Genomic DNA, 60,948 nt, shown 5'->3' on the forward strand with positions numbered 1-60,948 from the left:
ATGAAATATAGTCCAACCACGGGTTGTCACATGTGATTGTCTCAAGCTCCTTCATTGAATCGGCCGACCACGACGTTCTCAAGCCGGCCTCTGCTCACTCAGCCTGCCGTGTGTGACGCTGTTTTGCGACATTTGTAGAGCTTTGTAAAAAACGACATGTTTCAGAAAGGCGGGGCATAGAGGAGAAACAATAATGTACAGTATGTGAAAATAATGTGTTTTTTTCTTTAAAGGCGTTTTTTCGGGGAAGTCATGGCCTAATGGTTAGAGGGTTGGACTCCCAATCGAAGGGTTGTGGGTTCTAGTCTCGGGCCGGACGGAATTGTGGGTGGGGGGAGTGAACATGAACAGTTCTCTCTCCACCCTCAATACCACAACTTAGGTGCCCTTGAGCAAGGCATTGAACCCCCAACTGCTCCCCGGGTGCCGCAGCATAAATGGCTGCCCACTGCTCCGTGTGTGTGTGTGTGTGTGTGTGTGTGTTCACTGCTCTGTGTGTGTGCATTTCGGATGGGTTAAATGCAGAGCACAAATTCTGAGTATGGGTCACAATACTTGGCTGAATGTCACCTCACTTTCACTTTAACCTTAAACTGCATGAACACATTTCATTACACCAAATACAAAAAATAATGTTGTTTTTAGCAACAACATATGACCCCTTTAAGCTCCTCAGGTCTTTCTGGGGTTAAAAGGGTATTTGACACCCTGTACACAATGGGAGGAATTGAAGTTAGTTTTTGCACCTTCCCTCAGGCCAGAATCAAACTACAAAATGTACATTGCTTTCTTTCTGTGCGTGTGTGTGTGTGTGTGTGTGCATTAGTGGCCTCCGGGCCTCTTGCAGTTCCCCGCCGATGCCTGTTGGCACATTAATAGAGGTCAGAATAATAAACAGCACGCTGATGGACCTTGAGAAAGACCAAGCTTATATACCGGAAAAATTTTTGTCAGGTAATCTAAAATGTGCTTAATGCGATATATTATCTTAATTAACTGATTAACTGATTGACTACATCAACGTGAATTGTAGGGCTGGGTAAAAATATATAGTTTATGATATGATTTTTTTATCTTTTTATTTTTTATTTTATTTTGATATTTTTATCTATTTTATCTAAAGATTATTTTACCATATTGCCAAAACAGCCTTGTGGATATTCAGAAATATTTTATATATTGGGTGAATTGGTGGCTAATGTTTATGAATTTATGAAAATATGTTTTCATACATACTGTTTAGTGATATTTATATTTAAGGGTGAGCTACTAATTTTACCTTTTCTCTTAAATACCTTTTTTGTTTGAGTTTTACAAATTCATACAAAATCTCCACCTTGTGAATTATCTACGTTTTCCTGTGTGATTGGGTTAATATTAGTGTTTTCTGCAACACGTTTTAAGTGCTAAACTACAGCCCTACAGTAAAATAAGTCATATTTGATTTAAGATTCCAGTGCACATGCACAATTATTATTATTATTATTATTTTTTTATTTATTTTTTTATTTTGAGTGAATCACAAACATATAGAGTAGCTCAGCTGTATTCCCATTCCAGACCAAATGTACCATTCTTTGTAATGAATTATTCAGAAAGAATCCCAAGCTTTCTGTTCACTTTTAAATAAACTGCATAGTTTGGGCATTTAAAATGTATTTCTTTCACATGTAAACAAAATGAAGTACTGTATACCCCATTACTTTAGAATCAAGTCAAAATGAATCACAAATCGTAATCTAATCAAATCAATATCCAGTTCTACTGAGTTTATTAGGTTATATCAGTGAAAGCAATTTGTAAGGGTTAGATCAGCTAGAATTAACACCAAAAAAAAAAAAAAAAAACGGGGAAGAGATGAAAAAGTTAGCCTCGTGAGAAAAAGATCAAAGAAAATGTGAAAAATAGATGAAATGTAAGACAGAGGAGGGAATGGACTGAGGTGGCAAAAATCCATCTAGCATCCCACCAGAAAAGCTTGAAAAATGGAGCAAGTGAAAGAAAGAGAATGAAAGGGAGTCTCAATTCCAAGCCCACACATTACTGGCTGAAGGAAAGGCTGGTGGAAAGAAAAGAGGGAGTGTGTGAGTGAAGGAGAGAGGCAGGGAATGTCATGCATGAGCGGCCTGCCAAGCTTTAGGGGAATGAGCAGTTTAAGTGGCATATGAGTCCAGCCTGACTGACTTATGTATTGTTGTACGCTTTTATCTTCTAGTACTGCAAGCAGGATTTGAGACAGTCCTGTCAAATTTCCACTGTTTACATTTGCAGTAAGTCTCTAATCATTGTTATTTCCTGTGGCCTCAGGTGCCTTTACATTGGACACTGTATTCTGATTACAGCCCAAACTCCCATAAGATAAACAATCTTATTGTATATATTATTAAAATATAAATATAAATGACACGTGCTAATAGGTTCTTAGTTTGTGCTGTCATCATGTCTTTCTGTGCAATATTCAGACATCTTTCTTTGTTCTGACTCCAAACTCAAATGTTTGGCAAGAGACTATGTCCATTTCATCACTGATGACCATTTTTGGCCAGGGCCTCAGTTAAAGATTTGTGGCATATATTTACTATGAAAACAGATTTAGAGAGCCATTCAGAAAACTGCTGATTAATATGGCTTGCTGTTATAGTTGACATTTTTGGCTGGAGTGTGTGGCTTTATGGGAGTCTCTATTAACGGACGGCTCAACACCCTTCAATCATGCTCCGCTAAGACCAGGGGCCTGGAGAAAACACCACTGGAGGCGTAGAGAACCTCAGTGAGTCTATCAGAGAGAGTGAGAGTTGTGGCTCCAGCTGGTGTGTTTTATCTGTAATCTGTCCTCTCAGCTCTTTGGGTGTTCCAGAGCCCTATTTTCACACGCTGACACACACACATACACACATAAGCACAGTAAACAGGCAGCTAGCACTACTGCTACATAAGCACTGTACGTATGAGTACTATCAAAGAGAAAATACAATTTAAAAGTAAAGGGGGCAATTGTAACACTGACTTCTCGCACTTCTCATTAGTGAAAATATATTAATCGTATTTATTAATTAACACACATATATATTTATTTCTTGTATCAATAGTATATTTCAAGTAGTCTGTGAGTTATGAAAGAAAAAAAAAAGGTAATACATTATAGTGTCGTTTTTGGCTAATTTAAAACAACAACATAATTTAGAAAATTCCTAAAATGCCTTGGTTTAAAAAGCTGGCCCATTTTACTTTCATCGGTTAATGAGAAATTCCCTCCTGCTTGTTTGTGTGTTCCGTTCTTAATATAAAATTAATATAAAAGATGGTCCTCTCATTTTCATACAGTGGTTTGAGTGTGTGTGTGTGTGCGTGTGATTCTGTTCCCCTCATATGTTCTGCACATGTTGGCTCAGTGTTCCTTCTGTCTCTCTATAATGGCTGGTATCCCTCACAACAGTAACTGGGCCTCCCCTACTGACCCCCCCCCACCCCCCCCACACACACACGCACACACACACACACACACACACACATGTTTGTTTTTGTGAAAAGTGGGGAAATCCCATAGGCGTAATGGTTTTTACACTGTACAAACTGAATATTCTATCACCCTTCCCTACCCCTAACCCTCACAAGAAACTTTGTGCATTTTTACAAAAAAAATAATTCTGTATGATTTATAAGCATTTTGAAAAATGGGGGCATGGGTTATATCCTCATAAGTCACGCTCTCCTTGTAATACCTGTGTCACACCCATGTCATTATACAGAGTTGAGTCCTGATATGTCACAAAAACAAGAGCACACACACACACACACACGCCCTAAACCTGATTAGAAGGGTTAAACTGCATTCGAGCATAATGAAGCTGTCTAACTACCATATTCTCAACTCTACAGCTATAGATGAATCACAGACCTCCGCAGGAACATTAACCCAATTCAACAAATTCAATGAATCTAAACAAACACTCACTATTAAGTATTTCCAAACAACTGACTCCACTTTAATGAGTCCCAATCGAGTGTCTGTCTTTTGTTTCTCAGAAGCTTGGGTGATGTCAGGTAATGTACAGTATGTGTGTGTACGTCCACCTGCTTAAGTCTAGTTATATAGTCACATTATAAACCACAAATCTGAGATGGCTTTCCTAAGAGAGCTGCATTTTTACCTGCCACATTTATACCACTGACATTACTGTTGCCAGGACAGTTCTATGGAAATTGAGCAAGATAAATATTCAGTAATATTTTATCAACACTTTGTATAACAACTTTAATTATCTTTGTATAATGTATTACACAAATGAATGATTTATTTAGCTTTATAAGCATCAGTAATCATCAGTGAGTGACTACATTGTATTGCTTATTAAACAGACTGTAGGCTGTAAAAAATGATATGATCAGTAAGTCATGGCAGCTTTTACATTACTTTAAGTAATTACATTACTTGAACTTTATTATGTGAAATTCTGCTTGATTAGAGTCGGTACTTATACATTGTACATTGTACTTATATTTTAGAAATACCTGCATGTAATTAAATCTGTAAATGATTTCTGTAATTCAGTTAGAATTACACTGTTGACCTATCCCTTTTACCTACCCATAGCACCAAACCTGTACCTAACCAAACCTGTCCCTAAGACATTTCTTTCAAAACATTACTGATCCCAAACTTTTGAACAGTAGCGCACTTTCAGTTTGAGAAACTGCGTCTTAACTAACACACTACAGTCAATGCTGTATATCTGTTCAAGTACTGTGATGTAGTTGAATTACTTGCTGTGTGCTACAGAACTGAGAGTGTAGCTACTGTCTATATCTTGAGTTTAATATGAGAATGCATGTGACCCCTCTCTTTCAAACCTCTGTGCATTTGTGTGTTTGTGAATGGGCCATGACTCACATGTCAGCTCTGCATATTTTCAGTGTCAAAATGTGAAAATATCTGAGACTCAGCCCACCCCTGTGGGTATATGTGTGTGAGTGATGGGCCTTGCACAGTATGGTTTAAATAGACACAGGAGACTGGCCAAAAAAAAAAGACAACTGAACAACTGTGAAAAGGCAGGGCCCTGTGGCAAGTGACTGGAAGCAGTTTCAAATTATATTGGTCATTTAAAAGTGTAAATCTTTTTTTTTTTTTTTTTTTTTTTTAAGCAACACACTTAAAGCATTATCACAGATTTTTTTATATGGCTTTATACAAGTTCAATATGCAATAATTAATTATTGTCTGAAATTTAGCTTACACTGCAAAAAAAAAAAAAAAAAAAAAAAGAAAAAAAAAAAAAAACTTTGGTTTCCAGAATTTTACCCTAAAAATACAGTAGCAGGCTATTGAATCTGTTTAGAACCTTTAACACTGATAGCCACCAAAATCAGGTGGTTTTTCACCGTAAATTATACATTAATTTGAACTTCCAAAAACTGTATTTAACTGTAAAATTACATAAAATACCCATTACAGTTTTCCAGCATATATAAAAGGTAAGGGAACTTACTGTTAACCAATTAATAATAATAATAAAAAAAATTATTACTTGTGTATCATCTTGTTTTCAAAAAAAAAAAAGATTTTGTTTTACACCTTAATAACCTTAATTCATTTTGATACATTTTTTGTCAAACAAATCAGTCCTAAATGTTCTCTTAGTGACTGCCAGCATAAACATTTCATAACCAATGTCAGTTATAAGTGCAGGTGGAGAATTTGCTCCAGAAATGCTTCCTGTAAAGCAGTGGTACTGTTTTGACGGTCTGAGGTAAATTTTCTAATTCTGTGTGCATATGTGCTGTCTGTCCATTTCCATCGGCAAGTACAATTACCTCTCTCACATTCTGTTTTGATGGAAAACTGGTGTTCTTTCCTTCGCTTTGCCATCAGTTACCACTGATTCAACCTCTTCCTTCTTTTCTGGCCCTCTGCCCCTCCTCCCCACTTCCTCTGGTTTGATGTTCGGCGCCCAACTTTCCAGCATTCAGACAGGATACCCCACATCCTGAATAAAGTAGTAGTACATCAAACCAGGATGTGCTTCTAGAATGAGGAGGCTTGTCTAGGTCTTTTTGAGCATTAAAAGTCCATCACACTGCATTGATCATGAATGGAAGTTTGTGTCTGCCACCAGCTTAAAAAACAACAACAATAATTTAATCTCAGAATTGTGAGAGAGAGAAAAAAAAAACCAGTTCTGAAATAAAAAGTCACAATTACCATTTTTATTTTTTATGCCATGATGGGGCAAACAGATTTATTGATTAACTGATTGATTGATCGTCTGTTAAAACCATCTTGGAATTTTATTTTTACGGCTTTAAAATGTCTTTAATGTTTGGATTTTATTGTTTTACATTTGTCACAGAGTCTCAATGTTAGATTATAAAAATCCATTATAAAAATGTGTGTTTGTTTCAAAGATGTGTTTCCTTTGTAAAGTTTGTGACAATGAGGTCCTGTTGCTGAATCTAATTCCCTGGTTCCTCTTAAAATGTAGCTGATCGAAGCCAAGCAGTGTGTGTGTTTGTGTGTGTGTGTGTGTGTGTGTAAGAGAGAGAGTGTGTGTGGTCTAGGTCCTGTCTACATTATCTCTGCACTGATAAACAGATGCACTGCAGGAATTCAGCCCTTCTCTCAATTTGTATGTGTCTGTACACTTCAGGCTTTCTCACTTTTATACTTTGATCTGCATTTTCCTGGTGTGATGCATGATGAAAATCTGCCTCGCTGCTTTCATCTTGTGCCTTCATCTTTCAGATCCTCGATTTGTGTCAGACAGGTTGGGTGGGGTTTATTTGGTGCATTTGGCAGAAGTGGTTATTGAAGGAGGAAGGGCCACTTTTCTCCTCTTTTATATTGTCAGAATGATAAAGAATACTTGAGAAAAAAGGGTACATTTTATAGTCAAATGGCTATTTTGGCATTGTTTTTAGCAAACTCACATTAAGTTCTGGCTCTTTTAGGTCAAATACTTTGATCCCATCCACTCAGTAATAGCGTCAGATGGATGTGACGATATTGTGTGACTTTAACATGCTTCAGATTGTAAATATATTCCTGTTCCTTTCTTAGATTAAACAGCTGCTTTATGTACTTTAACCTCTTTAACTCTATTTAGAATGACTGGATGAAAATGCAATTTTGCTTAAAGTAGTTTTTACTCTCTCTTTCTGGTTTCCTGACAGTCTTCATCACTCATACCCCGCTCAGTGGATTCTACCCTCTGAAAGTAATTCTCAGCTATAAAACTCTCTATGATGTGCTGGACTGAAAGCTGCCTCACTGTAATGCCAGCTGTGACTGAAACCCAGATTAAAATCACTGTTTGATGAATATTTCCATCATAATGTGGCGAAGGAAGCAATAATGTCTTTTTTTTTTTTAAATCTTGCCATAGAAGACTTGGAAAGGATTGGTTGGTTGGGTACAGACCTGGCTGAATTCACACATCACTCTCTTAAAGTGTCGAGTATATGCACACAGCGCTAATGCCAACCGCTGGCTGTAAAAATGTCGCTCAATACTGTAGAAATAGTGAAACAGACAGGCAGTGACTATAAATTTTCTTGCCTCTGTGCCTGAGCCATTCAGACAGAAAGACTCAGCATCATTTCCTCAATCCAGTATCCACTAGTCCAGAGGATGGGGAAAAAGTCATACCTTACTTTCCTTTTCACAAGAGCATAAAAGATATACAGTGAGATTCAAAAGTCTGAAAATCTGGGATTCGCTATCCAATTTAAACCAGGAAAAGGATTTTGAAAGATGTAAAAGAAAGAAACGTTATGGCAAAATAAATATTCTAAATCTGACACTATAGTCAAATAAGCAATATAGTAAACAATGACTATATGTAATCATTTTTTTTTTAAATGGTTTCATATATCAATATTCTCCTCACAATGAACTCCTCTCTCTCTCTCTCTTTTTCTCCAAAAGATTTTCTAAAGAGAAGTGTTCAGTTTGAAACGTCTGGCATCCAGCCATGGGCAGTTCTGACTAATATAATTGAGTTTGTGTGTGTGTGTGTGTGTGTGTGTGTGTGTGTGTGTGTGTGTGTGTGTGTTGGTGCAATTGACCTTCTTGCCAGGCTAAAGAAGTGGGTTGGTGAGCATTCATTCAGATGCCTGTCAAATACACTCACCATGCACTGAGAGACACACATTACTACAACACCTGTACAAACACAGAGGAAAAGCCAAACTGGCATTACCACAGTGAAAGAGAAAGTGAGAGAGATGCTCCGATACTCCAACATTCATCGTTTCAAATTGAAGGAAAAGTATTTTAAGCAACTGAATTGGAGTATCTGATCTAAATTCAGGATGAAGCAAATGCTGCAATTTTTGAAACACTTCAATTATTGGATTCTGCAACAGTTAATAATTACAGTAAATTTTATTAAAAATATATATTTTTAAAAGTTTACTATGCTCACTGGTTTAGCACATAATTAGTCTTGAAGGAGACTATAAACCAACTATAAAATTCAATTTTGATTGGGGTTCGATTTTAATCTTTGCTTATTTCTTAAAGAAGTGTATTGTATTTATATGGAATTTCATAATTGCTTTGAAAAATTAATGTAGTGACAAGCATTTATGGTGAACTTAAAATACTTTCATGTTAAAGGACCTGTTGTCCTCTGTCAGTCAGTGTATACAAACTGTGTAAATATATCATCACCCATCTGCATAAATAACAAAGAAAATGAAGATTGATGCCAGCAGTGTTTGAGGGAGTCTGTGTCATGTGTTATGATTCTGAGCGTGAGCTCATTTAACAAGCTTGTTCATTTTTTCATTCTTTAAACATGTCTGCTTTAATGCTGACATACTGTATTAAATTGGCTCTTATTTTTCACCCATGTACTCCTCACAAGGACTCACTCTCCGTATAAGGTGGCCCGCAGACCATTAGCTTTGAATAGCAGTGTACAGTGTGTTTAGATTTACACTGTTCCCAAGCTGCAGTAGACTCATAAAGCTCAGCAGCTGTAAATGTAGTCATTTGCACTCTTCGTGGTCAGTGTTTACAATGAAGTGCTTTTCTGATAACCTGCCCTCGGATAATTTTACTTGTTCTCATTAAAATTTAGCCCATGCTCTCCTTATTTGTCTAGCTCTGACAGGTTTCCAAAGCTGAGTTCAAGGACTTTTTTTTTTTATCATGGGAAGCTCATAAAAGAAACTCCAGTAAAGTTACTGTATTAAAATATTTAAAGCGAGTGCTTTTAATTAAGGGATTTTTATTTCCAAAACAGAGATTATTGGTGTGTATTGGCCACCAGTGAGCTTGATTGTTTTTAAATGAACATTATGTCGCACAGCACAACATGTAGACTTAAAAATAATGTCATTTGGAATCCAAAATATGTCATTCGTTACATGTCAATTGTTCTTATGAATTTTCTATTTTTACATATTAATATTATTTTAATTACAAGTCTCAAAATGAATCTTCTTCTTGAATTACTTGACAAAATAGCTTTTTTTATTACTATATATCAAGAAATACTGATTTATCTGTAGAGGCCTAAATTAAAATTTTGGTGCATTCCTAAATGTCACTGCATTAAATAACCAAAACATCTGTAAAGCATCACAGAACACACATGATTAATGTGAGAAGTATGAAATTCGCCTGATTTAACATTCATCTCACTCAGATATTATGTGAATCGCTCACACACTAACACATTCCTATGCAAGCATATTTTAACCAAGTACAACATGTTCCTGGATCAACATTCCAATCAACCAATCAGGATTGAGATTTAACTTTTCAGAAAATATCTGAAAGGCTTACAAGCAGGGTTAGGTTCGATTCGTCGACCTGTTTTTATTTCTCTAAAAAAGTTTGCAAAATGTTTACCTTATGTGCGCTGAATATACGCGATGGCCGGATCAACATTCTGTCCAACGTTATATAACCAATCCAGGGGTTTTTCTGCATTGATCTTTTTTTTTGGTTGCTGTCAAAGCCTTATTTGATCGGTGAGTGATGTAGAATAGAATGACTGCTACGTACGAGAGAGAGCCCCGGCTGCGCGCGCACACACACAGTCTTCAAACAACTCGAGCGCTTCTTGCTCTCTCTCTCTCTCCCTTGTGCATATTAATCAAAATCATTAAACACGATAGAAAAAGGGCGAAACACCAAAGTTTCACGCGCGCTCGCGTACTCACAGTCTTCAAACTACATGAGTGCTGTCTTGCTCTCTCTCTCTCTCTCTCTCTCTCTCCCTCGTGCATATTAACCAAAATCATTAGACACGATAGAAAAAGGGCGGAACGCCAAAGTTTCACGTGGAGCATTCAGAGATTTTTTTTTTCTCCATGACAGGCTGCTGGCTCCCACTGTTAATTTTTTTTTTTTTTTTGAAAAGCACTCTCCGTATTAGCTTAAAGCCCTCAAGTTTACATTGGTTACTGTATTCTTTCAATTGCTCTAAACAACTATTTTGGGTGACCTTTTTTATTGAATGCTAGACATCAAGTTGTTGTTATTTTCATCTGAAAGAAGAACTTTTTTTCAGTAAGCTAGGCCCTTTGTGTTCAGTAAGCTTGTTTCAGTAAGCTATGTGTTTTCAAGGTTTCAAGGTTTTATTGAATGCTATCTCTATACAAGTGCAAAGTAATGCATTCTTAGTCAGTCTTTTATTTTGTAATTTTAAGAGCAATAAACATATATTGCAATGTTAAGGAATTCATGTTTTTTTCATTCAGATATGTAAATCAACATGTATAAATTGTTAGTAGTCAATTAATGGGGAGATAATCGAAATCGAATCGGTCTGAAAAAATTAATTGTTAGATTAATCGATGTATCGAAAAAAATAATCGCTAGATTAATCGTTTAAAAAATAATCGTTTATCCCAGCCCTATTCTACAGCCTTGTTAATCAGCTATCATTTCCCACTGATTTTAGGAATACATTATGGGTAGGGTTAGGTTCAGGGGTAGGGATTGGGTTAAGTCTATATTTTTGGACAGTAATGTTGATCCAGGATCATGTCTTACTTGGCAAAATCACGGCGACCCACATTCCTCACCTGCTCTTTGCTTTCATTTGCTCTCTATCAGATGATGTCACAGCTATAAACACCTAACCCGAGGTGATTAAAAAAAAGTTTGTGGTCACGTTAATTTGACCAGAGGTCCTCTGACTCAGCGAAACTATGTCCAAACAGTCCTTCAGGTACACACAGAGAGTCTACACAAACAAAGCCATGCTGGTTAAACTGTGTGCCTGTGCCAAGCTGTAGAAGTGATGTTAAAAAAAAAAAACCCTGGACCTCTTGTCCTCTGAGCTGCAGTACATTTAGCAGTCTCTTCCCATACACAGCTGCTGCTCTCTTCCCTCTAAAAGAAGAAAAACACAGCTGAATGAAAAGAGCTGACATGAATAGAGACTAATTCAGGTGAATTGGACCACTTTTGACATTGAGAGGACAATCAAAACGTCATTTTACCTAAATCACCGTATAGTGAACAGAAAATGTGACATGGTGATTATACCCTTAATTGCACGCCATTTACAATTAAATTAAAATGTATAATAATTTACATTTATATTAAATGCAGGTAGTTACAATGTACAATGTACAATGACAGCAGACCCAAAAGAGAGTGAAAGAGATGGAGAGAGGTTGAGAGAAAGGTCTATTTGTTTTGTGGACTCCGGCTCAGGTGGCTTAGAGTACACTCTAAAATATTCTGGGTTAAATACAACCCAACGCTGGGTAAAATATGGACAAACCCAGCAACAACCCCCCAAAACAACAACAACAACAACAACCCAATTGCTGGGTTTGTCCATATTTAACCCAGCATTTTTTAGAGTGTATCAGGTGTTGGGTCAACAGTAGCAGGCTCAGTGCACAGGCTCAGTTACTCCTCACAGGATCCCTCAGTGGTATTAGAAAATATTTAGAGAGTGGGAGAGGTTTGTGTGAATGAGAGAGAAAATATGTCAAAGCATGCATGGACTTATCATAAAACTCGTTCGATCCAATATTACATGTTGACACATTTATAATTTTACATTCCAATTTTGATTTGGCTGTAACTTACAGATTTTTCAGCAGTGTGTAACCTTTGAAATGTGGTACTATATTCAGTAGTTGTACCATAAATCACAGCAACTCTATTTATCTATCTATCTGTCTTTCTATCTGTCCGTCCGTTGTCAAAGCTGTGAGTGAATTTGCCCCCTGGCTTCAAGTTTTCTGTCAGGTATTGAGTTCAAGGCCAATTATCCTGTGGCACATGCCTGTGAAATATTCACCATCTTGTTCAGCTTTGCTTATTTTATTTTCTCAGATGATTTATGAAAATCAGGGATTGGTGTAAAGTTTTTGAACTGTGCACCACACACCCTCCGTCAGGCCTGGATTTTTTTCCCCTTAAATCTCTCTCACTGGAAATATTGGAAAGTGGGAACACTTTATTCTCTATTTCACATACAGCAAAAAAAAAAAAAAAAAAAAAAAAAGTCTTATCACAAAGCTCCTATTGTTAAGTTAGAATGTTCCTTCCAAGAGAAGCGTGCACACACACAAACAGGCAGGAAAAATGTTCAGTGTTTATTTTCTACTGGCTATATCCCACTTCATGTGTTTTGTCCCAGCTGCTCAGAGCTTGTTTGAGGGAAGTTGTTCGGAGAGCTACGGCAGGAGTTTGATAAATGTGAGAAGCAAGGGTTTGTGGCAAGCCGTCAGTCAAAAAGAGGAAAGCTAAAACAAGCCTCTTTTTATTAAACTGTTTCCATGCAGACCTGCAGGTTTGCAACCTCCATCAAATTACGAGGAAATGAACCTCACTTCCTGGTGAAATTCTAGCTTGTGTACTTCTAAGTGATCATAAACTGTTCATGACGATTAGCAGATGGCATGTTTTGTAGGTGATGAGTTCTTGACTGCCATGTCCTTGTTTTCAGAGCATGGAACTCTACAAGATATACTGTATAAATGTTTCATCTCATTTTATTTATTATATAATTTAGTATTTGAGATTCATCGCAATATCTCAACTCAACTCAGCTCAACTTTATTTATAAAGCACTTTCAACACCACAAGTGGAACCAAAGTGCTGTACAGAAAGTATAAAAGAGAAACATAAAAACAAAAACAGACATATGACATACACACTTACAAAATATCTTTATTTTATTACAACCTGTTGAGTTTGTGCTTTTGATTTATGTTTTACCCATGAATATTGTTTTTCGATTAAACATCTAGTTGGATAAAAGGCTTTAGTACATACTACTGTAGATAATATGGCGTAATAAGAACTCTATTGAAATATTATAGATTAAATACAAGAGATACCAACAGCATCTCCAAACTTTTGTAGACCTGTATTTTGTTTGTGATTTTTTTTTTCTGCAGTAAAAGGCCATTTGCACTGCCTATGCTTCTCTGAAGTCACTCTACTTTTACACAGAATAAACAAATCTAATAAAATGTTTATATTGTAAACATACAATATTCAACACGTTGGGCAGTGAGAAATATATCTGCTGCAATGGAGTTCATAGGGATCTTAAAGATTAAGATTTATTGATTCTCATTTTATTTTTTGAATAAAATACAGTAACTCTCTTAGTTCATAGGGATCTAAAAATAAAAAATAAAAACGAGATAAAAAATTGTGCTACAGTTGTTGTATTCCTCTTGTTAAGCCACTTCTGAACAATAGACAACATCAGAGGTGTCTTACCTGAGCTAAGCATAAGAAGAACTGGACTGTTGCTCAGTGGTCCAAAGTCCTTTTTGGGTGCAATGTCATCTCCTGGTGTTGGTCCACTGTGTTTTTTGAAAATCAAAATCACTGCACCCGTTTAACAAAAATTTGGAGCACTTTATGCTTCCCTCTGCTGAGCAGCTTTTTGAAGATGCTGATTTCATTTTCCAGCAGGATTTGGCACCTGCTACACTGCCAAAAGCACCAAAAGTAGGATAAAAAACCATGGTGTCGGTGTGCTTGACTGGCCAGCAAACTCACCAGATCTGATCTGATCTAATTTATTGAGATGCACCTGTATTAACGTTCACTGTTGCTTCCTGAAGTCAGGTACCATCTTCTTTGCCTAGGACATATTTAACTCCACTAATTTCCCTTGACCATATGGTCTTGTTCTATAGACAAAACTGTAAAATCTCCCATGAGCATTTGCATCACTCTATAGGAGCAGTTCTGACACTGTCCTACTGGAGGCATCAATCCAGAGAGCCCGCAGGGTTGCTCCTCTGAGGCAGCAGGGTCTGGGTGAGGGTCTCGCCTGTGGTCTGTTCTGACTCTCTTTGAAAGGGGATAGTGGGTGTTGAACCCTGAATGGATAAGCTGGGATGTGTGGTACACTAGCGGGTCTTACTATGTCTCAGTCAACATCCATTTAACAGATGGACTATCATCAGGGAGCGTAAGAGAGGAATATCTGGGGTTAATGGAGTGTCCCAGAGGCCGTGAGTGTTTGAGTGAGTGGTTGCTGAAGGGCTCTAAGCTAGTGGTTAGGTTGGTAAAGTGGCAGTCAGATGATTGTTGGTTCATATCTCAGTCAGGTTTTAACTGGTTCTGTAACTGCTGATGAATGACTAGAGTCAACTGTTGTTGATGTCTTTCAACAAATGTGCACAAAATTAGTTGCAGATGTGTGTACTGTAAGTGTGCTTTTGGATAGGACAAATCTGACCTTTAAATGTCGAAGCTTTAGGGTGTAATACAGTAATGACAAGTACATACATCAGAATAATCATTTTCAGCTTTGAGAGGCTGGATATCGTACAGTGGCAGTCATCTGGTTTTGCTTTAGGATCCAAGTGATTTCAAGTGGCAATCCAAAAATATACAACTTACAATTGGAAATTACTTATTTATCATCATTTTCATAATTGTTACATTATTTCTTTATTTTATATATGACAGTAGTGATTTTGTGTCTCATAATTTGAGTTTGTTTACAAATGGTTATAACTGTATAGTATTATTATTATACATTAACACATATTTTTGTAGTTACTTATAATTATTGGAATGTCTAAAGTGAACTATTGAAATAAAGTGTAACCAAAGATATCGCAAATTATTTTCCATCCCCTTCAATGCATGATTATTTGCATTTTGCAATTTGCATTGTTTTTTGTTACAACCCCTCTTACTGAGAGATACTGTGAAGTAGATGTTTTCACGTAGTTCACCATGCCCAATAACAAAACCCCTTGCTAAGAGAGCAGATTTATCTAGGAAGCACAATGGCAGCAAGTTGATTGGTTATTTTCGTCGGTCTCACTCTAGTCCTCTTTGCCTGCCTTAATCCACAGAACATTTCTTTAGACAACAGGACTCAATCGTTCTGTACAGTATTCGGTCTGGCCAGACAGTGGATGTGGAAAATAGCTCTTGAGGTGCAGTCTGCCTGGCTGTTTCACTGCTGTTTTTTCTTGGACACTGGCGTTAAAAGATGACTAGCCTGAGTCAGAGGCAGCAGAAGACCCAGAAGCTTTTGAGGATCAGACAAGGCTCTATATGTGGAACACATAAACAGATCCAGCTCCTCCTCACATGACTCTCCCAGCATGCACCTTTCTCTCCCACAGATGGCTCCGATCCAGACAGAAAGACAAAAAGAACGGAAAAATAAAGAAGAGCGAGACAGGACATTCCAGAAGGCTGCAACTGGAGTTCCTGTCATGCAGAGAAAGCAAGAGAAACACTGTGTGAGATTGTCAGTTAGTTAGTGGACATAGTTGGCTGCTATAGGCTAAAGGCTTTCCCACATTATACAGCCAAACTCCTTGATGGAGAATGGAAAGTATGGAACCAATAATACTCAGATTAACAAATCTAAAGAAATGAATGGATCTCCAGCTTCTATAAATATACTCTCACGGCTTCCAAGTACTGAATGCCTTTCCAACAATGTATTAAATTTTGTAATGATTAATAGGAAACATTAGAATTTATCAGTGCAGGTTCACACTTGGTCATTCTTTATACAATGATAAGTTTCAGTTATCAAATTCAACTTGTCGAGACTGGGTGTCAGAACATCCATTCAATGAAGAACAAAACAAATGACTGTCTTCATTGAAGAGTCATTGAATCATTAACACATAGACACAGCGTTTAATTTTGCTGTTACTTCTTGGAATAATATACAGTGTGTCTAAAATAAGTTCCTATTATCTTGCTTATTGAACTGTTGTACAAAATCGATATGTGCCTGAATGAATCAAAAGCTGTGAAGTTCAGAACATCAACACTCTTGCTTGTGTGATATTCCTTAGATATAAACTCATTTGGGGACCAAACAGTATTCTATGCATTTCATCACAATTATTTTCCAAGGTCTTAAACGTCTTTTGCTGCCAACATACCCAAATGTGCTAACCTGCCAGAGGCTATTTTAAAGCTAAATACACCAACTGACACATGAAGTTTTACCGGTCTCCAAATAAGTTTTGTGTTATTTCAAATGTCTCTCAGTTGGTCTGACTCAGTCTAAGTATGTTTTTGTCATGTGTGTTTTATTTCAACAGAGCCAACGACAGCTGAGACAGCTGTTTAAAGAAATGGCTGTATGATGAAATTAGTATCTAAATGGCACAGAGGTGAGTGCTTTTCACCGGCAGAACAGAGCGGGATGATGATTCTGTGGACCACACAACACTACATTCACAAAAGAATTCCAAATGCAGGTTCTAAATGGCCCTGAATTTAAATGGCACCAGATGTTTTGGTGCTAAACAGAACCATGACATTAGAACATTTTAAATTGAAACAACATCTACCTAAAGAATGAATTAATGCTTTTTAGAACAGATTTATTTATATAAAAGCCCTGTTGCACCTCACATTTTTTGTAGGAGTGGTCTGAGCACGTCGCGGGTTACACTGAGCTGTATTTTTGTAAAAGTTTCTGCACATAACAAAACAGTTATTATAACTTAAAAGCAAACTAAATATTTTAGAGTTTTCAGAAAGAGTGAAACTAAAAAAAATGATGCTGTGCTGAATATATTTGATTGGATGGTAATGTAAAGTGTGAGTAACTATTTTTATTATGTTGTCAATATTGCTTTGTCTGTTATTACAGATCAATGGATATGTACTGAGTATTTATGCATTTTTAACCTAAATAATGGCAGCGTCCATTTATGAAGGATCTGGGCTGTCAAACACAACTGTGAGCCAATCATAGAAGTGCATGTTTACTTCCAGGTTTACAATACGTCATGCCTATTAAAACAGAACATTCCTATGAGAGGGTCAAAATAGGGCAGAAAATAGCCTATTACTTCTAAATTATGTTTTTTTTTTTTTTTGAAAATCTTGATGATCTTAAAAGTGGACTGTAGAGAATAGTGTAAAAAAAAAAAGAAAAAAAAAGGCAGGTCATGACCTCTTTAATGTGATCTGCAAACAATGACAGTTTTCACAGCATGACACATGCTGACTAGCCTTTGCTTATTCTGCAGCCAATGAGCTTGCTGCTTAACTTTTAAACAATTTGGTTCTGTGTTTTGCTGCAAGTCTTGGATCAGAAATCCTCTGAAATTCAGCATCTTAAGGTAAGTCCATAGTCTCATTATTCTTTACCAAATAACACATTGCATGGTCTGTTTCTAATTTAAGCAGCATTACACAAGGTTAAAGTGTCATGCAAGAGTGTGTACATGCGTCAAGCATTAAGAAATAAATGATCATTTATTTTACAAATGGGGCCTATAAGCCATGCTTAATGTATCCCTAGCAGGTGGTTGCTGGGTTTTTTTTTCTTTCAGCTTGTAACATTACAGTATATTCTGTTTCTTGACTACACACATAGTGTGTATCATTAACTAGATAAGCTTGAGCCATACTGGCTCAGACACACATAGCTCGTTTAGGTCATCACGAAGAGTATGACACCCAGGAACACATTGCTAAGACACTACATGATCAAGCGATCATGTATAGCATAGTGCTGTAGCATTAAGCCATTCAGTAAAGAAGGCCCAATCGCACATATAATAAAAACATGTGGTTCTAATGGCTCTTCTGAGCAGCATCAGTACATATTTCTTGGCAGTAGATCTGCTTTGTTGATTGTCCTATCCTGTCCTGTTATATGCATGTCTACTGATGTAGCAGCTTGTTTTCTTACACTCAGCAGCATGCATATCCAGTATTGTATTGTATTGTCCATTTATTTGTTTTGTCTGCCTTTGTGTGCTTTTTTCTTCAGTTTTTGCCATCTGCATAGAATTCAAATCACAGAGAGAGGAACAAAATCCTCTGACCCTGATTAACTGTTCAAACTCCTGACCCCCTATCAGTCTGATCTCAGATCAGATATCCAGAGTTCTGAGAGCTGCAAATAAACAGGGAAAGAACATCGGGCTGCTTCCACGTAACGGAGCTCCTTTGAGCCATTTGGCTCTCTCTATACATTCGCTCCGCTCACTGAGTAGTTTAATGGTGTGTGTTTTTTTTTTTTTTTGAGAACGTTTGGGGCGAGCAGCTGCAAACCACACAGTGGGAACTTGGTCAGATTCCAGTGCTTTCATTTACTATTACTGTAGGTACTGTAAGAGAGGGGCTTGTACATAATGTACAAAATGTATCTGTGAGAGTGCCGATCTTAGATATTTTGTCTCTTATATAGGATCATTTTAAAATAAAAACTGATCCTACATTTTTGGAACTTCTGAGGAATTCTGCTTCAAAGTGAAAAATTAGAAAAATAATCGTTAGGTTAAGAATTTAAGTAACACTGCCAGATTTGAAGTAGTAATTGTGATATTTAACAACAAACACATTACAGGCTTCTAACAGATCAGCACATAGAATGTTGGTAATTAATACAATATATATATATACACAAGTATACACATGACTCCAGTCCATCAATGAATGTCTTGTAAAGTGAAAAGCTGCATGTTTGTAAGAAAAAAAAATCAATCAAAACATTTGAACCATTGTTTCCAGATAAAATACAGCTCCTCTGTTCATAATATTGCTTTCTCCCATAAAAGTTGTGTCATGTGAAGAATACCATATGCACAGATCAAAAACTGTTTACAAGCAAAGACAGTATACAACAGTTCTAAACAAACATGTTGTTGGATTTTAATGTGAAAGGACAATAGAGGATGGATTATGGATGGGTATTTTAGTCAGAAGTGATGTTTTCATGTTAAAAAGAGTCTCTTTGCTTTAGAAGACATTAATCAATGGACATGTAGATTACTTGTGTGTTATTGTGCTGTATTTATCAGTTTGGACCCATTCACTGCAGAACATCCATTGGTGAGTGATGGAATGCCAAATTCGATCTATTCCGATGAACATACAAACTCATTTACATCTTGGATGGCATGAGGGTGAATACATTTTCAGCAAATGTTAATGTTTGGTTGAACTTTGAGATCAGGCTATGCATGTCAAGCAAGGCCATTTTTCAGATGTATTAGAAGCACCCACGCCTCCTCTGACATGAGTTTAAAAGAACACGCAGATCAGCAGAAGAATGTCAAGGTTTGCAAAATCCTAAATTTGACTTATGTCTCTCTCCTCCACTTTCACTCTCTTCTTGCTCTTTTTAAAACAGAAATAGTCAATGCTCTGTCTGTCTGCATGGGCTAAATTAAAGAAACAGATATGATCTGTGACTGGCTGAAATAAACCTGTACCATCCATTTAAATCTTCCAATAAAAACTCAAAATCTGTGGGTTTCATATTTCCCAACAGCAGATTCTTAAAAAAAAAAAAAAAAAAAAAAAAAGTGAATGTAGAGGTTGGAAAAATGTGAAAAATCAAGTTTTTGCTAAACTACATAATCTAAGCGAATTTGTATTACCAGTTAAGGAACTGTTACAAACTAAAGCAAAACGATTGGATATCAGAATACAAGGAATGCTGGAGTAATATTCTATCTCTTCCTGAAAAGACAACATAGAGTCTTTTGCTAATTCTGTGTATTGGAACGCAACCAAGAACAAGCAGAGAGAAAGCTTTCTAAATTTAAGCCACCATGATGACAGGATAGCTTGATCTGTCTGAGCTGGGCCAGGATCTCCCAGACACATGTGGGCTGCCGACATGCTTTAGTGTCCCGACAGTGCTGTAAGATGTTCTTATCTTGCCTTTATTGGTGTTGAAAGACTCATTGTTCGTTTTGAATTGTGGGCCACCCTGATGCATTATAAGCATTCACATACAGTATACACTTTCATTCACCTTTCAAAAAGATAAGCGGCACAAAAATGGTTGCGTTGTGGGTCCCACACCATAGTGTTTAAATTGTCAACACCTGAAGCTATGGACCACTTCACCTGCATGGTCTATAAAGTCTCTGAATGAGCCAAAGGAACCTTACTTTTAACCTGTCAGTGCCCGCTCATTAACTTCAGTAGTGTGTGTTAACATTCGAACAGGAATCAAAAGGGTTCTCAAGAGTTAAAAAAAAAAAAAAAGATTATTTAAAAACATCCATTACATGCCCAAATAAATTTGATATTCATCATCATTTTATTTTTCAAATGTACTGTTAGATTTGCTGAGTATAGTTTCAGTGTATTTTCTATGGAATTATCAGAGATATACTTAAGTATATAATTGGCTTATACAGAGTAGTACATACCTATGTGGAGGTGAATTAGATTTTTTGTTTTGATCTTTATTTTTTGTATACACAGTGCTATTAATCCATACAGAAACTGATCTATATTTGGGTGATTTTATTGACAATTCTTAATATTATTCCAACTGCAAATATGATGTTAAAAACAACAATGATAATTCTGTCACTCTTCTACTCACTCTCAAGTTGTTCCAAACCTGTATGAGTGTCTTTCTTCTGTTTAACACAAAGTAAGTTATTTTGAAGAATGCTGGTAACCAAAGAGTTGAAGGTAGCCGTTGATTTCCATAGTATTGAAAAAAAAAAGTCTCAGATTTTCTTCATAAACTGAAGATTCTGAAGGTATCATATTTGCTCCTTTAAAGCTTTAGAAGAGATCTACTTGAATACTTGGGCGCATCATTTGTTTTTGGAAATAGTAATGTACCTGATGCCTTTATCAAACTGACTTACAGAATTTCATTGAGTGGCAAATGACTCAATCCTAGACTAATTTGATTAAAAATACATATTATATGGTAGAAATGTTTGAGCTATTATTAAGACATTAGACTAGGTGCACACTTTGAAAAGCTTTTGAGATCGCCCTTGACTTTAGTGTAGGAGAAAAATCTGAGCATAGTGTGTGATGTTGATGAGATCTCTTCTAAAGCTTTAAAGGAGACAAATGTGAGAGATTCAGAATCTCTAACTAAGGAGAAAGTTCTGAACAGAGTGTGTGATGTTGATGAGATCTCTTCTAAAACTTTAAAGGAGTCCATTGTTAGACTGATTGAAAGAAGCAGGAGGCTCGAGCAAAAATTCTCCATTTGATGTTCAAATAAACTAATTCAAATAATATATGATCCCTGTTTAGTTCGGTCCAGGGCTGGTTATTTGCTTTACATTTTGTGTTGTTCTATGCTTACTTCTGGGATTTCTGGCGTTTATTTCTTGTGGATTTATTATTGGACTTTTGTGGAATATTCTCACTTGTCATCAGCACCAGCACGTAACAATAAGAGAATCAAACTGTAGTATCCTTATTGTATCCTCTGTCAGAGCCGTAGCCTTATGGGCAGCACCCTGATATCAAACCACAGCTACACATCAAACAGCGTGAGTTCGAGTCGCAGCTAAAGGTACTTTCCTGCTCCAGTTCCCTTCTCATCTGTCCAGTTATTCACTGTTTCTCTCTACTGTCCTGACCATTAAAGGTGAAAGAACCCAAGAAAGAAAGAGGAGCCTCTGAGCAATAAAACTATTTTTTTTTTTAAATGGTGTCTTGAAAGGGATTACAGCAAGACAATAAAGAAATCTCCTATGTTTTCCACAGTCCATTCTCATTTTGGACTCCTTTCTCTCAGCATTTTTTCATGTCTCAATTGTCTACTTTTATTTCTCCTAAGGAATTTGAGAAACATCTGAGACACTGCCCAGTGTTCACCCATCTATCCTCAGCTCCATCTCTCTAGCGTTTATGTGTCTTGCTTCCTCCCTTGTGTGTTCCAGCTGCAGAGCCCTCAGAAATACTTTCCATACCTCACCACAGCAGAGTGAGAGAGAGAGAGAGACTTGTTTGCTTTAACATCTGGTCTGAACATGATGAGAGGTATTAATGAAATAGACGGATGTCTCTTCGGAGAGCCCTGATAGGGAAAAGGTTTTGCTCAATGGTTAGGATTAACCCCCATTAGTTGAGCTCTGCAATGTCTGTTTATTTACCTGACTTTTTGCCACTGATTGTGTTTTATGGGTAAAACATGTGTACCTACATACTATGAGACCAGAAAGAGAATATGTCTGGCACCAGAATGCAATATGTGCAAGTCACTTACAGTACAGTGACTGCTAAGACCTATATGGCCTAATGAAGTGATCACAGATGCAGTTATGTAAGTGCATGTGAATGTCAAGTGCACACTGCATCACATATAGCAGAGGTATAGTTCAATTAAAAAAGAGGTTTGCAAGTTTGGGTGACGCTTACATTTATATTATCTATATTTTTTTTATAATGTTGTATTAGAGAGAGAGAGAGAGATTTATTATAAATATGAATTATTATAAATATCTGCCTATTACCATTATTTCCATCATTTCAAAAACAAATGATCCATTTCGTCTCTCAGAGTAATTTCTCTCTTGGCAAGTAAACTATATTAAGCAGTCAGTTATTTTATGGTGCATTTGAAAAGCTGAGGAGGCTACTTCAGCTTCTGCAGTAATGAGGGCTGAAAACTCCATTGTGGAGCATGGTTTGCTGAAATCAATCATTTTATTCAGTGGCTGTGAATACATTGGCAGGCTTCCTCACTTTGAACAAATCAAATAAATGACACTTTCAATTCGATCTTAGAGCGATTTTGACTTCCATTTTTAAATGAACGGGGAAAAAAAAAACTTTTGGAAAATTAAATTAGCTTTACCTTTTTTGGGGCGAGATCTGCCTCGCCAACTCCAGTATAATAAGTGTAGGGCTAAACCTGAAAATGGTTGGTTTTGGCAGCATGTCAGAATGAGGGCAATAAAGAGTTGGTTAGTTTGCCATCGTACCAACTGCATCCATGGGATTGAGTTTCTGAGCTTTTTACCAGCAGTGAACCCAAGACCTATACGCCACCTAATCCAGATCAGCCAAACAGGACCTGTTCACACATACTCTGTTCTGCTGAGTTCATGCTCATTCCACTCACTACCTGCTCCTAGTGAATCTAAACCACACCTGACCTCATTTCTGGCCAGGCACACAGTTAAACACTGGTTGGCTTGTGTTTTTTTATTTTTTTTTACAGGTAAGGTGTGCATAGGGGCACTGTTTCACAGAGTGCTGTGTTTCCTCAGAGTGACACTCGTAATGTTTGATTTCTCATTTCAGAATGTAGCCGGCTGAGTGAGCAGTAAATCACACTCCCACATTTATGAGACTTCCTGTCTGCTAAAGGAAATGACTGACTTCAGTTGAGCTTGCATGTTTGTTCGTGAACAGACAAAACAAGCAACTCAAACCATCCCCAACCACACCTAAAATGTTGCCCCTGAATGTTACTAATTGTTGAGTTAAGCAAGAGTGATGTTGTTCAAATCAGCATGGTAATAATATTGTTAGGTTTATAGTGAATAGCCTTCGATTGAATTCCTAGCAAGAAAATAGCATCATAGTAATTAAATGATTGCTTACTTATCACCCAAGTTATCTCTGTTTATCATTAGACCATCAGAAGCCTGTCTGAAATCAGTTTTGTGAGGTACTTTTGTGTGCAAACGCTGCCTGCGAAGTCAATGTCTGATAGGACACTGAGGCAAAAAGTCAGCTCCCTAAACTTTCTGATGCATTTATGAATTCAGACATATAACTCAATGCTCATCCAAATTTCGGCAACTATAAGATACATTCGGACATACATTCACATGCAAAGGATCACTTGTTGCCAATATACTGGCTTATTTGTGCAACCTGCAGAAAGATTAATAAAGAAATTGCCACCACTAATCTACAGACAGTCTGTCTGGAACATGCAAACACAGACAGCAGAGATGAGTGATAACAGTGGAAAGCCCATTCAAATTTGAGGACTGGAACTAAGTTTCATAGCCTTTTAACTATTTTTTTCTTTCTTTCTGTAGTGTAAATGATAGTGGAATATAGTTTTTTTTTTTTTTTCTCTGGAGTTCTCTATATGGTGCATGTTTTGCATGGTTGGAATAGCTGATTGTACTTAGACGGAGATTTATTTTGTAAAACAGTGCCAAAAGTCTGGAAATTGCTTTAGGGAGTTGAAAAGACTAAATGCATTCACAGGCATACATCTTCGACTAGTGCCATACTGCCTGACAGCGGTGTGTGTGTGTGTGTGTGTGTGTATTAAGAGCGTGCTGGTATTTAAACGTGACCCACATCGCTCATGGTTACTCTCGTATAATTCAGTGTGTATTGAAACGCTAGACTGATTTTGATTGTGGTCTTCATGTTTTATTTGGTGAGTGAGTCCTTCCCCTCTCTGACCTTTTGTAGCTACCTGTTATGAAACATAAATAACTCAAAAGACACAAAGTAAAACAAATCCTGAATAAGGGATGTGTTTGCTTTCAGCACTGATGTGAAAAGAGATGGTTGTGCCCTCACCCCTTCATCTGTCTCTCTTTCTCTCTCACTCATTCCTCTCTCCTTTCTAAATTCTGGGCTGCCAATCAGACACCCTAAAAATAAAGATATTAGACCAATTTAATCCAGGTCAAGAGACTGAATGAAAGCTGGGTAAAGATTCAAGTCCATTTCAATACAATAACATCCTGGGAGTAAGACAACAATTCCATTTATCCCACAGACCTGCTGCCGTTTATTTGAGACTGTCGTCAAGTCTCGCTCTCTTCTCCTTGAATGGTCCTAAAAATGTATTTTTTTGTTTGCTTCATATCACTTTACACAGTAGCTGAGCCACTGCGGAATTCACTGAGCCAATGTAATTTCGGGAAGAGAGATTTGTTTTTGCGGAGAGAGAAATACAGAGGGACTTCTGTTCTCAGTCTCGGGTGCTGAAGGGTTTTGAGGGTTTGAGTTCTGGGAATATCCACTCTTTGTTTTCAAAAGATAAAGTGGAAAGTGGAAACTGAACATGGGTGATTTGTTTCTATAAGCACATTAGCATGGCCACAGTCGGTAGGTTAAGACATGTAATCTAGTGTACTATGTGACTGAGTGACACCATACATGGACTGGAGCTTGTCCACTGCTGTTGGTTAAATAAGTGCACTAAATGTAATTTAAACCCCATAATGCAAATAAACAGTCTGACTTCTACCAGTTAAACTGAGTAATGAAAAAAAAAACAGACAATTTAGACAAGATTAAGCTAAGCCTTTGCATCAAGTTTTAGATGGATGGATGTTTTTTTATATGAAAAAGCTTTTGCAAAAATCACAGCTTGCTCTTTAGCCTTAAAGTAATAGTTCACCCATGAACGAAAATGTGCTGGAAATTGATGGACTGGATTACTTGTAGATTAATGTGATGCCTTTATCAGATTTTTGGACTCTCATTCTGACAGCACCCATTCACTGCAAAGGATCCAATGGTGAGAAAGTGATGTAATGTAACTTCCCCAAATCTGTTCAGATGAACAAATAAACTCATCTACATCTCAGGTGGCCTGAGAGTGAGTACAATTTTATTTTGGAGTGAACTGTTCCTTTAATTGGGAAAAGACACTCTTTGGGAAAAGACAGCATATTTCTACTCAGGTCAAGCCTGTCTGCATATGAGAAATGTTACTGAAATATGAACTTGTCAGTGGCATTGAGAGAGGGATTGTATTCATAGGCATCAGGTCAAAGTCAAATGTTTGACTGAAATGATAAAACACTGCTCTCTTGTGGGCATGCTCTGCTCTAGAATGCAGAAAATAGCATTTTTAGTCATGAACTGATTCTTGTTTCAAAGGTTAGAACACTAGTGAATATAACTCCCCACTGGCTTTGCACTGAGCGTCGATGTTGCTTTTGATGTTGCTGTGAACTCTAATTTGTACAACTGCCTCAAATGAGCTGAAAGAGTATTTAAACTGGGCAACATCAGAGATCTGACTATGAAGGTCATGTCTGTTTTGTGTTTTCAGAAAATGGAGAGGCTTTGCTCAAATAAATTGGTTTTGTTGTGGAATGTTCCTCTTGATGGAGTTCCAATCTGCACTTGAAGGCTGTTATAATTTGACTAATCCAGGAGATTATATTTTGGCAAGCGGATGTTCCTCATGTTCTCATGATCAGACACTAACCAAAACAATACTGTGCATAGTGAAAATTAGTTTACATTAACTTGGCATATGAAATAGTAACAGTTATGGTGTCAACGAAAGACTACTGAGAACATGTCTGAAATGTGCTAGTTTTGTGAAAGACCATTATAATACAAAAGCAAAAAAAAATAAGTGTTGAACTGTAAGTTTATTTGCTGTTATTAAATGCTATAGAAACACTGGGAAAAAACAAGGAACTGTGACATTAATTAAACATTGAATATTCTATTTATTTTATTTATTTTCAAATATAATCAATTATATATAACTGTGTTTTCATAAATTAACTAGTGTTACTATAAACAACTTATGTTTTCAATTACTTATTGATGAAAGTTATTATGTTGTTTGTGTCTTCTAAAATGACTTGGTCTATCAGTGGTTCTGGAGAATTTTTTCACAGTTGGCAATGTGTGAAATTTCAAGTTTTGCATTTTTTTTTTCTTACTGAGAATATCATAAACTAGATATTATCATAAATATAATTACATTTGGTAGACGCTGTTTCCAAAGATTGCAATTCAGTTGATCAGTTCAAAAATAAATGTAACAAAATAAATTAAAGAACACAGATTGTCAATCTTCTTGTAAAAAACGATTGTGACCTCAATAACTAGATATATTATTCTAGGCTCAAATAATTAATAGGGCTGCCTGTGAACTGGAGTAGAATTAGAATAGAATTAGAACTGGATATAATAGAAAAGCCTATAAGTTTTTTTAATATAAAACTTTCTAATAAGAGAAATAAACATCATCATTATAAATATACCTTTTCCTTTTTCAAATCGCATGTTCATATGTGAAACAGATGATATATTGAGGTCACTATAAACTTTAATTTTCACAGTTATACATCTGGTTGACCTTTAAACCGAGCGCTCGCTGAACGTCATCATGTTTCTATAGTGATGACGCTACGTCAAATACATTACGGTTTACACAGTTAATTCGTCATCGACTTCAGTTCCCCATATATCACTGCATCTGTCAGACGGAACTAACTATCAACTCGGCAGTCGGCACTAAAACATTAGACGACAAGACTTGTGTATGTGTTGACCCGCACCAGAGGCCCTCAAAAGTGCGCGCGCGTGCTTGCGTGCGTGCATGTTTTCCTCAGTTTCCCGGCATGCACCGCTTTATTTAGAGCTGTATCTCCGGGAGATGACAGACACAGCCCTGTCTCTCTGCTCCAGTGAGGAGACAAAACCCAGAAAATCTCTCCTCTCGGCATCCCGCAGGCAGCGGAACCAGCCCCATCTCTACCCATCAGACATACACTAATCTCAGCCCGTCTTTCCGGTAGGTGTCGGCCGCTGCACCTGCTCGCGCTCGAGCCGCGGACCGAAACAAACAAGCGATGCTCTCAAAGAAAGCCTGCTGCACTTTTATATGGTATTAATAACAACTCTGACACCTAGATTTCACGTACTTAGTTTAGCACTTGCATCAGTATAAGATGTTATTGTTTACTGATTGTTGCGTGTTTTCGGACGGATGAGATTAATAATCGACTCGGTCGCTGATTATTGTGACAGTAACTAGAGACGATTGTGAAGATGGATGTCATATAGATGTCACTGAAAACTATTTCGGCATTGACACATTCTGGCTGATCCCGGACCGAAATGAATTTGAGAAAATTCATGTTTATTTATCATGCTTATAATATAATTTTTTTTTTTTTTTTGAAAATTAACTGCTTTGAAGTCATTAACAATTATTTTTGTGATCCTTTTTTTATTATTGATGCTTCAAATCAGTTGTTTATATAGTCATTTAGCTATGTGAAAATCTATTCATTCAGATCCATGACACGTTGGACAAGTGCTGTCGTTTCTGCAGTGTTTACAGGATATGAGTAAAAACGCAACTCATCCTCTTGTGTCTCTAAGCTTGTAAATGTCTTCTGATGTAATTATATTCATCTGTAGAATGGTGCTTTTGCTCGTTGATTGTTGCGCTGTCCGCAATGCAGGTCCTGCCTTATGATCCTGCTCATCCCCAGCCACTCTCACGTGCATGTGTTGATGTGCACTGGCCAATCAGATGCTGCCGTGAAAGTCCCACATTTTATTAATCACGATTTTGTATTGTCTTAATTTATGTACTAGTAAGTGGTAATTTAATAATAGAAACGAAAAGCAGTGACGTTTCTAATAATAACTGATAATAAGTTGCTATTAACCTGCTTGCTGTTTTTGTGCCATGCACAATATGTCATCATGCTAGCTTACATCATGCAGGAGTATGTCATGGGTGTGACTGCATAATGAAGCATTGGATATTGGATGTGTGTGTGTGTGTGTGTGTGTGCGTGTGTGTGTGCGTGTGTGTGTGTGTGTTTGTGTGTGTGCAAAGTGACTATCAGGACTAAGACATGACAGTGTTTTTAGAGTCTCCTCTAAAGCAACAGCTCATTCCGCATTGATTATTAATGCAACAGAAGGAGAGAGAATTTGGAGGGCAAGAAAGAGAGCTGTTAAGGGAGAGAGTGAGAGATAGTGCCAGGGCAAGAACAACAGGATTGAGTGGCCTACTAATGTCAGGGGGATTCTTTTGTCTCATGTGGAGCGGGGCGGGGGAGGCCTCACCCTCTGACTGTAGGGACCAGCATCAGTCAGATTAGAACAAATGTCAGCATCAGCGCTCTAAAATGTCTAATGGCTCCTAAAGAAGGGGTGAGGGAGTGAGTCTTCACTAATACTGTGGAATATCACTTCTGAAGGATGGCCAGTGCTCTCGGCGCCCGTGATTTAATGGTTAATTTACGGTAAGCCGATGGATAAGCGGTATACAGATGGTGACGGGGTGCACTTTGTTTCTGATGCTCACTTGATGCCTCAGCCTGTTAATAAGTATGTTATGATTTGGTTCTTACTTTAAGGGTTATCTTTTGAAATATTGTGTGAATTTTTAGTCTAGGTAGTAGGGCTGCACAATTAATTGAATTTCTAATCGCGATTACAATTATGGATGCCGCAATTACGTAATCGTTCAAAGCAGCAATTAATCGTTCAAAGTCCACTTATGTTATTCTGTGTGCTTGAGATGCGTTTTTTTTCTTTCGACATGTTATCTTAAAAAGTTTTCCCCATTATTTTAATTTTAGTTTCTGTATAACATTATAATACCATTCATATTTTTACTTTTTTATAATTTTAAAAAGAAACCAATGCGATATATAGTTGACATTTGAAGCTTAATACTATAGAAAAGCACTAAATGTTTTTCAGTTAGTGTTTTCAGCTTATTTTAATATAAAAATATGGTATGCAGTTGCATCAAACAATGGTATCACAATATTGATATTGCTCATAGTGCAAACCCCTTCATATGCCTCACTTTTCATTATTCATAAATGAGTTATAGTTTTTACCTGCTCTGCGGAGCCTCGGAGTCTCTCTCTTTCTGTCTTTTAGTAATGGAGGTCATTTGTCAGTGTCATTTGTTATGTCCCTGCAGTCTTGAGCATTAAAATCTTTTTAAGCACAGCAGGTTTGACCGTGGCAAAGTCATTCTCACTGTGTGTACCGTCTGTGTGGGTTGTGCCGGGAAAGAGAGATCAGACACGCTTATAATGACACCCAACTGATGTAATAAGTGGATTGTGTAGGTGTCCAGCTATAACATGGTTGAAAGAATGATTCAGAATGTGTGTTTATAAGCCATATGGGTTTTTATTGTGTTTGTATCAGGATTGTACACTAATATAAATTTGCAATGAGGTAGAAAACAGGAATCAGAATTTGAATTTAAGGAAGTAGAAATAGTAACCAAGTAAAATTCAAAGAAATATATATCTGTTGTAGGTGTATTTCTTGATATATATATATATATATATATATATATATATATATATATATATATATATATATATATATATATATATATAAATATATACATTTTTCCCATAACCAGAACATATGGGGAATCACTGTTTGAAATGACACCTATGTGGCAGTTTTATTTAGTTTATGTATTGTTTAAAAGTAAAAAAAAAAATGTTCAAAAGTGTTCAAAGATCATTTAGAGTTTTTTTTTGTTTTGTTTCCCAAAAAGAAATTAACATTTTTATTCAGCAAGGATGCCTTAAATTCAAGACATTAGTGATGTTACAAAAGATTTATACTATATAAAATCAGGTCTTTTTGGGAACAGCTTCCACAAATATATATATATATATATATTATTTATTTATTTATTTATTTATTTTTGCAGTAAGAACTGTTTTTGAAGACTGGAGTAATGGCTGCTGCAATCATGTGAATAATTTACATTTTAAAATATATTAAAATATACAACAGTGATTTTAAATTGTAATATTATTTCACATGAATGTTTATACTGTATTCATGACCAAATACATACAGATTTAGTGAGCATAAGACATATAATTAAAAATAAAAAAGTAATAAAAACAAATTCTAAACTGACCCTAAACTTTTGAAGATAATATAGTAATAAATCAGTTTTCATTTCATGGACCACCACTGTTTAAAATGAACGCAAACAACATAAAGCCAGCTAATGTTAATAACAAAAGTTAATGGACAAATTAAATTCCCCAAATGATGTGACTACTGTATGTTGAATATCTTTGAATTGCTAATCAATTGCTAAGTTCCTTTTCCTGTTATCCTGATTCAACTTCCTGTGGGTAGTGGTTGTGACTCTTAATTGAAAGTGAGTCTGTTCTAACTTCTACATCTTGCCCAACCCTGTTTGTTGGTGGTGCATTTTGTTTGTTTTACAGAAAGCAGAATCTTCACATTTGCATCTTTATAGCTTGATTGACTGAGAAATGGAGATGGCAAGAAAAAGAGAGAGGACACATGAGGAAGGGACAGCAAGTGAATTAATAAAAGAGCGGGGCAGAGTCTCCTGACAGTCTTCTCTGGGCCGCACCCAGCGTGAGCACAGCCTGGCATTACTCATTCATGCTCATAGGCTTTTCATGAGTTCCACTGAGCACAGTCTACCTCAAACATCGTCTTACCTTCTGTTTAGCCACACTGTCCAATATGTATATGTTTTTCCCCCCACAAACCCAGAGTTTTTGTTTTCACTTTCTGACTAGAGCGAATCCAGCCTGCTACTTTTCCCTTGCTCTTGTTGTGTCTGACTTGTGGAGGGTTTTGGTTATTCTGTCAGAGTAAGAGTGCATTTAAGGCATCTGCTCCTGTCTTCTATGTTTTCTTGTTTTCAGCTTGATCGCATGAGAAAAACATCACCATGCATGTTTTTGCAAACCTGCAATCAGCCGCCGTATAAATCACCGCATTTTCCAGATGAAATGTCCACCGAGCAAAAAAGTGGAGCTATAAGTGATTGATTTTCTCCTATAAAGTCTAAATAGTGTTCTACTGATTTATAAATCAACCAAGACAACCAATAGGAATGCATTTTGCATTGTCACTTAGCCTGACCGTAATCCAACCCATACCTAGATACTAAAGAGTTCTTTAGCCCAAAATTCAGAGTTTCACTATTCAAGTCAATATTACTTGATAAATAAAGTTGCAGCACTTCTGCATCACTGGTGTTCATTTCTTGGGAACTGCTGCAGTTTCTTCCCGCAGTAACATTTTCCACATTTCGTAGCATCACGTTTTTCTGCATGAGAGCAGGTAGCTCATTTTCATCATATAGCAGAATTAATGTGAAGTATGATTAGCACTGCGGTCCCTGGACACACCCTTGAGGCATTCCCTTATCTCTTGTGTTTCTTCTTTTTCTTCTGTCTGAATGGCTGGATTTGTCGGTTTTATTGGGTGCATTATGATAGGAGGAAGTACAAGCAGAAGAGAGAGTCTGCCTTAAAACGATCGAGGCAGTGAGCTCTGTTAATATTTTAAACTACACAGGGCTTTATGAGAACCATTTTACTAAATCAAAGCCTTTCTTAAGAAGTCATGAAGGGGACACTTTCTTTTATCTTTCGTGTAGAAGCAGAATATTAAACATGGTGTTCGATTAATACATTAGGAAGCACAAACTGGAATGTGATATATTAGGACAGGCCAAAGTGTTTTTAAAGGGGACATATCATGAGAAATGAAATCTTCGTTGATTTTAACCGTATGTAATTCATAACTAACAATAAATTGAGCAATACATTTTTATATTATTTATTAATCTATATTCACATTTGTTAATAAAACACAACCGTTTTTTTTTTTTTTACTCTGTGTTATCTTAGGTCCATTAGATAACATTAATAGACACACATTAAGATTAAAACTATAGCTTAATAAATGCTTTAGAAGTATTTTTCATCATTAGTTTATGTTAACGTTTAATGTAGTAAACTAATGTTAACAAATGTGTTACAGATAAAAACTACAATAAAAATATTAAAATTGTGAAATATTATTATAGTTTAAAATAATGTTTTAATGTTTTAATATTTGAAAAATGTAATTTATTTCTATGGTGGCAAAACTGAATTTTTAGCAGCCATTACTCCAGTCTTTAGTGTCCCATAATTCTTCAGAAATGATTCTAATATGATGATTTGCTGCTCAAGAAACTCATTATCAATGTTGGAATGGTTTTTGTGGAAAATATGATACATTTTTCAAGATTCTTTGATTAAATAAAGTTCAGAATAACAGCAATTTATTTGAAGACTGTGAAAGCTTTTGTCAATTTTGAATAAAAGTATTAATTTCTTTAAAAAAAAGAAAAAAAGAATCCAACTGACCCCAAAACTTTTAAACAGTAATGTGCATACTGTATATTTTAATATTAATAATTGTATATTTTGATATATGAAAATTGCCGTAGAGATTTCTATGAACACGTTAGAGTGATGACAACTACATTATTGTGGCAGAATCAGAACTGAATTGATTCATTAAAATGGATAATGCAAACTACTTCATGGAAATGAATCAAACTTAATCAAACACTTTTTATTTTAAATGATGCTATAAAAACATTTCAACACAAGAAAAGACTGAAGATTAATCACAGAACATTAATGGCTAGATAAAAAGCACCACTGATTATTCAGTTTCATGAATCATTTAATTTCTTTCACCAGCAGGATCATTGCGATATACCACGAATATTCAATACAACACCCAGCCCTACTTAAATTTGAAGTGGATCAAAAAACTTCAAGGGAAAAAATAAAATGATGAAATATGTATGATGTGACCTCTTTAGGAGCGCTTTGGTATAGGAGATGCTATCTGAGCAGTGCAGGGTCTGTGGAAACCAGCCTTTCTCTTGTGTTCACCCCCTTAAATCAATACTCCCACAAACAGTACCTACAGACTCTCTCTTGTTTCTGCCTCATCTGAAAGGCATTACGTAATGGCAAACCATTATGCTGTCATTAGATAAATATAGCTCTTTGTCCTCTCAGACAGAGGGATTATGATTCGGGGGAAGGGATAGTGATAACCGGAGTAAACCGTTTGATTGAAGTAATGTATTGTGTTGTATGTCTCTATTATAAACATCTCACATGTGCAGTTTTAAAAAAGCTTGTCCTGATTACACAAACAGTCACATCTGTTTTTGGTGTTATTATTAGTTTAAAGATGTAATGCGTCATGTACTCTGGGACGTGAGTAGCAGCTATCCTGATGTTGATGTTTCAGAAGAGGTTCAATTCCAGATGTTTTAAGTGATGTTCTTTAATGGAATGTCACTCAGAAAATGTCTGTAGTACAGTACCTGGCAGATCTGAATTAGATGTGCTGAAATATCACACTTGTGATGATGTCAGGCAGCCCTGGCACGGTAAACTGTAAAACTGTTGTGACTGGAGACCACAGTCATAGTCTTTTATTAGATAAGAAGACTTTGAGGCACTTTCTGTCTGACAGTCGTTTTTCGTTATCCGATTTATGTCATTCAAGAACGATATTTTACTGCTATTGCTTTATGATAATGTTGGGTTAATATAGGTTGGTGATTATTACGTTTTTTAAATCAGTATCATTAATATATATATATATATATATATATATATATAGAGAGAGAGAGAGAGAGAGAGAGAGAGAGAGAGAGAGAGAGAGAGAGAGAGAGAGTGAGAGTGAGAGTATAAAACTGTAATCAATATATGTAATAAATTAACATTGCTTTAGAAAATCTAATTTTTGTTTTTCAAAAAGTTTGTTTCGTTTTTTTTTTATCAACATAAAATTAGAAATATATTATAATGTATAGAATTTACAGTAAGAATTTAAAATTTATCAGCAGCTACACTGAATTTTCATTCTGAAATTGCTTGTTTAAATCAATTATTTGTGAAATTTTACAAGAATATTTTTTAGTAGAAAAGACTGAAATAGTATTTTCTTGTAAAATATAGTCCAGTAACCTTTGTTTTATTTACAACATTGAAATATTGCTTTTACATTGTATTTGTAAAAGCACACATAAAATGAAAAATAATAAATAACAATTAATAAAGAATTATTAGCTTGTCCATATTGCAATTTTAATGTATTTTTAAAATCAGTGTCTTTGTAGCATGTCTTGTATAACTTTTAGTATAAGCTTTTTTTAATTGTAATTGAATGATCAAAAATGATCTGTCAAAATGCTAAATAATCTGTGTATGTGATCAGTATTTTCTGTTCTTGTGTTTATAGGTCTCCTGGGCGTGAGTGAGTGAGTTTATTTCTACATGTAAGTCTGTGACCGTGTATCATTATCAACATGGCCTCGAGTGTTACCTTGGAGAATCAACTGCACAGTGCACAGAAGAACCTGCTGTTCCTGCAGCAAGACCATGCCAACACACTGAAAGGCCTACATGCTGAGATCCGCCGCCTACAGCAGCACTGCACAGGTACACACACACACAAATACACTTAGCATCAAGCAGTGACAGCAAAGTGACAGCTTACAGCAAAACTGCACTAGCAAGCATCCATAAACACACACATAATTCATTTGTAAACTATCTACAGTAAATGAAGCACTATAATCATTATAATCATTAAAAATGGAGTGTCTCTTTTATTTAATGGCTCAAATAAATTAAAGATTAATTATTGCCAGTTTTCAGTGGATTCATTATTGTTTTATTAGTTCATCTAGTATTGTATTTTGTTGTACTTTTATTTTACTTGTGGTGCTATTTTATGTGATTTGGTATTGCACAGATCAAAAGAACCAAAACAAAACAAAACTCAGTATACTACAGAAATTTAAGTTTCATGTTGTTTCTATAGTCCCACTGACTCCTACATGTTCTTTTCTCCTTGGTTGACTCTCTGTTGTGTTACCGTTTCTCTGTTTTTGCTCTCACTCTCTTGATCTCCTCCTGTTTCAGGTGATGTCTTGTGTCATGTGATCTTCAACTGTTTTCATTTATGGTAGTGTGATGCTCTGCTGCCAGCCTAACATTTGATCTCTCTCTCTCTCTCTCTCTCTCTCACACACACACACACACACACACACACACTCCTCCTTCTTTTGTCATCCTGTCCACTCCCTCTGTCCTCACTTTTGTTTCACAGACCTGACATATGAGCTGACGATGCGGAGCTCTGATCCAGGCGGTAAGATTTCTCACACACGCTTTACATGTGGCCGCATTCACACTCACATGGGATCAGAACAAAATGTTCACGCAAGGGTGCTGTGTGTATCAGGTGTTGCTAGGATGCAGTCAAAGAACTTGTCAACCACATGTTCACCTGTTAAAAGAAATCTCTGACAGCCTGGTAGACGCACAGACATATGGACATGCAACCAGCAGGAGGAAGGCCAAATGGAAACATCCAGAAATGCTGTTCATATTTATTTTTAGTTTCTTGTTTTGTCTGGCAGGTTTTTAAAGTCCTTTACAAGACCAGCTGACTATACATTATCCTGTTTATTACATATCCACAACAGATAAATACACGAAATATTGATTTTGGAGTTGCAATTATTGTATTGTCTTCACTTCTAAGAAAAAAATAGCAAAAATAGTAAAATACATTTTTGAAAGAAAGGACAAACACTGCAACAATCTCACAACATTTATTTATAAATATGCATATTATATTTCTGCAATCTAACCAACAATTAGCAACAATTTGCCAATCAGAATCAAGTATTCCAGAGAGCTGTGTAGTGTTACTTTATAATGAAGTAGTTTCACATTTGTTTAGTGTCTGTGTGATTGGACAGTTGTTTGTGTGCGCGCATGTGGCTGATGGGAGCCAGATACGTGTCTAGCACAGGAAATGAGATTAGGAATGACTACGCTAATACAGCACTAATGCAAAAGGCTAATGTATCATCTCCAACCTGCTGACTACATCCCCACGCTCATGTTCCTAACAATAGCCATGATATTTCAGACCAACACTGCTGCCATGCATCTAAACACTTGTTTTTATGTGGAAGAGATTTCGCAAATGAGGAGAACCTATTCCTCTCACTTCAAATATCAAGAATCACTCTTAATCCAGCCATTACAATAATAATAATAATAATAGAGATCGTTTCTGTTCCAATTTAAACTCTGCACTTTTTGTTGACTGGAGTAAAGGCAGATTGTTAATTCTCATTAATGTAGCGTTTGGACCAGTCAGACACACACTCATTCATTATATTTAATGAATAATGCAGGATACCCTCTCACCTAAAAAGTAAACCATGTCTTAGAATTCTGTGGACAACCCCTGAAGAGCAACTAACACCCCAAAAAGGCCGAACAGACCTCTGGTTATCATGGCAAACAATAACAAATCATCTCTCTCTTGAGTCGGTCTCTCGACACTGTCATCATAGATTTACGGTTATCCCTTCCTTCTTCTAATTTACTGAAGCTTATGAAATCTCGTGGGCAAGAATCCGCCCACCAATGGCTCCCCCACACTCAGAATTTTCCCCTTCAGCTACAAGAAGCCAACTACAGCTGGCACATCCGGGGGCCTTTGCCTGGATTGCCTCTTCACTGCAGCATTCCAGTGTGTATGAGCAGTTTCAGTCATGTACAGAAGACAAAACTCCTGCCACAGTGCTACTGGTGCCTTTGTGTTCATCTGCACAGTGTGAACCCTGCATGCATTATGTCCATGATGGCACCAGCATCGCTGCTGCAGCAAACATCACTACTAGGTGTTTTCACGACTGCCACCTTTAGCCGCACAGCACTGTTAGGCTTGCCACCCGTTGCAACATTATGCAGTACTAGTGTCTGTGTTGCTGCCGCATGCATTATTTGGACACCAGCACACTTTGACAGTGCAGTGATCATACCGTGGATGCCACACATCCCGGGGTAAACATTGCTAGGCAATAGTGTCGTCGCCTATCTGTGTGTCTGCAGTGCTGAATGGCTGCTGTTAATGCAGTCTGGAGACAAGCGCTGACATGAATGCTGGCAGTGAGGGTATTGTTAATCCAGGATGCAGATCACTGTCCTTTACTTTGCACGTGTTTGCAGTAATCTAATGCTTTTGCAGCTTACTCTTATGCGTTAGTACTGTAGAAAGTTATTTTCTATGGCCGAGGAAATATTGTTTCTTAGAGCTGATATGAAAATACAAACAGATGATAGTTGATGGTAATAATAATTCTGCTACAGTTACTACTGGCTGCTGATATAAATAATTGCAATTAATAGTTATAATTTTAATTATTTATATGCATTTCCATTTCAAGCTAATTTGCTACATTACATGTCCGTAACTGATAACTACACCACCTATGCTGATTAGAGTGACATCTGTTGTCTCTCTTCTGTGACACGAGTGATATTAGCATTGTGAAGAATGAAGTATACTTATCAGATTTTCAGCTGTAAACACTCTCATTGACCTCAGATGACTGTGCTGGAGTGTGTTTAGTGGATGTATTATGGCTGTCCAACTGGGTTTGTGTGTGTTTGATGGTGACCTCATTATCTGGTGTGGCCATTGCTAAGTTGTAATGAAGCGTTCGGGAAAGTGATAAAGTGTGAGTCATTCTCTAAAATGAGCTCATTCATGTCTATTTTAATAATTAGAGGGATATTACATAGAAGTGAGACCCTCATTATATCAAATGAAAGTTTTGCTATGCTTTTTTTATTATTTATTTATTATTTATTTTTTTTGCTTTGCTTTGCTTTTTTCCCGCTATGCTACTTTTATATGCCAATTTGTCTACTATTTGTTTTGAACAAAATTTTTCTGATTAATTAAGTTAGACATTTGTGATTCTATAATTTTACTCTATATACTACTGTATACTATACTTTTTTATCATATTTTATTATTTTTATTTTATTTATATACTTTGAAGTTTCAAATGTTTTCTTTTTTTGTCAAGCCAGTGAAGCATGATACATTTTACTTGAGACAAAGCAAGAAAGTAAGAGAGAGAAAAATCTCCCCTCGCTTGCCATTGTTTAGGCTGTTGCAAAGCTGAAGGTCAATAAAGAGGGACTCTGCTATTCCCACAACCTTCACATCCATTAGCAGTGTAACGGGAGATCTCTGTCTCTGTGGGTCTGCCCTTCTTATGAGTGTGTGGAGTCTCTCTCCAAGGTGCCTGTCTCAACCCCATCCTGTCTGCCTGCTAAATGCATGTCTTTTACAATCTTAGATATATATAAGAGTTACATAACCTATTTTTTAAATGATGCAGTTATTTTCAATATGATGCTTCAGAATTATCGGTTGCACTTTATTTTTTATTACGTGTGCTTACATGTACTTATAGTGTACTTACAGTGGATTTATCCAAGAAAGTTCTGGTAATACAAGGTAACTACATGGGGTAGGGTTAGGTTTAGAGGTAGGTTCAGGGTTAGTACCTAGTTACTACATTGTTATTGTAATTACTATAATAAATACATAGTATGTACATGAGGAACAGGACTGTAAAATAAAGTGCTACCTGTGTTTTTACAGTGTGTTTATCCAGCTAAATTTATGGAGAAATCAATATCTATGCTGAGCTAAGCTAAATGAGCTTTCCCCAAAATACAACAAAAGCTTTACATTAGATCTTATGGGATAAGTGGAGGGTTCCTGTGTAGGAAAAGAGTTTGATGTTTCATAGCCATTGGTTCTGCAGAGGTAATTGGTTTATTGATATCTGATTCACAGTTCATTGCTGCCCTCTACAGGCTAATATTTCAGTCAGTTTGTATAATCTCTTTAAAAAACAAACAAAAATATTATTACTGACATTGAATTTTACACAGTTTATTTCTAAACCTAACTAATAGCGTGTTTTCCTAGATAGACAGCTGTCTTCTAAGCAAGCATAGTGATCATCACAAATTGATCACTCACAAGTGATCAATTTAAAAACATGCCTACTTTTTGGAAGAATTTTAAAATGCTGACAATATAGGCAGAATAGAGCTGGGCTCTTCAACTCCAGTCCTGGAAGGCCAGTGTCCTGCAGACATTGGTACAATCCCAGTTTAACACACCTAACTAATTTTCAGGTCATTCTGAACACTTTACTTTCATTAGCTCATTCAGATGTGTTTGGTTTGGGTTAGAGCTAAACCCAGCTGGACACTTGCTCTCCAGGACTGGAGATGAAGAGCCCTGGAATAGAGTGTATATTTGTGCATTGCACAAAGTTTGTATGTTAAGTCTTTTTCTCTCTCAGATGATGGTGAGGCTCGCTGCAGAGAGCTGCATCAGCGTTGTGAGGAGCTGGAGGCTCAGCTGAAGGCTAAAGAGCAGGAAAACACCGAGCTCCTGCGAGATCTGGAGCAGAAGAACGCCATGATCTCTGTGTTGGAGAACACTATCCGTGAGCGAGAGAAGAAGTACCTGGATGAGCTGAAGTTGAAAAGCCATAAGTTGGCTGTGCTGTCTGGAGAGCTGGAGCAGAGAGCCAGCACCATTGCCTACCTCAACTCCCAGCTCCACGCTACCAAAAAACGCCTTCTCGCCGGGGGCGCGGCGAGTATAAGCCCCTCGGTCAGCCCCGTCGGCTCTCTCAAACCCACCCCTCCTCCTGTTCCTGCTGCATCAGGAAACGACAAAGACATCCGGCAACCCGAGACCCCTCGCAGGCGCATGCGCAAAAGTCTTTCGCAGCCGCTGCACTCTGAATACACGGAGCTGTACCGGTTGGGCGCCGCAGACGGCCGCAGGGTGGTACTGAGGGATTCAGTAGATGCCATGCCAGATCCCACACCATTCCTGCAAGCCAGAGAGCCTGCGGCCCCTGTAGAGTCTCAGCCGGTGCTGCGGGAACGCCCCTCTGTAATCCCGCCCATTGCTTCTTCAGCCACACCCCCTGCACAATTAAGCCCCGCCCACAACCCAGTGCCCCCGAGTCCCAGGAATAGCCCAGCGCGGGAGGGAGGCCATGCCCATGCTAATGTGCATATAGGAGTGGCGCATCGGATCCACCGTTCACCCTCAGCAGGTGGAGGTGCAGCCCGGCAACAGGCGGAAGTGGAGACCCTCGCGGTGGACCAGGTCAATGGGGAGCAGGTGGTGCGCAAACGCTCGGGTGCAGACAGAACTGTTTAAGACTGACGTATGGCGCACATTTACACATCCTAAAACAGATAGTATATCAATATAGACGTATTAAGACCAATGCAGTATATGCAGAGATCTTTATGACTGTGAAAACACAAACAAACATTGACAAACATTGATACAGATGCTCAAATCATCAACATATCACCAACAACCTTGTCAATAAACATGTAAGACACGGACACACACTACAGATTTAAACAACTAACAAACACAATAGCACGGCACAACCCTGGGATATGCTGAACGACACACACCGGCAAGTGAACAAGATTTAGGCAAAGACTGGTTTTGTGAGTGGGAGAGAATATGTGTGTTTTAAAGGGAAAGATGGAGAGACAACGGATGGCAGCAAGAGCTTCTGAATGTCCTGCTGCTTTTTATGCAACACTGTATAAACTCAAATAAGATGTAAAAGACTTTTGTTCATGGTCATTTGAATGACTACTTTGCCTCACGTCGGTTGAGGAGGAGAACTGTGAGCATGCCAAATGTTTGTTTTTCTTTCCCATTTGACTTTCAGCAACTTTCTGTTCTTCTCGTCATTGACCGCCGGCTCCAAACACACACTCATATATTGCCAAATCTCATCATTGCCTGCTGGTTCATTGTTCTAATGCATATTCATATCTACTCATATTTATTCATGAGCACTGCAGTAGTACTGGAATCTCCACGCTTCTTCAACTCTCCTTCCCCTTTCATTGACATATCTACAGGCTAATGTGAACAATCCTGCTTTTCCTTATTAAAGACCTACAGAAATCAGTGGTCTCAAAGAGGTCACCTCAGTTTATAATCATGTTTTGCTTGCTTTTATTAATAACATTTAACATATAGAGAGAGAGAGAGAGAGAGAGAGAGAGTTAAAGATGTGTTATACATTGTTTAAGATGAAAAAGGATGCAGCTACAATAATATATTGGGGAAGAAAATGACTCCTGCCTTCTTCTAAACAGAATTTAAAGGCTCTTTGTTGCTCTTTGCATGTAAAACTTCTATTCTATTTTTAGGATCAAAGTAATAGTTGATTTAAAACAGTCACAATTTGTCCCAGTTATCTAGGATTCCAAATGTAGCATTTCTGACTAAATCACACCACATTTACCCAAATTATCACTCACACAGAAATGAAAAATGACAAAACATGAAGTATTTTAGGAAGTGTATTTATTTTATATTAGCAGTACAAAAATAAACGTACATACTGGTAAACAGATCTAAGAAGGTGTACAAGCGAGAGCGCTGGAATCTTTTGGTTTAAGACAATCAGCTGCTTGTTAAAGAGCTCGGGGAAGTGAGGTAGAGAGTGCCCGAGCCCTTTAACAAGATTTGCTCTTGACCAGACACACTTCGGCAAGCTTATTGTGGTTTAATGTGATTTTACCATAAGCCTTGTTTTATTTTGAATGTTCGCTGACGTAAATGACAGGAAGAGATTAAATCATTGAGAAGAACAATCAATGCACATTTGTGTAAATATAAAGTATAAATATACACGTGATGCTCTGCAAATATCTTTAGATGATAAACTACATATATATTTTGAATGATGCAAAACTCCATCTTTCAGATAAACTAAATCATTACAAAAATCTACTTTATTCATTTATAAAACCATAATTCTCAAGAAAAAAATTACAGGCATATGCTTTTCATAACTCTTGCTTCAGAGCTAAAAAAAAACAAAACAAAAAAACAAACATTGGAAACTATTTCAAACTAAAGTCTTATTGGTTCAAAATGCCATGCTGTAACTGTAACATTATTTTTCTGCTGTCAATGCAGGCCTCAGGTGTAATGAAATCCTTGATAGTGGTTGAGTTGCTCTTCATTTTACTCCATGTTTTAATGCTACGTCTGTCACACATTTTTTATTTTGTTAGATTATTTGATTATTTTTGTATGGAAAGAAGTGGCAGATGTAAGAAGGTGCCCAAGACTGACCTATGCCGAGTGCCAAAGTGTCCTTTATAACAGAATGTACCCAAGTAAGAATGACATCACAAGTCCAAAAACTGTCAGGCAGCTATAAATAGGTCCAGAACTGGCAGCATCTGTGTAATAATCCACATCTGTCTCATTGTGAACATGATCTCTTGAATGCTCACCACCATGTCCTTCGTGTCCGTGTCTGTGCCCATGTCCGTGGCCATACCCGTGGCCGTGGCCATGCCCATACCCTGCACCGTAGCCTCCATAACCTCCATAGCCATGCCCGTAGCCATAACCAGGTTGGGCCAAGGAGCTCAAGCCGTGTCCGACCAGCATTCCCCCTACAGCTCCGGCGGCGGCTGCCCCTACTACCTTCCCTGTACTGTGTCCCGAGGAGCCTCCGGTATGGACTGGTGGGGCATGGTAATGTCCACCGCCTCCTCCCCATCCCGTGCGTCCGGCGCTGCTTCCACCCCATCCTCCACCCCGGCCTCCCCCACGGCCAAAGCCCCCGCCCCGACGTGACTGGACCGCAGGAAACATCACAGTCAGGAGTAGCAGGCAGTTCATCAACATGATGATTTTATATTGGGAGAACATCCTGGAAGATGCTGTGAACACACAAGGGCAGAGGTTGACTGGATGTACTGTGTAGTCTGGTAACACAGGCGGTGCATGTAAACTCTCTGAAGCAAAGAGCTAAACGTAGTCCAGAAAACCAATCAGTCTTTGACTCATCGGTCCCAATGAGATCTGTCTGATTAGTGGACACAGAGGAGTTGGAAGGAAGGATATAGAGAAAGCCAATAATGTCAAGAAAGAAAAATTAGAGAGGTCCCATTTTCTAAAATGTCTATAGGCTCTTATTTAAAAAAAACAAAACAAAAAGTAGCTATGTATCTTAAAATAACCTTAAAGCTGCAGTAGGGAACTTTTGACGCTCTAGCGGTTAATAAACAGAACTGCTTGTGTCTTGTGGAAGAACATCGTAGCCGGAACTACTTCTCTCTGTTTATGTCTATGAAGAATCACAAAGGTACTGGGTTACTCCGCCGCGGTATCCCCGAAGCAATCTAAAATAGTCTGAATATAAACACTTATTATAGGTGTACCCTAGTGATTCAGGACAAGCTAAAAACACGGTTTGGAAAATGGATTCATGGTGTACTCTCTTATTATATACATTTTTCTACATTTTGAACACAAACAAAGTTACGGACCGCAGCTCTGATTGGTTGTTTTTTACCGGGAGCGCATGACTTTCTGCAAATGGCAATAGGACCACTGGGAGGAGCCAGAGGAGCTTGATTTTTTCACAGATTATCTTTCTCATATTCTACTGTCAGGACATAATGACAGGTTTAATAAATATGTACAATTTTTTTTTTACAAAAGTTCCCTACTGCACCTTTAAGGGGGATTTCTGATCTTAAGAACCCTGTTGGTTGTTGAATGTTTAAGCATAAGTTTAATACATTAGAGAGACAATTCAGTTTTTAAAACAAGTGGAAACAGTAATTCAAGATATATTCTCTAAAAAGAAATCTTTTAAGAGTCTTACATCTTATTAAGGATGTTTAAGTAATCTTAATTTTTCATAGTAAAAAAAGTGCAAAAACCTGGAATGTCCTTTGAGAAAAATAAAATAATATACAGTCTTGTTCAGAGGCCATAAAAATACAACCGTGCCCATGCAGTGACTAAATGTTTTCACTATAACTTCATCATCATCAGGCGCTGGTTGCATAAACTGCTTAGACTAGTCTTAAAAACTAGCCATTTGTTTTTTATTTTGTTTTCTTCTTAAAAATCTTCTGTTGAAACTCAACTGCTAGTTGGTTAAACTAGTTCTTAAGACAGAGTCTTAAGTGTTTGTGTTCATGCAACTGTACCCAGTATCTATATTTATACACATACACACTACCAGTGAAAAAAAATAAAATAATAATATTTAAGAATTTCTAATGTTTCCGAAAGTCATTTTGCTCACTGCATTTATTTGAGGGAAAAAAATTAGTAAAACAGGAACATTGTGAAATACGATTACAATTTAACAGATCTTTTGGTAACACTTTATAATAAGGTTCCATTTGTTAACATTAACTAACAATGATAAATACTTCCAAAGCATTTATTAATCTAAAAAATAAAGTTAATGTTGATTCTAACATTTTGTTGATACGTTATTAAAATCAAAAGTTGATCTATTAATTTTGGTGAGCAAAAAGATTTGTTTCAAAAACATGAAAAAAGCTTAATTATTCCTACATTTTCATTGGTAGGATGAAACAGTATGTGTGTGTGTGTGTGTTGATATATATAAATATAGTGATTTTAAAATTTGTATTTGTTTATTTGGAAAGCAAAAAAAAAAAAAAAAACTTGACATTACGACATTATTTTATGTTATGTTCTAGAGTCAGACAATGAATTGAGCAGGACACAATCTTTTCAGGAACCAGACCTCCAGTCTGGGAGCTTTAGAAAAATAATCCGGTAGTTCACCGTCTGGTTATATTCTCACACCTGCACAATTCAATCCAATGTAACAAAGGCAAAGTTCATTTTTACAATCATTCAATTATGAGGTAACCTTTACAGCAAGGTGACCATCACTCTAAAATTACCCTAGAATAATTTCAACAGCACTAGAATATATATATATATATATATATATATATATATATATATATATATATATATATATATATATATATATATATATATATATATATATATATACCATTATCTTTATATTACATTATGGGTTCTGTTTTAACAGCCTTAGAAAATAAAATAAACAGTAATACAGCATTCAACAAAGAAATCTCACACACTGGTATGTAATTCTCCACTATAAAGATATACTTTTCTTTTAGAAAAAAAAGATAAAATAATAATATTAATTATTGTTATAAAATAGGGTTCAAATGAAGAGGATGCACTGACTTACGTTGAACAGGTATCTGTATTCTGGAAGGTTCAGGATGTCGTCCTCCCTGGTCTGCTGAGCTTGAATGGATGAGAGTAGAACTCACACAAGTACACGTACACAGCGGCATTAACTGACTGCTGCTCCTTCTGATTGGTTGAGTGAATGAACTTATGTCGTCCGTCTCACCGGCACAGGATCAGAATATCGCTCTAATCCACCAACAGGATTAAGACGGTCTTTAGGCCCAGGGGTCATTCTGTGGGGTCGGTCATGTGGTGATTGTGTCTCTCCATGAGCTCAGAGATGCTGGTTAGGTAACCCACGAGACGACCTGCAGCCACATCATGTGCAAGACCAATAGCTCTGACGATCACATAATGACTGTCTTTTGGCTGGTAGGTTGTTTGGATCCTGTTAATATTTACTGTGGTTCTCAGAAGCCATTATATAGTTGGGTAAAAATCTATAGTGATGGACTCAACAAAGAATACGTTTCAAAAGCAAAATAAATCTGTGTTGAAAAAGGTACATGTAATTATATATAAAACGTCTCAACACTCACATGCTCCAATTCATACAAGCAACAAATGCATTTGTTAAGTGTGAATAAAACAGCTTTTCTAATTTTTCTGATGATAATACTTTATTTAAATATAATTATCACCATATTCTCAGTTTTACAATCAGTATCATATAAACACATGCCAGATAAAATGTCAGAAGGATGACAACACAGAGTCCAGACATAGGTGTGAATGAGAGTCTAAATGTAAAAGAAAAATATGAAGCTCTTTCGTAGCAACTACAGCCATGCTGTACTCTTCAGATACCCAAACATTCATACCAGCAAAACTGACCCAATCAAACATCCCAAACAATATTCACATATTCAGTCCGTTTTCAATCATCTTTAAATTCACAGTCTTTTACTTCGCTTCTTACCATTCAGAGATTTCTTATCACTGTCTAAAAGAGACGTTGGTCAAATGGAGTTGTAATCAGACTGTAATGGTACAACAGGTTGGCTCAGACCGCATATATATTCTCAAAACATGCAACACGTGAAGTGATCAGTCAATTATCACCCTTTTTAAAGAGTTAAACCAAACAAATAATACTTAAGTTGTATGCGTTTATCTTTGTTACGTTGTGCTTCTTCTTATAATTGCTCTTTCCAGTGATCACTGGATGATGAAATTCCCTGGTTTAGTTGAATGTGATTTTATATTATTGTACCTGCATGTGATTCCCTACAGCACCAGAATATGTAGAGAAAAATATACAAAGATTTTTTATATTATAAGATGTACCATCCACTGATCAGCATAAATCAATGCATATTAAGGATTAACAATCATCTAGGACAGAAAGGGCTGATCAGATTCTGTCTGGAAGTCCACTGATTGACATGAAGAAGGGCAAGTGCTCGTCACATACAGGTGGAGCCCTCTGGAGAACACTGGAGCTGCTTCTCAATGGTACAACGCAGATACTTGTATCTATTCAGAAAGAGATGCATGGATAATTAAATCACAAAGAAGTTCATTTAAAAAGATTTTGACAGTGGCTGTTGATGCATCATTGCTTTGGAAGTCTCTTAGAAATGAAACCGATATTTTTCCCAGCCTGCTGCCCTTGACGTCACAGTTTAGAATAGTCTCTAGTGAAGGGCTTGGGATTGTGTGTCTTGTGGTGCCATCAGCCAATTAGCATTGTCATGACATCCTTTTGTGTGGCGCTTGAGTCAGCAGTCACATGGCATTTAGCCTCAAAAGACCTGGCAGCAGATTTGAGAGCCCATGAGCCACAATGAGCAACAAAAACAAGTTTCTAATCACAGATTTTCTGTGTAAGTTGAGCAATTGCCTTAGAGAAGCAAGGTAGCGATGTTTTGTGATGTTTTCTTAATATTTTGACTCTTTGTTTTATATATAACATTTTCATTTGAATTTTTGTTAGTTTTGTTGTGTGATGTGTTGCTATATATATATATATATATATATATATATATATATATATATATATATATATATATATATATATATATATATATATATATATATATTAGATGCAAGTTTAACCTTTATTCATTTGTATTTCAGTTTATTTTAGTGCAGGTTAAGATAAATGAAAATGAGACATTTTTGCATTGGCTTTTAGCTGATATTCAGTTCTACCCTAAAATAACATTAAAAAAAAACATTAAAATAAACAATTAATAATAATAAAATCAAGTTGTAAACTGAAACGTATGTCATGTAGAATATTATATGATAGTTCTTCAAAATTAAAAAAAAGTAAAAATAATTGTCGGTTAATTAATTTAATACTTAAAACATGAAGCCTTGTCATAATTACAAAAAAAAAGAAAGAAAAAAAAACGGATATAGGCAAGAATTTATCTGAAAAGGTTGAGGTTTTAAGACTTGGGAATTTAAGACTCTGCCATGCCGCCCTAAAATGGCTCGTTTAAACATGCCCCAACATGTCACTATGTGGAAATATTTGTGTAATGCCGCCCAAATGTTCATGCAAACGTGGAAACATGCAAAGAAGGTGTGGTTTCATTAACCACAGTTAGTGTTGAAGCGAGACTTAGGTCTCTGCAGAGCAAAAGTGGGCGTTTATCACCATGTGGGTGTTTTCAAACTGCTGGGTGTTTCTGAATCATGCAATCTAAATGATCGCCCTTACCCAACCCCACCCCTAAACCTAACGTCACTATTACATCAACCAATCAGGTACCATGGTGTAAAAACACCTTGATCTAGTAACTCCCATTACTTTCCTGCAGAGACCTATACTTGGTTGAAGCAGCCATGACTTGCGGTTTTCTGCCAGTCACAATGCACTGGGTCAGATGGCCAATCAGAGCAGACTGTGCTTGTCAGAAGGAGGGACTTTATAGAAAATTACACGTTTAAGAGAGGCGGGACATAGAGGACCTACAATAATGTACAGTATTTGAAAAGTAATGTTTTTTTTTTTTTTTTACATTAAACCATGTCAACATATTCTGTTACACCAAAATACAGACAAAAAAATGATCTTTAAAAAAGCATCACATGACCCCTTTGACTGATTCAAAGCTTCAGAACCCATGATTTCTCCCGTCTGCTTATGTCAGTTAGTTTTTACCTGCTTCTCAGCTTCTGCACCTCCCTGTCCTCCTCTTCCTTCAGTTTGATAATAAAACTCTGCAGCACAGGCATCTCAAATTTGATGTACTGCGCCACCTAGAGCAGTGGAGAGCAACTGCAGTCAGAATCTTTGCATGTTTTATCATCACAATTTCTAAGCAGTTCGACCCTGTTTCACACACACTCACTTCATAGGGAATCTCCTCTCCCAGATCCTGCTCCATGAGAAAGATCTTGCAGACGTGCTCACATGGTCCCTGAAGTATTCTCACTACTAACGGGTGGTCTGTACGCTTTAGCTGAACACGCTCTGAAATATATAACAGGTTTTGTACATATATAACTACATTAGATACAATTTTCTGTAGAAAATGAAAAAATGTAAGCAGTATATAGGAGAGCAGAAAATGTAAGTGGTGACTAAATGTGTGCAAAACTGGTTAGCACCACAATACTAGTGTTTTGTGGGAAGTTTCCAAAGAGTTGCTATCTGGTTGTTGAAATTTATGCACATGTGGTTGCATACTGGCCCACATTTAATATAATTAATATCCATCATAAGATTTCAGGTATCATGTCTGTAGCACAAACATAACTTTTAATATATATTTATATATATATATATATTAAAAGTTATGTTTGTGCTACAGACATGATGATGATATATATATATATATATATATATATATATATATATATATATATATTGAAATAGAAAAAAAAACTGAACTATTCCAAACTTCTGGTAGCAGTATATTAGTTGTTATTATTAGTGTACATTGATTCTAGCCTCCAACATTGTACAACAGTCATGTTGTTGTCTGTCCACTAGATGGAGATTCAGTGTTGCAACAGTCAAGTCATTTATTAAATGGAGAAACTATAAGCAGACAGCAGCTGACCTCCGCTGGCATGAACGAGATAGAGGGCGAACTCATCTGGGCTGTTCTCGATCTTAAACTTATTCAGTAACACCCGCAGCACCTGTGGCGTGGTCATACAGCTGTTGATCCGTGCGTTAGTCACAGAACCATACGCAGGAGTGAACACAGACGTCTGAATCAAATAGAAAGAGGAACAAGAGACTGCATGACTGAGATCACTGAACATAAGGTCAAACAATCTCTCACACACACACACACACACACAGTGTTTCTTCTAAAGTTACCTTGTGGTTATAGAAGTGACCGTTGATGGAAAATCTGTGCCTTCTGATTCGCCGCTGGTCGCTAGGAGACCGTTTCCTGCCCCGTCTCAGTACTCCAGCATCACTTTTGGTTCTAAGAAGCTGAGCGGAGATGTCACACGCATCTGCCATGAGAACAGAGCATGAGCCGGCAGAACAAGTCAGTTTCACATAGTCTATCTTTTTGAATGAAAGCTGTACCTTCTTCTTCTTCTTCTTCTTCATGGTCTTGTGATCTGCTGTTGCTCGATTGGTCCTCTGGGGGCGTCACTTCCATCTGAGGCGGAGTTTGAGGAGTCTGTTTCTGACCATCCTGACTGAAAAACAAGAAAAGAGGAACATAATTCTTCCACAACATAAAATCACAATCCACAGCAGAGCAAAAAGTATCTGGCGTCAACATTTTCCTGAACTTATTTGCACCCAAAAATGCACCTTATACACTACATAAATTTTTTGGTCTCTAATGCAAGTATGCATTATTTGATTATTTTTATTTTTATTTGATAGTATTTTTTGTTACTAACAATAAAAAGTTGTGGCTCAATATTTTTGTGGAAACCATGAAACATTTTGGTTAATATTAAAGTGAAATAAATAAGCAACATTTAATCTTGCAATTTTTCATAATGTAAGACACAAATCTTATTCAGTACTGAAATCCTAGAATCGGCCATAATGAATCTTATTATTTATCCAAATGAAGCCAAAACAACCAGGTACATGTTAATTCCAGTCCTAATCTTTCTGTCATGCATGTGAACACATACTGGAGTGGACTTAAAGTCAAGTGATTCTGGGAACCGCTTGTTAAGATAACATAATACGATTCTGGCCTGTACGTGCTCAGTTCCTCGGCACTTTCATTCTGTTGACTGACCCCCAGTAGGTGCTGAAAACAATATTAGCACTGGAGCGCTCAGAAACAAATAGTTCTTTTGAAGTCCCCATTTGGAACCATAAGGCAAAAACAGACAAGAGGAGATCAAAACCATAAAACATCAGAAATTTGTGAATTATTTATAACACACACGTCCAAAACATTTCAGCAGAGGGAATGCCAAAAGCATGGTCATTGCAAGGATAGAGTTGCTATGGCAACAAACAAAGCAGGCTCTCAGCTGTTAGGATGTCAAGGTCAGTTGAGTTTAAAGAAGGCTTATGAAAGAAATCTTGGTTTTTCTATGACAATGATAATGTTTGTATGCTACAGATGATAAGACATACAGTAAGTACTGATGTATAAACACTGATTTATCAGTCGTACACTACCTTTCAAAAGTTAGTGGTCATTAAGATGTTTTCTAAAGAAATTAATAATTTTGTTTAGCAAGAACACATTTAATTGATCAGAAGTGACAGTAACTGTTTATTCATCAAAATAATCCTAAAAACAAACTGCAACAATGTTTCCACAAAATATTAACTGTTTTCAACACTAATCAATAATAATCAGAAATGTTTCTTGATCACCAAATAATAATATAAGAATGATTACTGAAAGATTATGTGACACTGAAGACTGAAGTAATGGCTGCTGAAAATTCAGCTTTGCATCAGAGAAATAAATTACATTTTAAAATATATCCAGAGAGAAAACGGTTATTTTAAATTGCCATTATATTTTAAAATATTACTCTTTTTTTAGGCAAACTTAATGAGCATAAAAGACTTCTTTCAAAAACATTATCTTAAAAAATGTTACCATACTAATGGTAGTGTATATTTACGCTCATTTAAATATATTTGTGTGTTTGCGTCATTGTCTGACCTCTGGTTGTCTAGATTACACCCTGAGTGCCAGGAGGTAGAGGAGGGAGGAGGTTTGATTCGCTCATGGTCATCCTGCATCTGAAGCCTGATTGGTCGACGCAAACCCCATGAGATATTGAGAAGTCCTTCAATGATCAGCTCCTCCTCTTCCTGCAGGCACAATATATACAGCATACATATATACTCAGACTTGAATCTGTTACCTCACAAAAAACAAGTATTAGATTTAAATAACTTTTACTTTTAGAATAAATGAGACTGATAAATGATAAATACAGCATATCTAATATATAAGTCATTTGGCACAGCCAGAGCACCTGAGCAAGCTGCATTTACAGACACCTCCACACACACACACACACACACACACACATAGCCTCCAGTCCCAGACAGTTATTACTCCCCAGACAATAGTGAATAACTGAGAAAGCACACAAGGGGTCCACCGCTTCCCCACCTGCCACACGACGAGTGTAAAACTCTTTCTCACCTCTCTGTGACGTAACTGCAGGTTCTTTCCTTCATAGTAGAGATTGTAGGTCTTTAAATGAGAGAGAATGCTGCTCCTGAGAAAGAACCAAGTTTGTTCAACGATTATTTTAATCTTTGATTATATATATATATATATATATATATATATATATATATATATATATATATATATATATATATATATATATATATATATATATATATATATACACAAATGGTATTTAAATGTTGTGATTTTAATAATATTGTTTCAGTATTTATGTTTTTAGAATAATTCATAATATCCATGTATTTAATTAGTTAGTAGCTTGTCAATGTAAAGTCAGCTGGTCATGGTGAAACAATAAAGGTTTGATCAGTCAGTCTGGGTATTATTTTGCTGTAATAACATCTGACTGTACATTATCGCTTATTATGCATTGTGAAAAGATTATTACAGAACTGTCAGAGGTAGTAACGGCAAAAAAAAGAGCAACATTTCTGTTGTTCAGATGTTTTAACATCCCAATCATGGGTTGATTTTAAAGGGTTAGTTCGCCCAAAAATGAAAATTATGTCATTAATAACTCACCCTTATGCTGTTCCAAACATGTAAGGCCTCCTTACATGTTTGTAATAATGCGTATTAGAGACGCGAACCGTTCAAAACGATTCAGTTCGATTTGGTGAACTGAATGATTCGTTCGCGAACCGGATATCCAGACTGTTTTGATTTGAACTCTCTCTCACAACAGATACGGAAGAGAAGACAATGCTGAATAAAGTCGTTGTTTTTGCTATTTTTGGACCAAAATGTATTTTCGATGCTTCAAAAAATTCCAACGGACCCTCTGATGTCGCATGGACTACTTTGATGATGTTTTTCTTACCTTTCTGGACATGGACAGTGTACCGTACACACAGCTTCAATGGAGGGACTGAGAGCTCTCGGACTAAATCTAAAATATCTTAAACTGTGTTCCGAAGATAAAAGGAGGTCTTACGGGTTTGGAACAGCATTATTAATGACATCATTTTCATTTTTGGGCGAACTAACCCTTTAACATTATAATGAGTTTGGTGAAAGATTTATACTCACTTGCTGATGAATTTATTCTCTCCGACCCGCACACCGTTATTCCTGTCATCCATTTTATCTTAGCCACGACTGCATGGAAGGACTCTAGAGAGACAGAGAAAGAGAGAGAGAAACGTTTCTAATTTTAACATTAAAGAATTAACTCTTCTGTATCTAGGTCAGAGCAAGAAGAGTGTAAGAGAATAACAAACTCTCTCAAAATAAAGTATGCATATCTCACACTCACTAGATTGTGTGTTTTTTGATATCTCTTGACAAAAGAATGCTCTGTTCTATATCACACAAACTCATGTGACGTGGACATCTGGAAGTCACAGCTGAAAGTAAACTATTCATGAGGATGTGATCAGAATAGACATGGAGCACATACTGGAATGAATGAGAGGATTGACACAGACAAGACCAGTTCAACACATTTAAAGACCCTGTGAAATTCAAGGTCTGTGCCCTTTAGTCTATGTGTGTTAGCTTCGAATTGAGCTACAGCAGTGGCACTCAATGCCAGTCCTCACGTACCACCGCTCTGTACATTTTGTATGCATCTCTTATCACTTCAGAAGTTTAATGCCCTGAGAAGAGGACTTCACACCATGATATTCCACCATGATTCCAGTTCAAACGGAGCGTATATGTTCCATTCAAAGGGCATTAAAGTGTGAGAGACACAAATTTAAATTGTATTTATTTACAGAGGTCTGTTATATCACACTTCTCACTTCTCTAGTAAGTTACGTCTGTGTGTGAAGGTGTTTCAGACAGTGATGTAGTGCAAATCCGTGAATGAATCTTCCAAAATTAAGTAAACTTCAACGGATTTCCTGTGCTCAGGAAGTAGGGAGCAATAAACGCTGTGTAGGGACCATAACAATCTGAACACAGTTCATTCATGGAGCTCTCTTCTAACGAGCTGGTCGTCTGAGTTCAAACGTTTGTTATCAGTAAGATTTTATTTAAAATGTGTGCTTTTATTCAGCAGTGGCACATAATATTGATCAAAAGTAAAAAATAAAAAAGAAATCACAGTAAAAATTATATTTCAAATAAATGCTGCTCTTTTGAACATTCTATATCTGAAAAACAGGCATTGTGTTTTCCACAAAAATATTAATCAGCACAAATGTTTTCAACTTTGATGAACAGCAAATCAGAACATTATAATGACTGCTGAAGGATCATGTGACACTGAAGACTGGAGTAATGGATGCTCAAAACTCAAGTTTTTCCATCACAGGAATAAACTACATAAAAATAAATAAAAATAAAAATAAAAATTTGATGAGCAAAAGATACTACAAAAACTTCAAAAACATAAATTCTTACCAACCCAAAACGTATAAACAGCAGTGTATGCTAACACACTTCTTAGACTCACTTTTAGCAAATATTAACATTTAAATTTTGCCTTTCTCAATTGATGAGTCATGTTGCACTACACAGTTTTTTGTCCTATCAAATGATATCTAGAATGCCCCCCCCCCCCAAACAGACACTTTAGTTTTTATCAGACGGCTTATGACTGATGCTCCGTCATAATGATCAATATTTTTATATTTTAGAAATGTCACTGATTGAAATACAATGACTGCTGTAAGATAATAAAGCACTGTTCCTTGTGATTCATTACAGATGAAACCAGAGACCGAATACATTTTTAATATGTAATTCATTCATAATCATTGGTTCTTTAAAACCAACAGAAATGCTCACACAGAGAATTAAAACACATGAGTGATATTCAGTTTAAATTATTTATCACATTGTGAATTGTTCAAAATAAAAAAAATTACATTTTTCAATACAGAATATTGTAATCTGTCAATTTCAAAGATGAACAAGTAGTTATGACCAGCTGTAAAACTCAATAGCTGACACATATACTCATGTTTGGAGGTTCCCCTGGCACAATACAGACTGCTCTACTTAAGGCTTCCTTCCTCACCAGCTGGAAAGGCTTTACAGAAGCTTCCGGAGACGGGGACAGGTGCAGGACAACAGCGGGACTGTAACCCTGCTGTTACAACTACTCCTAGCCGTTGCTGTTTTGTATCTTATTCAAAACATTCAGTATAAAACTCTCATGCCAACAAAACTGAAATGAATAGGTGTCAAACCACATCTAACTTTAATAAAACACGCTTTTTTTAAATATACTTTTTCACACTGAACCTAATGTTAAAGGAACTGAAAGAGAGGAAATAGCAGTGGCTATCTGCCTAGTATACGGTTTCACAACTTTGTGAACCAGCGTTAAAGGGAAAATTCATCCAGAATAAAAAATTAATCATTTACACACCCTTATATTGTTTCAAATATGTATGACTTTCTTTGTTTTGTGGAGCATATACATATATTTTTGAAGAATGTTGGCAATCAAACCATTTCGTTTCCCACTGAAAAAATATAATGGAAGTCAGTGGGATCCAAAACAGTACTAACATTCTTTAAAATATCTTTGTGTGTGTGTGTGTGTGTGTGTGTGTGTGTTCCACAGTAAAAAGAAATGGATACAAGTTTGGAAAGACATGAGGGTGAGTAAATCATGAGAGAATGTTCATTTTTGGGTCAACTATCTCTTTAAATGCAGAAACCAGTCATTTGTCCTCTGTACTACATGATAAAATGATATACAAGTCACTTAAAAGAACAATTCCTGCATTTACTCCTCTTCATCTGAATTTAGACACTGATTTAAATACTGACATTTTCAACAGAACGAAGAGCAATAGGCTACTTCCCATTTACTGTCTCACTATCTCACAGGATTTCCTGAACTAGATATAAGACTTAACTGAATGCATATTACCTTCTTTCTGTTGTAAATGTCTCTTTTGCAGCCGATCGTCTAGTGGTGTTTAAATGCTAAACCAGTGCAGAATCCATGTGACTCTTCTAAACTCTTCCTCTCTGATATGCACAGCGGAAACTGACATGAGGCTTCAGACTTCCCCAGCGGTGGTTTCACAGCCTCCTCCTCCCTTTATCTGTCCGTGTCTGCCTCTCTCAAGTTCTCCACTGTCTTTATTCACACTGTCATTAATCATTATGAGCACTTAGAAGAACTTTAAGAGAACTACTTAGTGTACACATGTAATTCAAGAGTCCAACACACATACAAATACACACAAACAGAGCACAGGTGTGATCCATAATGGAACCGGTAATGGCCTCAATCAGTCCCTGACAAAACTCCTTCACAATTACCCTTTCACAAGATCATTATCCCACCAGCAAACAATAGGGTCTCTCTCTTGTATGGGCATGTTTTCTTATCAACACTACCATCTCCTGACCCAGAGTGTACAGTTAGCTGTAGCTGTTAGAGCATATGTGTGTGTGTGTTTGTGTGTGTAAATGTGTGTGTGGCCCCTCCCAAGTCTTTCATACACACCACTCGCTGCACTCAATCAGGAGATGATGAAATATTCAATACCAATCGACCCAGAGCAGCTTATTCTGACATTAATATTTCATATCCTAAATATAGTTCTGCCAGAACTACAGAAGCGCTATTAGTCTCTGATACAAATCCAAAAGTCATTGCCAGCAGATAATAGGCATCAGATGACAGGTGTTGATTAGATTATGGATGCATGATATATTGGTGCCAATTTTTTTATGTGAATATCCATTTTTCATACTTAGCAATTAAAATGATTTATTTTGGTTTTTGATTATTGGTAAATGTGGATTTTTGCTGGTTTTTAAAGAAATTTATATATATTTTTAATTCAGCAAGGATGTATTAAAATGAACAAAAGTGACAGGAAAGACATTTATAATATTAAAACGATTTCTATTTCAAATAAATGCTGTTCTTTGGAAGTTTCTATTCAACAAATAATTCTGTATTGTATTAGAGTTTACAAAAAAATATTAAGCAGCACAACTATTCAAAAACAATATTTTTCAAAAAACATTAAAAATACAACACTTGTCAACACCAAAGTAGAGTACAATTACTACACACACACACTGGCCAAAACATCAATCCAAGACATGCTGAACAAGGAAAAGGGGAAGTCAAGAGAAAAAAACATTTCACAATCTTAATCCTTCCTTACTCAAGATATTCAGTTAAACGTTGGTTAGAGAAATAAAAATAAAGAAAAAAATCCAGTTTTCCATCCAACATGACCTTGCTTCAGTCTCTGCAATGCTAAAGCCACTTTTTCACGCTTTTCACTTGAACAGCCATCAAACCACTTCAGCATCACGTTTCAAAAGGCATGTACTTTTCCACGCTTATGCAACTGTGCACTCTTGCATTAAATGTGTCCAGGGAGTCTATTAAAATCGAATGCAAAAGAGCATGAGAACTATTTTTTGGACTCATGCGACTATCCAATTTGCCAGTTCTCCAAAAGATCAACTCTGCCTCTACAACAGTACCTAATTATGAATAATTACATATGTTTTTCAAACACAGACAGTCTGGTGGCTTGGCACTTGAGTTATACATGTGTCGGTGCTGGGAAGACTGTGGAAGTGGGACAGACAGGATGGAAGCGGTGGTTTAATCCTGCTTTAGCATCCAAAACTAACCAAACTCTGTAGCTGGACATCTCTTTTATGCATGTTTGCATGTTCCTATTTAAGTAATAAATCTATCTAATTTCATATTTGTTCATGCTATTGTCTGTAATGACTTGAAACCAACAACAGCCACGGTTCCATCCTTTCTCTTCCTTCCCATGGCTTGGAAGTTCCACCTTGTTGTTCAATTCCAAAGCAAATGCCTCGGTCTTTAAGAGCCAGGCCAAGATCTCCGCTTGATGTTTCCTGGCCTACATCCATTCCCTCACCTCCCCCAACCAGCATCTCCTCAAAAACACCATAGCTCGGCTATTGTTTAAATTGCCACAGCAACTCTTCCTTTTCTTCTTCCTTCCCATGGTTCACGTGTTTAGAAGCTTGCACTGCCAGTTGTCAGAGTGTTTACTGATGGCTGCTGCTGTTTCTGAAACCCTCAAGAGTACGACAAAAAAGACAAAACACAGCAACTTCACAATCTACTTCATGGAAAATATGATGCCCACATCTGACTCAGATTCTTACTTGTAACTGAAACACAAAGGCTAGTCTGGTAACGAGTAAACACCAAAAGATTACACATGTATCAAAAAAAAAAAAGAAAAAGAAAAAAAAAAGTTGTGGATGCAGTTGTTTAGTTTAGAAAAACGGTTCCCTCATGTTTGAGCTCTCTGAAGATATTTCCTTGACTCACTCGAACTCGAATGTGTCACAGGCATCGCTGGCAGCTGTGAGGATCACTGTTCAAAGGGAAAGTTCACCCAAAAATAAAAAAATTCTGTTATCATTTATTCACTATCATGTCATTTTTTTGGTCTGTTTCTAACAAAGTTTTCATATGGCTCTAGAAGATTATCAAGAAGTTCATAATTCGTAAGCAAAACAATTGTCCCGGTTCTGTATTTGTTCGGTGTTTGTATCGTGTATATATATATATATATATATATATATATATATATATATATTTTTTTTTTTTTTTAAGATCTCTTATGCTAATCAAGTTACTGTAAAAACAATAAAAGTATGAAATAATATTATATTTGAAATAACTGTTTTCTGTTTAACATATTTAAAAATACAATTTATTCCTGCTATGGCAAAGCAAAGCTGAATTTTCAGCAGCCATAAATCTTTAGTGTAACATGATCTTTCAGAAATCATTCTGATATGATTTACTACTCAGTTAATGGTGAAATGGTTGTGCTGCTGCTTAAAGAAAGTGAGAAAACTGATCGTTTCCGTGAAGATTCTTTGATGAACAGAAAAAAAAAAATCTTTTGTAGCATTATAAACTGTCACTTTTTATCAATTTAACATGTCTATGATCATTGTACAGAAAAAAAAAAATCATTCACTCCTTTTGTATTCCACAGAAGAATGGAAGTCATACTGGTTTGGAACAACATGTGCATGAGTAAACAGTAACAGAATTGACATTTTTGGAAGAACTATTCTGGATAAACCAGACTCGTTATGTAATCTGGCCCAAAATAATGCCAGGAAAGTCATTTGAGCTCATAGTTACTTTCCCATTGCCAACACCGATATCTCACAGGGGACGTAAACAACTCTAAATGTTAAACACTGTCGCATATTATTCTCTTGACAAGAGTCTACAGATGCTATTGTAATCTGAAGCCTGAATATTATATTACACTTCCAGTAAGACATTCTCAATGAATTGCAATGCACAACCGATCATATTACACGTTATGATACAAAGTTGCAAACGCATGCCAGCATAAAACAGCCACGGGCACATCAGCATCCAAGTCTGAACAAGTCGTGAGTAACAAACACGTATTAAAGCATGCACACAAACACCCACCCCTCTCTCTCTCTCTCTCTCTCTCTCTCTCTCGCAGATCTGTGCTCTCAGTCTCCAGATGCCCGATGTCCGTCGCTCAGATAAAATTCTGGAGGGTCCTTATCTGTGCTTTTATCCCTCCAGACGACACAAAACTGTACGAAGCCACCATCCGCGACGCTATGAACAAACCAAGGCTTCTGTCATTCCAACCCAAACCGAGCTCCTGTGCTCGCATCGGGAACAATCGCAGTTTGAGGGGGGCGTTTGAAGAGGAGGAATACCCCATCTGCTGTTCCAGACCTCAGCTAGCGCAGCAGCCAATCAGCGCGCCCGAGGACGCCCCTTTGTTCGCTCGCGCTGCTCCTTTAGCGCTGGACAGCGTGTACGTCCAGCGGGGGATCCCCAAAACAATAGCGCGCGGACGCTGAGGTACAGGGCGACGGAGAAGGAGGAGGAGATCTGATAGGACATGAAAGCACAGTTTCACCCGTTTAATCCCCGTCCGTAACATTTGTGACTAAAATGTTCAAAAAGACACAAACAGCTCTAAGGGTTTGTCTCTGAACGATGATAATACACAAAAGCCTTAGTACATGTTTGGCACACATACTATTGTCATATTTCTATTATATGGTTAAAACTTCTTAAACTATTCAATTGTTTTAAAAGTGTTCAGTGGCGCCCCCAGAAAATTTTAACAGGGGTGGCCAATTGAGGCCACAGTAAATTTTGGGGTGGCACATTAAAATAAAGACAAAAAAAATTAAGGGTTTGCAATATAGACAAAAAGTTATATCTCTGTGAGTTCTAGGATTTTATCGATAACGATAATTAGACTATTTTGCTGAGTGTTATTGTGCTGATATCTTATTTTTAATTGTGCTGACACCTGATTTTTTTTTTTTTTTTTTTTTTTTACCTTTACAGCATTGTTTCTAAAAGTGTGCACCATATTTTAGGTCAAATACTTGCATTTGGGCTTTTACCAAGCAAATGCAATCATAATCAACAAAATTGATATTTGCAATGCAGATAAAACAGAAGCTGCATCTGAAGTGCCATTTAGATGTTTTTTTTACACAATGTTTAATGCAGTTCCGTGGAACATGGAATAATACTTTAACCTGCAGTTACAAATGAATAAATAATGTTTTGATATTTTAAAGATAACACATTGAAAACTCAGCAGGTGCTGAACTTTTTTAAACTATTG

General features: G+C 36.8%; 3 protein-coding genes across 6 annotated transcripts; 1 reads left to right on the forward strand and 2 right to left on the reverse strand.

The window, feature by feature from the left end:
* Positions 1-27,320: 27,320 nt before the first annotated feature.
* LOC113071425 (coiled-coil domain-containing protein 92-like) lies at positions 27,321-41,653 on the forward strand. 2 transcript variants are annotated; one of them, XM_026244773.1, is made up of 4 exons: positions 27,321-27,696; positions 35,007-35,206; positions 35,880-35,921; positions 39,967-41,653. In XM_026244773.1, the coding sequence occupies exons 2-4, from the start codon at positions 35,074-35,076 to the stop codon at positions 40,842-40,844; spliced, it is 1,053 nt and encodes a 350-aa protein (XP_026100558.1). In that variant the 5' UTR covers positions 27,321-27,696; positions 35,007-35,073; the 3' UTR covers positions 40,845-41,653. The 2 variants fall into 2 exon arrangements, with proteins under 2 accessions (XP_026100558.1, XP_026100559.1); XM_026244774.1 differs by having other exon boundaries at positions 27,678-27,789.
* Positions 41,654-41,729: 76 nt separating this feature from the next.
* Positions 41,730-46,194, reverse strand: LOC113071427 (acanthoscurrin-1-like). The gene is made up of 2 exons (XM_026244779.1): positions 45,745-46,194; positions 41,730-43,402 (listed from the first exon to the last, which is right to left on the reverse strand). The coding sequence occupies exons 1-2, from the start codon at positions 45,851-45,853 to the stop codon at positions 42,828-42,830; spliced, it is 684 nt and encodes a 227-aa protein (XP_026100564.1). The 5' UTR covers positions 45,854-46,194; the 3' UTR covers positions 41,730-42,827.
* A 156-nt stretch (positions 46,195-46,350) lies between these two features.
* LOC113071426 (ras association domain-containing protein 2-like) lies at positions 46,351-60,220 on the reverse strand. Of its 3 annotated transcripts, none has more exons than XM_026244778.1 (10): positions 59,768-60,220; positions 53,396-53,481; positions 52,316-52,391; positions 51,824-51,975; positions 50,254-50,369; positions 50,035-50,177; positions 49,769-49,922; positions 49,055-49,176; positions 48,865-48,962; positions 46,351-47,225 (listed from the first exon to the last, which is right to left on the reverse strand). In XM_026244778.1, the coding sequence occupies exons 2-10, from the start codon at positions 53,446-53,448 to the stop codon at positions 47,156-47,158; spliced, it is 984 nt and encodes a 327-aa protein (XP_026100563.1). In that variant the 5' UTR covers positions 53,449-53,481; positions 59,768-60,220; the 3' UTR covers positions 46,351-47,155. The 3 variants fall into 3 exon arrangements, with proteins under 3 accessions (XP_026100563.1, XP_026100562.1, XP_026100560.1); XM_026244777.1 differs by having other exon boundaries at positions 53,396-53,479; positions 59,754-60,219; XM_026244775.1 differs by lacking the exon at positions 59,768-60,220 and adding an exon at positions 56,199-56,342 and having other exon boundaries at positions 53,396-53,479.
* Positions 60,221-60,948: the final 728 nt, after the last annotated feature.

The sequence above is a fragment of the Carassius auratus genome, unplaced genomic scaffold, assembly GCF_003368295.1.
Source record: "Carassius auratus strain Wakin unplaced genomic scaffold, ASM336829v1 scaf_tig00007301, whole genome shotgun sequence".
NCBI lineage: Eukaryota > Metazoa > Chordata > Actinopteri > Cypriniformes > Cyprinidae > Carassius > Carassius auratus.

Excerpts from the sequence above, each read along its gene's own strand:
- LOC113071425 (XM_026244773.1), top strand. The coding sequence starts at position 35,074 with ATGGCCTCGAGTGTTACCTTGGAGAATCAACTGCACAGTGCACAGAAG. Across the intron at positions 35,207-35,879 it reads CCTACAGCAGCACTGCACAG|ACCTGACATATGAGCTGACG; the intron begins GTACACACACAC and ends TTTGTTTCACAG. Across the intron at positions 35,922-39,966 it reads GCGGAGCTCTGATCCAGGCG|ATGATGGTGAGGCTCGCTGC; the intron begins GTAAGATTTCTC and ends TTTCTCTCTCAG.
- LOC113071426 (XM_026244778.1), bottom strand. The coding sequence starts at position 53,448 with ATGGATGACAGGAATAACGGTGTGCGGGTCGGAGAGAATAAATTCATC. Across the intron at positions 49,177-49,768 it reads TCTCGTTCATGCCAGCGGAG|AGCGTGTTCAGCTAAAGCGT; the intron begins GTCAGCTGCTGT and ends TATATATTTCAG. Across the intron at positions 48,963-49,054 it reads GAGAGGAGATTCCCTATGAA|GTGGCGCAGTACATCAAATT; the intron begins GTGAGTGTGTGT and ends CCACTGCTCTAG.
- LOC113071427 (XM_026244779.1), bottom strand. The coding sequence starts at position 45,853 with ATGCCGCTGTGTACGTGTACTTGTGTGAGTTCTACTCTCATCCATTCA. Across the intron at positions 43,403-45,744 it reads AATACAGATACCTGTTCAAC|CATCTTCCAGGATGTTCTCC; the intron begins GTAAGTCAGTGC and ends GTGTGTTCACAG.